Here is a 58,822-nt window from a genome sequence, read left to right on the forward strand (position 1 = left end):
CATGTAGCTGATAGACCCTTTTCAAAAGTGCACACGACGCGTCTCATTGAACCCGAGTTCACGTCAAGTGCTAACGCAGCAGTCCTCAGCGCTCATGTCCACTGCACACTCAAAGTGCATGCCCAAAACATGGCGTCCTCGTATAATTGACGCAGCAGCCACTGGAGAGCGCACACTTTTAAAAAGGGTCCATTATAGGGAATATGCAAGATCCGTGCCACCTTGTGGCATCTCAAGTAGCGCTTTTTGCCTTTCCAATGGAGATTCAGTCAATCCCAACTGCCAACAGCAATGTGGAAACTCCAATGTAATTATTTATTTCTTGTCATTATCATGTATGGTCGTAAGCATTTGCTACAATCTCTAAATGCATCTTATGACACAAAACAAATTGCAAAACCACTGTGGCTCTTGAATTCCAGATCAAACCAGCATTGTAAGGGCGACTGCACATCATTATAAAGTCGTCACAAGGGTTTCGACAACTTTATGAGCACTCTTTTCGACCCGATGCGTGAGAGACGAATCAACTGTTCATAAAAAAACTGTTGCCAGAATTCCGAAGATAATGTACAAAATACAAGTGAGCATTAAAGAAATGCACTCACACAAGAACTGCCTATATGTAAATGTGGAGCGTGTAAGATTACTTTGGTCAACACATTTAAATGCAGTGTAAATGCTCATCACTAAAAAATACAACCAAGCAAATGTGTGCGTCTCTGTGCACGTCACCCACCCATGACACTTGAGAAATCTTTCTCGCGGCCAAAAAAGCTTGAGAAAGCACGTCGTAATGTCAAACATAAGACAGTTTAGGGAGAAAAAAAATGGTCATAATAAATTAGACATGAATGACAATGCAAAAAACACAACAATACCATGTCTGAATATAAAAAGTTGTACTCTCCAAATACCTTTTTTCCGTTCTCAAAAGAGGTAAAATGCATTTAATGTGATGAATACACTCCCCCTCCCCCAAAATTAAGATATGTAGGAATAGAAAAAACCCAATTCGTTGGAAACCTGCCAAAAAATGTGCCAAGAAACAAATAGTTTAAAGGTTGTGCGCAAAAGGTGCAATACGTTGTATGCAAATGAGACACAAATACCAAAAAATATCCGCCAAGTTGGCCATTTCTGCATTCACACATTCCATACATTCTCCCCGTTCCACAAACAACAGCTCATTCAAGGATTGCACGTCTGTCCAAGTCGGTCAAAGGTACCAGGTTGAACAAAATCCCACGTTGTCGTTAAACCTGGACTTTGTAAAAGCCTCTTCAGAAAGGCAGAAATATTTCCCTTTCCCTTTTCTCGTTCACAAACAGAAAGACACAAACTCCTTGTACGAACTATGGGGGACCTCACGTTTCACGATGGGTATAGAATCAACATAGCCAGGACTCACTGGGGAGTCTTTAAAATGTGGCTTACTTGTCATCAATTATTGGAGAAATGAGAAAGTGACCTTCCTTCCTTTCCGAATTGCAGATCGGCCTTCAAGACTTTACACACCGGTATCCCCCAATCCAAAGGGGCATTATACACTATCATCGCCATAACCAAGGCTCTTTCTGCAGTGGTCAGCAGCAAAACCAATTAGTATTATCTGAGGCATACACCAAACGCTATTTCTAAATCATTCATGCCACAAAATCTTAAGAGCACAAGGTTAATCCCATAGTGTAGATACGCACAAAGAAAAGTGACTTGACATTTGTCAAGCCTCCACAACATCTTCCACTCCCCTTAATAACCTCAGCAAACCCAACAACAGTGCCAAGGCAACTGCACTCAAACAGCATTCAAACCCCAATCAACTGACATCCTAACAATACACGTTTGAGAAGAGCTAGCCATGTAGGAACATCGAAGTTTAGTTTTCAAGAGGTTGGGTCATTTGTTCTGGTAAACAGCATAAAGTCAGGGAGTCAATCATTACCCACCAAATGTGTTATTTATGCCAAATACTAAGTAAGCATAGCTATTCTAGCATTGTAGCGCTCTGCTGAGGCATCCCACAATCATTGGTAGTAGTAATGGTGGCATTACTACTCTGTATGTCGGTCACTGACACTTCTGACAGACAGTTCATCGACAGTTTACAGAGATCCTGGAGAGTTGAGCTCGCTTTATAAATAGAATCCCATGTTTTCGGGGTTTATTTTTCTTCAAATTCGAGGGTGATATTGCGCCGTTTGTTTTTTCCCACAAATCGGGTTCTTTTTGGCACCATCTATTCTACAGGCCAAAAAATCAGTGTTTATAGGGGCTTATGCTAAAGAAAACAGGACATGGGTGTTGTACTCCCTGACCTCCCGGGCACATCCCTGTGACCCAAATACCAATAGACCCTTTCCAAAATTGTGAAATGATGAATAGGTTATGCGCAGCCGCCATTAGTTGGTCTCGTCTCTTCAGGTGTGAACCAGAAGAGACGAGACCAACGATGCCTGTGATTGGTTTTGAGTTTGTGCCGAGCACTGATGCAGCCCTCATGTAGAATGCGTTTTGATCCAAGTATACTCCGAACACTGACGGAGTGCTCGTGTCCAATGCATGCTCACACTACGCGGCCAACTAATGACAAGCTCACATAATCTATGCATCATTTCGAAATTTCTAAAAGGGTTCATTGAAGACCGTCCCAGTACTACCAACAAGGGAAGGAAACAAGATAAGGGGCATGGTTCCCAAACAAAAGAAGCAGCTTCACAGACATTTCAGCACGGGCTGTTCTGGGTCACCATGAAAAAAAGCTGTAACTTAAAAATTTCTTTCCATGCAGCATAGATTTTTTTTTTCTGTTCAAGGACAACACCACTAATTCTTTATTCTGGTTTTCTTTTACTTAGATGAACCGACTCGGGGGTTAATTTTCAGGGTTCATGGTATGTACCGAAAACACAAAACCTTATTTATAAACAAGATTGAAGAAAATTTCCACAAAGGAAAATGTGAATGCTCCATATTCCTCGGAGAAACATCATAAAGGAGGTTATGTGTGTACTGACAAGCGATCGGTTTAATTCAAGAGGCAGCAGTCAATGCAACCATAATTCTCACGACTGCATGCATACCTACATGTTGTATCACCAATTTTCTTTTATCCCTCGAGTTTGACAGCATTGCACATTTACATGAGGTAACTGGTTGACTTTTATGCTGAAGTGCAGCAGTAGGCAGCAACGAGAGACAAATATGAAATTGCATCTGGTTGCTATACCCTTCATGACGCTGCACAATGGGTACTATTATTCTTAAATATTCAGGTAGGTATGCCCATCATACCTAAAGGGACACCAAAAAGATCTCTGCAATATTCCTAAAAACTGTTTTTTGACCTTTTCTTCTATAACTTTCTGGAATAAAAAGAACACCTCGTGAAAACTAGAGCATGAAATATGACATATCTGTCAGCCTTGGCACAGACAAGCGGTCCCAGCGGCAACAAATGGATATATATATACGACTAACAACCAGTGCCGTGAGAAGCTACTATAAGCTTTTTCACTCCATGCGAAATCATCTGTTTGAATTAGAAGTTGCCTTCGACAACCCTGCTACATGTTTCAACTGCAAGAATAAAGCCTAAAATTCAATTCAGTCTATCTCTAAGCTTCTGCACACTAACGCAAAATAGCACCATACGTGATGCCAAGACAATACCTTGGTGTGTACTGAATCGCCTTGAGATTCATTGCTTAGAAAATAAAGAAAAAGATGACGGTGAAAATGACCCACCGGCGAGTGGCAATTGCGAACTCTTCAGGCCACAGAAAAATAAAGTTTCACATCCAACATCTGCGTACAAATGGTTCACCGCAATGCACATGGCCCTAGAGTCAACCGAGGTAACTAATGAGATTGGATGGCATCGAAATATACGGCACTCATGGATACTCTGTAACAGTAAAATGCAGGCAGCCCCTACAGAACCATTAAACCTTCAGCGGTAACCAACGGGTCGGGGCACAACGTTCTGAGAGCAATCAACAAGTCCGATCAAAACCAGCCTGCCAAGCTAAACCTAGGGCTTCCAGTTTTCCGCTCGTAGTACTAAAAAATACTTTTTTAAAAGGTAGGCTTAAAAGTAATGGTCAAGACGATTAACGGGAAAAAAAAACATAGACAACTAAAATATTAAGTTTAAAAGGAAGTGGGTGTCTGCCTTTGTCTTGCATACTTTTTTTGTTTGTACTTTCAAGCAGAACTAATACCTAATCAATCGTTTGAAATTTAATTAGGTAGATTAATTTCTGGTATTCCTCAGGTTACTACTTCTTCGCAAGATTTGATATTATGGCAAACATCAGCAGTGGCCACGTCGAACGCATCGGAACATAATCAGAAGGGCTCGAGCGACCAAGGAAATGCTGCTCGACTTCGTACACCACTGCTTCCTGCATTATACTCTGTGACAACTATTTACGCTACATTGTCCTAGCATAACTTTCACAGTACTCAGACGCTGTCAAAGCTACTTTCACTAGCACGTGCAAATGCTAAAGAAAGTCGCATACACATGCTCTCGCAGCAGCGAGGGGCTGCAGCACTGTGGAAGCTACATTAACCTTGACAACGTGGCATAAAATAGTTGCCGCCGAACACAAAGAATTTGTTTTCCCTACCTTACGCACTAGAGTCCCGTCCATACAAAAGAAAGAGCAATAAATACCGGTATACCACATCTCACCATAACAGAATAAACATAGATAAACCACGCTCGCGCCCCGCACAAGGTGTTGCACCCTACGCAAGGTGTGGCACCCTACGTAAGGTGTCGCACCCTACACAAGGCGTTTCACCCTGCATGAGGCGTCAGCGCAGACAAGCGAGGCGACTCAGGAATGCGGCTGCTCCTCAAAGAGCTTGGCACTGTTGATCCCTCGCACGGTGACCTTGCTGGGCCTGACGATGAGGCCGTGGTTTGGCTTGCACGTGAAGTAGCGGCGCCCTTGCACGCTCCCGTCGTTGCGGCCGTTGGCGCTCCTCAACTCAACGCCGAGCCAGGTGCCCTCCTCAAAGTGTACTGGCCCAATGTACCTGATGACGCCTAAAATGCGGAGCGGCGTAAGGACTGGTACCCCATCACTGCTGTTGTCGCCGGTAGCGCGGTGCCCAGGACGTATCTCCGACTGGTGCGCTTAGCGCTCATCTATCCAAAGTGGTCCCAAAGTGGCACCAAAATGACACCGCGGGAGCTGGCGTGTCGTGCCATTGCATGTCGCTGTCCTGGCAATCGGTCGCAGAAGTTGCGGCAAAAAAGACGAGCGAATGCGGGTGTTTCCATCGCTGTGGTGCCCGAACTCCTGGTTGCAGGAACGTCCGTGGACTCTCAGGCTGTAACTTGCAGCAGAATGGGCTTCTGTGCTATCCACACCTGCTACTGTGCCACTGCCACAATCGCGGCGGGCAACGGCATGACACAGATGCGATGTCGTCGGGTGGAAATTTTAGAACCGCGAATGAGGACCCACTAGACGCACCAGTGGGAGATGCGTTCCAGGCGTCGTACCGGTAAATTGTAACAGTCAAACGAGGGTAAGTCGAAAACTTCAGGCTAAATGGCGCTTATTGCTCCGGAGAGTCCTGCCCCCCTGTGCTTGATTGGAGTGACATTGCAGTTAGGACGGAGCTTTTGACGTCTTTGGGCACAGTGACTTTCTATCGGTAGAGAACTGCGTCCAACACAACCTTTTTTTACGAAGTCCCTTAGTATTGACGTGGTCAAAGCATTGCTCTTGAGACAATATATTTGCAACTATAATTGTTTTAGATAACATAACTTGATCTTGTTCGTAATATTCTGTTAGCAACAACCACAAGCACGGTCAGTTACAAGATCACTTAAGTTAAAAATGCAATCAATCACAACACCTATAAAGTTGTGATCAAATGAGTTACATCGAGAGCTATCTAATAGCAAACTTAAAGGAAGCAAAAGCAAATTTGACGTCAGTTTTCTGGGCACATCATCTGTGTAGCCTGATAACCACATTAAGGTTTGCAATATGCAGTCCCAACTTTTGTTTACGAAAATGAAAATGGGCCCATTTCAGGGCCTCACTACCCGTGCAGTGAGGCTCAAAATAGGCAAGATGAAAAACTAAAAAAACTAAAAAATTTGCGCTGTTCCATTATGAATCCATACCAACTCGCCCAGTTATCCTGTTTACTAAAAAAAACTATGCATCAAAATTTTTTTTTTTTTTTCTTTTGATTTAGGCATGGTTTAACCAGTCTAAAAATCGTTTGTTGGTCTCTCAAAATTCACCTGGGCTGTAAACATGTTGCAAGCAGTTAACAATTACAGCGGCCGGTTGTAAACCAGTCACTAGTTCGATGCAGTGTCAGGCATGATGCTGAGTGCTGTTAGTAACAACCCACTTATTTCAGCATTTAGAAGCGCAACGTAACAGGAAGATCTCATCGGAGAGATCCATTTTCTCTTATCATTAGCGTTACAATATTTAGTCTGGCAAGGCACGCATGCATTGCACGCAACAGCCACTGAATCACTCGACTTCCTTGCATCCATATCAACAAAGACTTTACATTGCGATAAAGAGGAGAGACCATGCGTATAGCTCAGCTGTTAACTGAAGCAACATCACATCAACCATGTCACATGACAACCAGGCCATGTTCCAACAACTCAAGGACAGGCCTGCTCGACTAATGCGTCAAATACGCTGCCTAAGTACTGCCCTTCAAGACTGCTAAGTTTCCTGGTCATCTAAAATATTTTATTAGAGATTTAGAACAAGGACATAATTATCTTTTTATAGCTAGGTCTAGAGTCTTGGTAGGTCCTTACAACATGAAAGAGCTGAATTCACATAAGCAACCTTTTAGTTCATAATGTGGAATATGTGAGGACAGACTAAACAAATCTATTAATTTAAACCATACAGTTTGGCTTATAACCATGAAGGCCTGGTCGCTGTTTCTAGCTCACATAGCGCACACATTTCCACCCTGCTCATTCTTGACTGAAAATGGTCGCTTATAACTGAATATGTAGGTCAAGTTAAGGCAGTAATATTAGAGTACTTAAACCTCGACCTGAGAATCTTCTCTGTTTTACAATGCACGAGAGTGTGGAGCAGATGCACGGCAGCTTACCAAGCTCATTGGAGACAAACACATTCATCCCCACTGTGAGCCAACAGCCTTTCTTGAGGGTCGTCTGAATTGTTTTCGCATGCTGCGACCTGGGACTGTTCCCGAATTGGCAATAACAAAAAAAAAGAGAACGAGCAAGCATTGAACAGCCGCAAAGCAAAGAATAAATGCACAGAGTTAGGTGGTACAAATTAAGCGCTCTAGTGCCGACAGCGGAAGCAAGGCAGCTTACTTTTTCTTCTCGGCCGATCGCTGAGAGGCCGGGCTTCCACCGGAATCGCCATCTAGAACGAGATCAGCCTTTACCCTTATGCCAGTGCTTTTGTCTAACATAGGCTTCTTTCAGTTGGCATATAGGTTTGGGCATGACAGCATACAGGTATGGGGATGAAAGCATTACACAAGAGTAGCGTTGAACATTTCAAATAAAGCACCTGTAGAGCTCCTGCTCAAGGACGTGTTCAGGTCGACCAGCGAATCCAGATCCGATGTCTCTTCTTCAGCCCCGCTAGGCAACCTGGAGAACATGTCAAGAAGTCCAGAGTACAAGGTCACAAAATTGCCTGCCAGTTTCTAAGTAATGCATTAGTGTTGTTGGAAGATTCAAATTTTTAAACACTGTCAAGACCAGTTATAACGGAGTTGAAAAGAATCAACGATCACTTCGCTATATTTGCTTCTTTGTTATATCAGGATTCCATAAAAGCAACATGAACAGTGAGAACACCTGACTTCTCTCTCCTCAAGCGACGAGGGAAAAGAAGAAAGGTGTTTCCATCTCCGCTGCGACGACAGACAACAAGCGCCAACATCACAATCCCTGCAAAGCGTCACCCAACAAGCAATCACTTTAAAGTGAGACCAACAGACTTCAACAACAAACAGCATACATGTTCACAGGGTGTGCAATAAAGGTAAATTCTTGTGCCATCACCCGATAGCCGCAGCAAGCAAACAATAGAGTGCATTGTCTCTTGTCTGCTCGGTAAACGCACCAGTCGAAGACACATTCCAGGCACCTCACTAACAGCGAGAGTTCCGTCTAAGAACTAGTCACTGGATCCTAGAAAAGTAGTGACAACTACCCCTGCGGTTGCCATTTTGGTCCATGGAATGAGCAGCTCCTTGACCTCTCTATTTTTGGAGGCTGCAGGCACATGTTTATCATAGCTGCAAAAAGCGGTCGAGGCTTCTTTGCAAGATCGGAGCTGCTTCTCCCCAACTGCGGGAAGCTCCGATCGAAAGAAAATCTTGTGAGCAATGTACGGACCGTGTCGACAGCTGTGACGGCTGCCGCAGAGGATGCCGGCGATGGACAGCATTCTTTATGTTCGTGCACAGTTCATCAAGGATGGCGTAACGCTTTTAGTTCGAGGTGATTCCCTTCACCTTCCCCGTCAAGGTGCCGGCAAAGCTAGGACTCGCCATTGTTGAGTGGCGATGAGTTGCCAAATTGGTTTTTGAGCGAAGCTAGACTTCCGCACAGAGTGACCACACCAACTACAGTATAGACCACTTACAACGTAACCACTTATAGCGCAGGACCAGGTATAATGCGGCTTTTTTCAACCACCGGTTCGCCTCCCATACAACTTCATGTAATTACATACCGCTTAAAATGCAGGTGCGCAAGGGGAAATACCGGTTATAGTGCGGTTTCTGGAACAGCCCGCCGACCCCGCCGGCCGACCGGCATAGCAAGCACGCTTCGCTGTGCAACACTAGATCACTAGATAACAGCGCTAGCCGCAAGCGGCACTTGCGGGGGCAAGAATGGCAAGGAGGTTCTTGAAGAAACGAGGAGAAGCAAAGAGAGGACGGCCTGTTCACACACATGCGTCCATAGCGACCGCAACAACTGGAACAATTGAAACGACCATTGCAAAAGTCTGCAACCGTCAGTTGCCAAAACAACTGCAACGACAGACCAATCACAAGTTGAGGAGAACTGGTCGCGTGTGTTGCATGCCGGTCGCGGGCCGGCTTCTTCTATCTGCGAACATGGCGTTGGTGGTGACCGTCGACGTGGACGGCATGGTGGAAGCTCATCGTTCTGCGTAAAAGCGCTATCCTTGACTGAATTTTTGTCGTGCATCGCTGAGCTGAGATAACCCAGCACTTACTAGAAGGGAAGATCCACCTACTCGTGTGGCGATGTCGTGGCGGCACTCTCAAGACAGCAGAAACGCCCGTGTCGCCGTGTTTGTTCACTTCGACTATAGTGGTGCTTTCTAAGCATTTGCGTCCTCAAACGTCGCCCGGATTTCTTATTTGGAGCATTTCATGCGTGTGCTCAAGTTCAAGGTATTACTGGCGCGTGCCGTATAAAGGATGCAAATTTTCAGGCGTTTTCATCACCGGAGAAAAGTGCACTAGTGTTAGCAATCCTGAACACTCGCAACGTCTATCTGATCACGAAATCATATTTCTACGTTGCTATATCGCTGTTAAGACTACATAGTCTTTTATAATCGTAGAAAAGGCGTGTAGCGAGATTTGTACTATTGGCAAAGTCGTGTATTAGAGTCGTGATCGTCCAAAACGGCGTACTGCATCTTTTTTTTTTTTCTTTTTTTTTCATCCACTGCACCCTGCAAGCCTATCATGAAAAAAAAATAATAATAATAAAGCTTTAGGCTATAGAAAACTGTCTTTCTATATTCTGTTACGGCATTGAGTGGCAGTGTGTCCCCTTTTTAAAGGCAGCGCTGAAACAGCTGACGGCGGTGTAGAAGCGGTTGCCGTGCTGACGACCCGCTGCGCTTGTTGCAGTTGCAGGTGTGTGTAGGCGTGGCGCAGAGCGGTCGTTCCGGCTGCAACGGACGCAATCGTAGATAACACGCTCGCTGCAGATGTCTGAAGCAGCCTGAACTCCTTCAGTGATGAGGTGTTCAAATGCCTTAACGTTGTCAAAGATCAGGTCGTCCGCAACGCCGTTAAAAGGCTGCGCCAGGCAAAGGTCACTCATTTCTTTCAAAATGTGCAACACACTTGAGAGAGAAGTGTACTAGTCTGGTAAAATAAGAACTTTCCTCAGACTAAGCTTTATTTTTCATCTACAGTGGACTCCCATTAAACGAAACTCGCTTAAACGGAAAATTCGGATAAACGGAACTCTAAAGGTTGTTTCGGTTGGTTTCCTATGTATTTAATGATAAATACTTCGGGTAATCGGAACCCCCCTTTTTGCTTACTTCGGTTAAACGGGACCGAAACCGAAACTACCCATGGCGACCGCGGACATCGGAAATAGCTACAGCAGTCTCACAACCATGGAGTACGCAATAGCCAAGACTGAGGACACTTTAAAGGAAAAGGGGTTGTGTTAAAACAAAATTTATACAAATATTATTATAAAAAAAAAAAAGTTGTTAGGCTAGGTGACGCGAGGTGCCGCTCGTTACAAAGGGTACGGGGGGTCAGAGCCGTATATGGCTCTGCGGGGGGTACGGTACAGCCATTCATCCATCCATCCAAGCCATTATATTAAGGCAATCCAATCCAGTCTTTCTACCGCCATTAGGGTTAGCGCCTCGTCTGTTGCGCGTCACGTTTACCATCGAGTACACAAACCAGCATCCGCTTGCCGTGTTGTGATGGAAGCGGTAAAAAAGCGGCCGCACCAAGCGATCTCGCTTGCTACGAAAATGAAGATCCTTCAAGAGCTGGATCGTGGTGACCTCTCGAAGACGGAGATCGCAAGGAAGTTCGATATCCCGAAGTCTACACTCTCAAGGATATCAAAGGACAAAGAAAAGATTCAAGACGCTGTAAAGCGCGGAAGCTTTGCCACCGACCGAAGGAGGATGCGAAAGACGCCTTTTGAGGAAATAGAGAACGTCCTTTTTCTCTGGTTTAAGCGCGCGCGAAGTGCTAATTTCCCGATCAGCGGCCCCATCCTCGAAGGCTGGAGAGATTGCGTCTCAGTTGGGAATAGATAACTTCAAAATGAGCGACGGTTGGCTCAGCCGTTTTAAAAAGCGCCACGGCCTAGTCTTTAAGACTATTTCTGGGGAAGGTGCAGCAGTCAACAGAAACCTTTGTACCTCCAAGGCATGCACACCTACTTCGTCAAAAAGCGATTACAAAATGCAAAACAAACTACCATTACCTCTTTTTTCTAGTCAGCTACATTAGCTGGACATCATGCTTGTGAAATAAAGTCATATTTCACTCATTTTATGTGCTTTGCTTTAATGAAACTTCTGATAAACGGAACAAATTTTTCTGTCCCTTCGAGTTCCGTTTAAGAGGAGTCCACTGTAGCATAAAATAAGTTCTTTTACAAAGGTAAGTTGTGTCATGGCATGTATTTTTCCCTGAAAAATTAATGTTTTGGTTATAGTGCGGTACCGCTTATAGTATAGACCACTTACAACCTTACCGCTTATAGTGCAGGACCGGGTATAACGCGGCTTTTTTAAACCACTGGTTCGCCTCCCATAGAACTCCATGTAATTACATACCGCTTAAAATGCAGGCGCGCGAAGGGAAATACCGGTTATAGTGCGGTTTCTGCAACAGCCCGCCGACCGCGCCGACGCAGCGAGCACGCTTCCCTGTGCGACACTAGATAACGGCGCGAGCCGCAAACGGCACTCGCGGGGCAAGGAGGTTGCTCGAAGAAACGGGTAGAAGCGAAGAGAGAGGCTTCAGTTGCCATAATGACGGAGGGACGCACGCACGTGTCGTTCACGTGCGTGCATATCTCCGCTGCATTGGAAACAACCGCAACGACAGACCAATCACAGGTCGAGGAGAAGTGTTTGCGCGCATTGCATGCCGGTCGCGGGCCGGCTGCTTCTATCTGCAAACATGGCGTCGGTTTTGGTAGAAGCTCATCGTTCTGCGTAAAAGCGCAATCCTTGATTGTGAATTTTCGTTGTGTGTCGCTATGATAACCCAGCGGGTACTAGAAAGGAAGATCCACCTATTCGTGCGGCGATGTTGTGGCGGCACTCTCAAGACGGCAGAAACGCCCGTGTCGTCGTGTTTGTTTACTTCGACTACAGTGGTGCTTTCTAAGCATTTGTGTTTTCTAACATCGCCCGGATTTCTTATTTGGAGCATTTCAGGCCTGTGCTCAAGTTGAAGGTATTACTGGTGCGTACCGACCGTATAAAGGATGCGAATTTTCACGCGTTTTCATCGTCGGAGGAAAGTGATTAGGGTTAGCAATCCTGAATGCTCGCAACGTCCGTCCGCAACCCGCGATGCCGTTAAAAGGCTGCGCCAGGGAAAAGTCGCTCATTTCTTTCAAAATGCATGACACACTTGAGAGAGACGTGTACTAGTCTGTTGAAATAAAGACTTTCCTCAAACTAAGCTTTATTTTTCATCTAACATAAAATAAATTGTTTTACAAAGGTAAGTTGTCTCATGGCATGTATTTTGGCCTGAAAAATTGATGTTTGGTTATAGCGCGTTACCGCTTATAGTGCGGATTTTCGCGACTCCCGCGACATAAGTTATATGCGGTCTACACGTAGTGACGCCGACACGGAACACAAAGCAAACTAAGAACACATGGCACCGAGTTCGCACTCAAGTTTGTGTTTCGTTGGTATAGAAAACCTAGATTTAAGAGAGGGGCCAACTGCTCGATCGGAGTCATACGGTTTCAGGGCCGTGTTTGCAAAAACAAGCTGCAGCTTGCGAGGAGTCAAAAGCGTTCCCCGTCTGCAAGTGTGTCCACCCCTCCGTCCGGTTTCCTGGGCTTGCTGGTCACGAGACAACCAAATGCAGGCGCACTTGCACCAATCTGCCCAGGAGGCGTCCGCCATAAAAAAATTGCAAATGCTCTCCCTGGTTGGAATTGCTCCCTCTCTTAAATCTAGGCTCTCTCCGTCATCTCTGTCGTTACGTATCGGCATGTCGTTGCTAGCCCTCCGAACGCCCCTATCGGCACAAAACAACATCTTTCCCACGTGAGATGCAGAACAAATGCTTCCCAGATAAGGAGCGGGGGACGGTGCAGAAGCTGCCATTGGCGGCCTTTGCAAGTCACATCTGAGACTTGGTAAATTTTCCGAATTTGAATATTTGCTAAATTATCAGACAATTTCTCTCTGCTATATCCATGGGAGCCGCTCATTTTCCTTCGCTAAAAACAGACACGAATACACTGAAAAAGCGCAAATGGAAATGGGAAATCATAATCGCATCGCTATAGCCACTATTTCGTTATAACCAACTCTGTTATAAACGGTCGCGACATTAGTAGTCTCGAATAATACGCTATTCAATATTTGCTTCGAGATGACCTGCGATACTCATACTTTTTTAAGTGTTAGTCCCGTTGAGCACTCTTCTAGCCGAGCACAAGTGCACAGCAGGGAAGCAATACCCAGGGAGGTTGCGGGCTATGCGGGTATTTCTTCCCCACGCAGGCCACAGGTGTTCGGTGAGAGGTGCATTGAATGGGGCTAAACTGCTGCAATTATGCAAGAGTAGGTGTTAGAAAGCTATGTCTTGACAACCCACGCTCATCATTCATGCTTGTTTTATTGTGTTTGCTTTTTATCAAATTTGAGATTGAAGAAAGAATATTTGCACAGAGCAAGCAGAGTTATAAATCCCCTCGATTAGAATAGTGTTAACGACTTGATTTTCGCGGGCTGAAATTTTCGCGAATCGGACCAAAGCTGAAAATTTGAAATTATTTGCGGGTTCTAATTTTCGCAAATCGAGCGAAGCTTCCGTAGCGTTCACATATTGCCCGAATTGTTCGTGGGACGCATTTTTCGCGAATTGTAGGCGATTCGCGAAAATTAGGTCCCCACAAAAATTTAGTCATTTACAGTAGGTGATAATTTCATTGTTTTATGTCTCACAGTTATTAAAGGGACCATGAAATGACTTTTTTACTTTTTCCAGATAACTTTTACATTAAACCGTCAATGTTCACTGAATGCCGAACAGGCATCCGTTTTCGTCTCGGTTTATTAACTTCTACACAAAAAATTAATGAAATATCGACTTTTTCTTGACCGCAAAACAAGCCGTGACGTACGCTGCTTCCGGAACCGGAAGTTCTCTCGGCAGTTGGAGATGGGAGCGTTAGTGGCGACGAGTTGGGGTGTGCCGGTAGGTTTTACTGCGCCAATGTCACCGACGTATTTTCTGAATCGGCGCCTCTCATTGCAGCTGAGCGAAATTCAATGAGATACGTTGCGCTACAGCGACAGCATGGGACAAGTCCCATACGCCGTTATGCCTGTTGGGAAGTGCAGCGAGTCTTCCGGTGAAGACTCCAGAAGTTAACCAAATTGTCATTGTTGGTAAAAGGCGGCCAGTGTCAGTCGTTTGCAAAGCGACGTAGATGGAAACAAATTGACGCGGCGTTTTTCGAGGTCTCGGAGATGCAGGAGCGAGCCGACGTTAAAAAAGATACGTTTGAACTACGAGTGTCAGCAAGAGCCACGTAAATACCTGTTCACACTCGGAGCGGAACGCGCGTTTGATGGAAGTGCTGCATTCGCGCTGTTGGTAAGCGCTTCGGGACCGATCTTTTACGATTGCAACTCGATACTGACGCGACACTCGGCAAAGAAAGGTTGGACCGGTATTGCGCGTATACCTCCCACGAACTGTTACAGCTCGACAGTGACGTGCAGTCTGTCAGAATAAAAATGGCATACCAATAACAAAGTGTACATACCGTGTTACGAAGGTAATCCATACAGCGTTTATTTCAGCTCTATATCACACAAAACAAGAGAATTGACGAGGGTCCCTTTTCGACGAGTGTTCGTCAACCCTGCCTCGGAAAACAAGGGGAAGAGATTGACCTCACCTCTTAACCTAAAATTGAGGTCAGCGATCAAACTATAATACGGGAAGGGTCCACAAGGGTAGCGCGGGCATATTCCATTCAGCACGCCAGCCGGTCGTAGGCAGACAGACGGTCTTGCGACGAAGCAACGCTGCGCCGAGTCGGAGTGCCTGCTAGGCCTATATATCCTGAGAGCTTCGTAGGAGCGGGATTCGCGGCTGTTGTCGCTCTTCTCGGGTGTTTGTGGATCCAGCGTTCTTGTTCGTCGTGGTCTGTTTTAAGTACATTTTTTTCTTGCTGCTTAAAGTCGGCACGCGCGAGATGAAGACGTAGAAAAATAAACGTTCAGTCAGTCAGAGTTCTGAGAGGAAGGAAACCAAAGGAAATCACCGTTCTGAACTCGGCCCTGCCCTACTGCGCACGCGCAGTGGTTGCTTCGTTTACCACACGATAGATGGCGCTTGGCTCTCAGTATTATCAAATTTGGCAATTTTCGCCACACATCTCTAATTATGCTACAAAATGTGGATCTGAATATTATTTAACAAAACTTTTAGGAAACATTCGCCGGCTATTTATTGTTTACGATCGCGGTGCTGGTGAGGTAGGCTCTTACCCAATAGGCGACCTGGATTTGGCTGACGTGCTCCATTTCCGCGGATGCATCGTAGTGAACAGGCGAAGGAAGGAAGGCGCAAAAGAGTCCAGTTTTCTTTTAAAAGTTCTATAGCAAATAATTTTTTTTGGCTCCCTATTTTTGTGTTTTTGTGTTTCTTTTCACACCTTTTACGACGTGCGGTGGATGAAATTCGATTTTAAAATCATTTCATGGTCCCTTTAATTATAGTTATATTAAAAATACCTAAGCTTAGAAGTGGACAAGTCGAAGTTTAAAAATGTTCACAAGTTCAGCTTAATTTTCGTTTAAGAATGATGCACAGTAGTGGAAGACTCGGACAAAACTATTCAATATTGGATTAGAAAATATTCGGCCAGAACCACTATTCGCTTCAAACTCAAAATCCACAATTCACATAAGACTATAATGCATTAGCAAGTGAATAATTCTAATTAGCACAATACCACCAGAAAGATGGTACTGATATGAGGAACAAATCTGGATAAAAAAACAAGTCTAATGTAATATCCCACGACAAGAAGTAGAAAGTCAGGGCTCACGTGCAAATTAGATAAAACAAAAAGAAAGGGGTGATGGCTGCAGTCAGACACCGAAGAAGTAGTACTCACCATTTGACCTTGGAAGGGAGCGCGAACACCCCGTGGTTCGGGGGGCAGGTGAAGTAGCTCACGCCCTTCACAGACCCGTTGTTCTTGCCGTCTGGCTTGAACAGCTCAATGCCACACCAACAGCCTGGCACAAGACAGAATGCAACACAGTGGTTGAACTACCAGTTTAGTGGTATATAATACAGAGCTGGAAAAGTTACTCTTCCAAAGTGATTATGATACAGTTGCTCCCAGAGTAACTTGTCACGACGATTTGTAAAGTACTGCATAACATCCAGGTTCATGGGTGCCATGATGGCCGACCATTAAAGTCCATTTCCAACTGTGGGATGCACAATGGTTCAGTACAGTTTCAGTTGGAAATACGAAGCAAAAATGTTCCAAAAAGCCGGGAGAATTCATGGTTAAAACATTTACTCTGACTTAACACAACAAAAATATGACAAAAAGACAGACATTTTGCCACCTATGCCGGTGGCATCTTCAGTGAGAACCAGTGTTGTGCCCGTTACCGAAAATAAGTAACAAAATAGCATTACTCGTTAGCTTAGTGAAAAGGTAACGCATTACAAAGCACCGTTACCATTTTGCAAATGTAACGAAATACCGGTGTCGTTACTTGCCATGACTAACAGATGTTACTTTTACGTTAGTTTGTCGTTACTTTGTGTTTCACCGCTAATATACGACAGCTGTTTATAATCAACCGCCTTATAAACTTTGGAAAGAAAACACTTGTTCAGAGTGAATAATTTATTTATTTGTACCCCGCAGCACCGGAGCATTACAGCAGAGTGGGGTAAAGATCACATTTATACATTGGAAACTCACACAAACAACCCAAGCCAGCAACCAACAATATAAATAAACAATTTAAAACAACACACAATAATAAAATATCAAAATTTCAATAACGCCAAAAATACTAACAAAGAAATTCACATAGCATTGATCGGGTTAATAAAAGATTCACTGTCGGCGGGGTGTGCAATGTATATCCTCGAACACGTGAGAGTGACGCTTTGCGAGCACGATTCGGAGAACCAAACCTTGTTTATAGCACCTGCCTGGGAAGAATAAATTGCTCTGAAAAGAATGACCAGATGCACACTATCTAACAAACGCAAAATGGACCTCTTCATGTAATCGAAGATAATCCTGTAAAATGAATGTTATTTTATTCCTTTACAAACCAAAGTCGCATTTCCAATTAACGGCACGTCGCACCCGGCCTCCGCCTGCACGCTTGTTTTAGTTCAAAGCGTGGGAACGTCAACGCTTCCAAACTTTGAGTTTATCCTTTCTGTTGTTGATAGAACAAGAATTTATTTGTTTAAAAAAAATGATGTGACCAGCTGGAGTAGCCAGGGACGCTGACGCAAAAGCCTTCGAGCGGCGGCCGACTGTTGACTTCTGAACGGATGCCTCTTTCCAGAGAGACTACTGCTCCTTCAGGATACGGCGATGGTGATCTTGGCAGCTTCTATACACAGACTGCACCAAGGATGCTTAGGGGTTCTGCGCAGCGATAATCTCATACCTTTTGAATTCGGCCATGAGAATACTAAAAGTGTCTTCCAAAAGAGTTTTTAAATGATGCCGTTTATACACAGCTTCGTTGAGGTTTCTTTGCCACTTTTACGTAGTGCACAAAATAAAAATTATTTTGTTTTCAAACAATCATGTGGCCATTTTTAATCAAAAGTAACTAGTAACGGGTAACATCATTTCATAGGAGATACCGTAAAATAACATTACTTCACTCGTTTGTCATTTAGGATTCTAATGAGTGTCAGACAAGAAGATAGCGCGTTACCAGTAACGTCGTTACTTGTAACGCATTCCAACACTGGTGAGAACTGACATGAACGATGCAAGAGCCTGCCAGCCATTACTTATTGTAAACGTCCTTGTAAACATTTCGTAGGTGGCCACGGTTGTCGTTGCACACAGAAGAGTCACGCCAGATGAACCACGATTCCAGCAGCTTTCTTGGACATTTTCTCGTCATACTCTTTCCAATCCAATAGCACCGTTCCCTCGCTCTTGTCAGAAGGAAGGGTAACACTGGAGCTGTCTGATTCTAGATCGTTCAATCACTCACAAGACAGAGAAAGATGGTGGTTCACCTCTTTTGGATGTATACTTGTGCACCGGGGATATAATGGCAGCGTAGGAACGGCACTGTATAGCAAGTCGCGTGACATAGGCAATCTTTTTTTGTCCTTTAACTCGCGCCACCCGATCGAGCACAAACGGACTGTAGTGCAAACTTTTTATCACGTTGCAATACAGTGTCACCAGGGTTCTCCCCACGGTGGGCGGCAGTGGCTTTGCCGCCCACCGCTCCGACTGGCCGCCCACTGTTCCAACTGGCCGCCCACTGCTCCAACTGACCGCCCACTGCTCGTTTTTTTTTTGCCGCGGAATGGCAATGCGATTTTGCCTACGCACATGGCTCCAGACCATTGCTGTCATACTCAGCAGGTCCGCGCACCACCACGTTATTCTTCGCTATCGCATCGCTAACTGCCGCCACTGCTTCAAACAAAAAACGCGGGCGCTCGGTGCGTTTGTTTTTCTTTTTCTTTCTCTCTCAGCGGCGTGCCGCCAACAAAAACAAACGCGACAAACCAAAAAAAAAAAAAAATGCACCCCCCCCCCCCCCTCCCGGTAATGTCCACCTCTCAGAAATTCCCGGGGAGAACCCCGAGTGTCACCAAACGAACAACTGCGATTGCAGGAGGTTACAAATGTGGTTAGCAGCTTGGAGAAGTGTCACTATCCCAGGTTTTTTATTGACGATACCCGGGAAGTGAGTCAGGAGAAAGAAGGAGATCTATTGTGTCAATTCATGCGTGCAGGGCATGTCAGACGCAAATCAAAAAGCCCTACATCCGTTAAGAGTGCAGAGAGCTGTTAACCCACATTGCACCTTGTCAAAGGCTTTCGTGAAGCCCAAGGAGCACACACACTCCTGCAGAGATTTAAAGTGGAGTAGAGTATAAATCGAAGTGCATTGATTGCGATGCGACATGCATTGGTCAAACTGGCAGAGGGAGGGTCACCAGATTTCAAGCCCGTTCAGACACTTGCGACTTCTTAAAACCAAGTGCCTCAGAACCTCTTAAAATCTCTTATAACGAGAGGACGCACTGGCACCATCTATTAGGTAGCAGTGGAAACTTGGCGGTTCTGCATATTTTTTAATTCTCTCGCGCATCATCCTTTCTTTCTTGGGTCGAAAAACTTTTGTTAACTTTATAAACGAGCCTTTCTCATAGGTATTGCCCACATTTGACCTCGGAAATCCCGCAAAACCTTCACTCTTGTGAAATGCAGTTCCAGGGTCACCGCATAGATGGCGCCAGCTTGCCAGTGTGTCTCTCGTTCTAAGAAATTTTAAGAGGTTTCAAGGCACTCGGTTCTAAGGAGTCGCAAGATCGTGAACGGGCCCTTAAGGAAGATAGAAGAGACAGGGCAAAAGCCACCCACGCTATGCGCATGAAGACAAAGCTCGTTGAGCAGTGCTAGACAAGTGGACACACCCTTTATCTCAACAATACGACGACCTTGGGAAGAGATCAGTGCTTAGGCCCAAGAAAGCTGCTAAAATCGTGGTTCGTCCGGCAAGACTGTTCCACGTGCAACACCGACCACTGCCTCCAACCGGATGCCAGATGTCTACAAGTACACCATGATGAGCAGTGGTTGGCGGGTTCTTGCCTCATTCGTGTCAGTTCTCACTGAAGATGCCACCTGTACAGTAGGTGCCGGAACGCCCATCTTTTTGTTATATCTTTGTTGTGTTAAGTCTGAGCAAGCTTTTTAACCATATTTTGAAACATTAACACAAATGCATTCACTCCTCAGTGAAGCTAAGGCAATGGAGAACATGTTTGTCTACAAACGCATTTTTGAGGAAAAAAATGCAACTAAGCTACAACTAGGAAGTTAACAAACATAGTCGCTGAGAGCGTAGCTAAATACGCCAACTTATAAATGAAAATGCTCAGTTTAGAGCCTTACAGTACAACACCAGAAGACAGCTGTCACTCATCTCAAGGACCTCAGAGCCCTTGGCTACCTCGTGGGGTGGACAAGAAACACCTCCCACCTCTTGACAGTCTTGCAGGGAAAGAGTTGAGAAACTCACATCCCTTCACGAGTATTCTAAATACCACAGTCGAGCCCATTTATATCACACTCAGGTATTTTGAATTATTGTTTATGTAAACTGTCCAAACATCCCCTTGAAAATCATGTGCAAGAGCATAGGAGCGTTGTCTTTTTGCATCCAACTCCCATGGCGGGGACACTTGATATAGCCAATGTAGCCCGGCTGCCCATTGCTTTTCCTGTCATCCCGTTCTGATTGTGCAGGTGGGGAGAACATTGCTTGCGTTGCATGGCTGGCAGTCCGTGGCTGGCAGCCTGCCAGGCCAGCATACACGCGGGAAGATACTCAGCTAAACAGCAGTTGTGAAAAAAGAGAAACAATGGACTGCAAAAAAAAAAAGTGGAGGATGGCAAAAGCAAGGGGAAGGGCACGTGCCCAAGCGTAGGGAGAGCAGCGTAGGGAGAGAGAGAGCACAAGCCCAAGCGTAGGAAGAACCTTCCCCTGTTGGAACAGTAGCCTGCGCCCTTTCCCCGAACACTGTTGATGCTGCGCTACTCCCTAAACCCAAAATAAAATGAGCAAAAAAAAAAAAAGTTGAGAGTGTGCCCACAACAACAGCTGCGCAATTGCACTTTGAACACCTTATCTTTGTTTACCTTTTTCTTTAGCAATCATTGCTTTGCCCTTTTTTTTTTTTTTTGCCTTTTTTTTTTTTTTGTTGCTTAAATTTAGTGAGCTTTCTTTTTTGTTGCTTGCTTAACTTTTTTTCCATGGATCAAGAGATTTTTTTATAAGTCTTGCTTTTCCGGGTTTTTTTTTTCTTTATTTTTTTTTTTTTATTATTATTTTCTTGTTTTGTCGCTTATGCTGTGTGGAGGACCCGGCCAGACGAGCCGTGTAAGTGCAGCAGCGTTTGCAGCTACGCTCTACTGTTTTTAGCAGCTCCTGGATGCTCTATTTGGTAAGCTCCCGTTTGTCGCGAGCTTCTGTATTAGCAGAAATGCCAGGAAATTTCGACTTGAGCTATTTAACATATTTTTGTATATCAAATTATATTGATATATCAAACTATTTTACGATCCCCTTTAAATTTGATATATCCGAGTTTGACTGTAGGTGGGAACGTCTCTTTATAGCCGTGCAAGAATGCACGGCTCAAATGTAATTAGAAAGTACTCAAACTTGAGACTCCGTCCAAATGTAAGGATTGAAAAAAGTGAAAGGCATTTACAACTCCCTGTAAGACCGAATTAGAGCGCAGCTCTTGACGAGGAGGAGGGAAGGGTACTCAGCGGGGGATGAAGTGACCTGGGGGGGTCACGTGACCTTGGGGGGTCACGTGACGATGCCAATGATGTCATCAGTGACGTCACTGATGACGTCATCAGGGACGATGACGATGGAGACTCCGATGACGTCATCAGCGATGATGACGATGACGATGCGGATGTCGGTGACATCATCAGTGACGTTACTGATGACGTCATCCATGATGATGATGATGCGGATGCCGGTGACGTCCTCAGTGACGTCACTGATGACGTCATCAGTGATGATGACGATGACGATGCGGATGCCAGTGAGGTCATCAGTGACGTCACTGATGACGTCATCAGTGATGATGACGATGACGTCATCGGGAAGGTCACGTGACCCTGGGGGGTGGTCACGTGACCTCGGAGGGTGTCAAGTGACTTCGGGGGGGGGGGGGGGGGGGGGGGGGGGGTCACGTGACCTCTGGGGGTCACGTGACCTTGGAGTGACCTTGGGGGGCCGCGTGACCTTGGTTACGCCGACGGCGACGCCGCTCAAGCCGGGAACGGGCACCTAAGAGCTGCGCTCTAAAAAAAAAAAAAAAAGTGGGCTTCTTGAGGAACTTTGGGGAGTCCCAACAGGAGTTCAAGGGCTTCCAGTAGCCCAGTTTTACAACCCACGTAACCTGTCGTGCAGAGCCGTCATTTAGTCGCCAACTGAATGAGAATGGCAAGGCGTCTCTTTTAAGTGCACGGCCTCCATCACATGCTTGTCGCCTTCCACCATACTTTCTCTGTGTGCGTACGTTCAATGCTCACGAAATGCCGAAGCATCATAGAAGGTGGGAAGCTCACGCTGGAGGCGGGACAAATAAACAACTTTTCTGCCGCTCTCATTTTAACAGTGACTACAACCATATTTCTCCCAAGCGTTATGCCCCTACTCCCCTAGATTTCTAGGGAGCATGAATATACTTCATAAGAAACTGGCAGGAACTAGTATCTCAGGTATCACGCCCTTCCAAAGACCTGAATTACACTTCGAGAGGTCGACCGGCATGAAACGTGCCAGGCCACGGTCGCCAAGTGTTTCTGCCGAGATATCATTGCAGCAATGCGGAATAACTGTCGCTCGTCGTTTCCCGTCCTTTGTGCACCCCTCACTGCCAGAGAGAAGTGGCGTGGGTGCCCATGCGCGTTCCTGCCTGCAGCACCACTGTCGCGTGTTTTCTCGCTTCCTTGCCTCCAAAGTTTCGCCCGAGGCTAGGCCTAAGACTTGGGCCCGGCGGCTCACAGCTCACGAGCTACTTAGACCCCGATGGGTGCAGATGGCTTAAAAGCCCACTTACCTGGTGCAAACTGCGTTTCACCCATGAAGCGAACGACTCCTTTTCTCTGCCCCACCAGGACTGTGTCGCCGATGGACAGCTCGTGATTCTTGCGGTCGTACGTGTGCTTCTGCCTCAGGGTCGCGAGACCTGCGCAGAAAACAAACAAAACATAGTACGGAGCATAAAATCCATTGCGCATTTACAGTCAGTAAGCAAGCACACAAACTTATGAATTCACAATCGCGTACAGTGCTGACCGTGTGAGGAAGCACAAACTAGAACTAGAAACATACTAATATATTCACCCAGGATAATTCATGCAGGTAATATGTCTACATTTTCAAGATGCTGACGATCGGACGATCTTGGCAAAAGATGCTGGTAACTGTGCAACTGGCAACTTCTTTGTAGGTATTTCTGTTTTTACCTTTTGATGGGGAAACATTAGAAGATTTGGTCATTTTGTACGAGTGTGAAGATGGCTAGATTCAATGGAGGCAAGCTTCCTGTAGCATGCTAGCACAACATGTGTATCACTATATGTTACGTAACCATAACTAAAAAATGTTTTCTTGTTGTTCTTTTCCAAATAATGTCAAAGACTGGGAAAGCACGTCTACAATAGTGACTAATTTTAGTACAGGACGAAAGACGTCAGAAACACATTACCAGTCTGCACTTTCGAAGAAACATGGGACACATCAACTTTTGGGTAGGAGATATTCTTTGCAGGTCGTGGAGCCTTGGTTGAGGCAACGTTTTCAGCCTGTGAGCCTCCATCATACTTTTGGATCTTGGTGAGAGGTGCAAATATTCCTGCAAGCAAAGGGGCAAACGTAAACAACTGGCAAAAACCACATTTTGTTCATTGCTCGATGCATTTTGATCTTGGTTTCAGTGACCTGCTGCCACAAGCTACCGTAAAACCCCAAATACATAGATGTCCCTCCCTGGTGAAGACAGAAATGGGAAAATATATGCGAATATTATGAGAGGGTGACCTCTCAGGATGAGGCAGCACAATTTCATACAGAAATGAGTGATAAACATGCAAGCACCTGTCACAAGCTCTCATGATACGGGAACCGCCATGGCCGACACAGCAGGCCTGCATTTCATGGTACTCTTTGTTAACTTCAAAAATATCATAACAAAAATTTTATATGTTCAAACAATTTTTTTTTTTTTTTTTCAGTATGTCTAACAACAATTTGCAACCTCTTTATGGATGGCCCACGCAGCAGTTGATACTTGCAACAGCAGCTCACATGCACATAGTATAGCCGACTCTCATTAACTCCAGGAAACCACAAACTTTGTTTGAATTAACAGAAGTTTGAATTATCAGGAATTTATCTAAATATGATGCAAGATAAAATTATGATTTGCTATATGAATCGATACACATACAGAGCAGATATTTGATTATTTCTCTACCTATGCCATGCCGCCACGCCACAGCATCTGCGCAAGTTGCCATGAAAATTTCCGCGTGGTGTACTGCCGAGAAGCAACACTCGCGGAGGCAAGCTCTGCGGGTGCTGCCTCTCTGCAGTGTACCGGTGCTCGGAAAGAAGCGCACTCAACGGGGCCACGAGAGCAAAAACTATGAAATACATGGAAACACCATTCGAATTAAGCGGCTTATGAGCCGCTTAATTAAGCGGGACAACCAAAAAGTTTGAAATTTGTTTGGATTAACCAGAAGTATGAAATATCCGAGTTTGAATTATCACAAGCCTGCTGTAATTGCTACCAATACTAAACAAGGGCAGTGGTAACTAGGTGTATCGCAAACTTTTTTCGAACCCGAGGCTCATTGTTGAATATAACAGTTAGACTGGTTCGGCGAACCTTCGAACTTTTAGCAAAGTTTGACGAAGTTTGACTCACGGACAGTATTGCCCGACTTTAACGCAAGAATTTGCGGTTTCAGGAAACAAATAATGCATAAAGCTGTTATTTTACATTTAATAAAGTCATTAATAGTGCTTATACAATATAAAAGCAAATATATGTATTGCTTTAATGCTTTAGCTAGTTTGTTAATCTAAAAAAAAAATAATCTTTCAGCTTTTCCACTTTGGTGAAGAAGGAAGACCAGCGGAGCTGCACTATGGTGGGACGACCTCAAGGACAACGCCTAGAGGACGACATCTGGGACGATCTCAAGGACGACGTCTAAGACAACCTAAAGGGGACTTCTAGGACGACCTCGAGGACGACCACAGGGACGACCTCAAGGACGACGCCTAAGACAACCTCAGGGACGACGTCTAGGATGACCTCAAGGACTTCAAGGACGACCTCAAGGACAACTTCTAGGACAACCTCGAGAACGACGTCTAGGACGACCTCAAGGATGAATTCTAGGACGACCTCAAGGACAACCGCTCGGACGACCTCAAGAACGACGTCTAAGACAACCTCAAGGACGACGACTAGGACGACCTCAAGGACAATTTCTAGGACGACCTTAAGAATGACGCCTAGAGGACGTCATCCTGTAGGCATCGTCCTCGAGGACGACTTCTAGAACAGCGCCTAGAGAAATTCAGCCTTTCCACTCTGGTGAAAACCAGAGTGGAAAAAGGCCCCTTGAAAGGTTGCCACCATCTATAAGCGACAGTGGCAACCAGACAACCGGCAAGCCAGTTGTGTGGTTGCCGCCGTCGCTTATAGATGGCGGTAGCTGTTCAGAGTTTTGTGTCGAGATTTATTTGTCCACGGACACGAAACTGGGGAAACTAGCCCTTAACAGCTCCGCTGTAAAAATATTGAACTTTTCTTTTGCCAGGATACGTCAGCTCGTTTCTCATTTTCACACATGCGAACAAAAGTCGAACATCAATCAAACTTTTGTTGAACTTCGCATTAGAAGTTCGCAAAAGTCTAATTCAGTCCAACTTGAACGTTGGCAGGTTCGCTACACCTGTAGTGGCAATGCAGAATGTACTCTCTGTTGTTTTGCAGTGATCTTGCATGGATGAACTTAAAAGTGAGCCTTTTGGTAGACATCTACCTGGTTAGGAAATATTAAAATAGAACAGAAAAAACTCTAATTATCAAAAATTTTAAAACCCAACGTTTCAAGGCCAGCTTGGCCCCTTGAACATGGGTGACTATTTATGTCCTTCTGGTCATCTTCCAAAGTGGCCGGCGTCGTCTTTATCAAACTGTCCGGTGTCTTCGAAATCGCCCAGCGCGACTGTTGCAGATTAACTTGATACTCATTTCGTGCCATGACAGCTAAAACATAGTTGTGCATAACACCTCTACTAAAAATCCTTGCCAAAGGTTACACTCCAGGAGGAGTGTAATGAGAAGTGCACATCTCTTGCGGCCGCCACACCCCAGTTTCGACCTCGCAATTTCGCAACTTCCAGTCTCGCGTCGCACCCTTGTCGCCCACAGTGGCGACAAGGGTGCGACGAATAGATTGTCAGATGGCGACTGTTGTTTTTTTTTAATCGAGCAATGACTCGCCCCACCTAGCCAAATGGTACTTTTAGCTCCAGATTAAATAATGTTTAAGCCAATTTAATCCGATTCAACCCCTCTTTGTTTCTTGATTTTAGCCACCATGCCTTTAATCTTATTTTGGTGAGCTCTATACCTCTTAAAAATGTTTTTGTTTCACTGTTCTCATTGGATTCTATAGCACCGAGGAAGTTGGCCTCTTTGCGTGACCTTCTTGGGTGGCCAAGCCCTTTAGATTCCATAATGACATGATAACTTTAATTCCCTTTTCGTGTATGATGCACATTGTATCGTGCATTATTAGGCAGTGACCCGTGCCACCTGGTGGCCAGATTACAAACCTACGAAAAGAAGGTCGGAAACAGGTTCTGACGGAGCTTGGGTGAGCACCAATACCATCCCGGAAGACCTTGTTCCACCCTCGATAACCCTCGACATTAACTCACCATGGTTCATTGGACAGTGGAAATAGGAGACTCCGCCAAGGGACCCGTCATTCTTTCCGAGGGGACCCTGCAGCTCCACCCCCGCCCAGATGCCACTTGCAAAGTGGATGGTCCCGCAGTACCTCAGAGTTCCAACCTGCAGGAAGAGAGGCGGACAAAGTTTCCCAATGGTACGCCAAACCACGACTAAGAAGACATAGTCGAGGCATAATGAAGGATGCCATAGCCCAGGGGTTCTCAAACTCTGATATCAAGGGAACCACCATTTGCCTCGAATGGTAGCAGAGGAACCAATCCCGGTCTTGACGTTGGTGCTACAAATCGGTACAGGAGGCTACAGACCATGTAAATAATAAAGCACATATGAGAAAATGCTCGGCTTATAGTTAGGCATCAATTAGTGGCTCAGATCTGTTCGAATAGTGCTAAACTGGAAGAAGATTTTACATAGGAAGTAGGGACAGTGCTATTCGCGTCTCCAGCGACACATATGGGTCGCTACTATCAGGCAAATGTAGCGGTCTAAAACAGGTCGTGCCGCACTCCGTGCAAGCTCAACGCATGGGTTTCAGCGTGCAAGCATTGAACTCAAAATGGTTTGACTCAATCGTTTATGCACTATGCATCGCACCTGCGGCGATATGCTGGCGTAGCTGAGCTTCCAAAGGCTCGTTCTTCCTCGGGGAAGCGACGGAAGGACTGCCTACCGTCCATCTACGGTGCTGATGAGTGTCGACAAACACACAATGTCTGGTTAACGTGATTGAGCAGGTTGAGTTCGGGGCGACTTGAGCAACACGCCAATGCAACCGCAACCGGGACAAGTCACCGGGACAAGTGTTTTGCCGCGCCAACTGCCAACAACGTGTGATCACGAAAGCCACAAGAGACGAGCAGAGACCGCAGAAGGACCTCTTCCTTCCAGTTCGGCGTTTTCCCACTGGGTGCCGTCCATTTTGTTGGCGAGTCGCGAATGGTCAACAACAGAAAGAGAACGGCAAGGCATGACTTTTGGGCGTCCGGCCTCTGGCACATGGTGCAAGAGATGGCGAAGCGTCGTCGAAGGCAGGAAGCTTGCACCGGAGGCGAGACGACTTGAGCCCCTCCCTTCCATTCTCTCCTTGCCGGTGACCATAGCGACATAACGGAGGAGGTCGGTACCTTGGATCCACTGATGACCACCTTGTCGCCGATTTTGAGCCCAAGGGAGTGGAGGAGGACGCGGCCCGAGGTGGCCGGGGACGAAGGGCAGTCGGCCGAGGAGGAGTGCGACTCGGACGGGTGGGAGCTCGGCAGGGAGCAGTGGAGCAGCTCGCGCAGGGAGGATGCCACTCCCTCCTCATTGGGGAACGCCTCCCCCGGCCTCAGCTCTGGCACGCACTCTGGAAAGAGGTACGCTTCAACTCGGGCTCGTACAGCAGATTATGCAGAGTTTTCTTTTAGCTGCACCAAACTTTTCAATAAAGGGGGGAAAAGCTGAACGAATGTGGTTTTCGCCGAGTGTTTACACGGCTAGGCGGACGTTTGAAGGGAATGTAACCATCACTATTATCGGACTGATCAGGTAAAATTTGTTACTTAACTTTCTAATTATTGTAATTAGGATATATGTTTAGATTACAAACTTCGAAGTGGTTGTATGAAATTTTGCAAAATTCACGTAACCAGCCTGTGTTCCCAGATATGTATCCCCGAATTTTCTACTTTATCCGACTTCTTTCCGACTCAATCCGGCAAACCCGCGAAAGTGGGGACAATAACCAAACTTTGCTACATTAACCGGATCAAAGTGCAAAATTTGGGGACGAATATAGCAGAACATGGACTGGTACGCAAATTTTTTAAAATGGAACAGTCTTAGAAGAGGAGGAAGGAACGCCAACCAAAAATAAAAAGGAGCCCAACGTTTCGAAACCTGCTTGGTTTCTTCTTCAGGGGCGACTGTGTGCGCGAGGAGCAAGTGGTCTTCTTTTACGGCGGTGGACGTGATGTTTTCGCGATCGTAATGTGGCTGAGCCCGCTGACGTAAGCCGACGGTAAAGCGCCAAGCGACCGATTGATGTTTTGCGGTGTGGTTTGAATGTGCCATGACTCGACGAAGAGCCTTTGCCGGGAATTGGTCTCAATGTCGAGGATACGTGTGTCGTCGAAGTCAATGCGGTGGTCATTCGAGTCACTGTGTTCCGCAACCGCGCTGCGCTCATGATCGAATTTTCGCACGTCGGTTTTGTGCTGGCGAAGTCTTTCTTTAAAGTTTTTGGTTTCGCCGATGTATGTGGCAGGGCAGTCCGCACAAGGAATCTTATAAATAACGCCTTGCGCTCTTTCCTTTGGGGGACGATCTTTTGGCCGGGGCATCAGGCGTCCAAGCGTTGACACTGGTTTGTGGGACATCTGGATGCCTTCTTTTGCCAGCACACGCGCGAGCGCTTCGCTGGTTTCCTTTATGTAAGGGACGCAGATGCGCGTGGTTGAGCGGGGATGTGCGATTTCTTGTGTTTCGCCGATTGGTCTTAGGCGTCGATCAGATTTACGTTGACGACGAGCGATTCGCTGAATAAAACTGCGTGTGTAGCCGTTATTTAGCAGGTCGGAGATGATGGTTTCTTCTTCCTTTTTTCTGTAGTCCTCCGATGAGCAAATAGTCTTCGCTCGGGACAGGAGTGTCCGGACGACCGACGCTTTGTGGCTCGCAGGGTGGTTTGAGTCAAATCGGAGATAGCGGCCAGTGTGTGTCGGTTTCCTGTACACCGTGAATTCCAATTGATCTTTTTGTCTTTTGACCAGCACGTCAAGAAACGGCAGGGCGTCGTTCTTTTCAGTTTCAACGGTGAACTGGATGGCCGGCTCGATGGAGTTGAGGTGTGCCAAAAAGTTGTTCACTTCTGATTTCTTCATAATGCAGAAGCAATCGTCGACATACCGTAAAAACACTTTAGGGCGTGCAGTGAAAGACTCCAGCGCGCGATGTTCAATGGCTTCCATTGTCAGGTTGGCCGTGGTGACGGAGATGGATGCGCCCATTGCGGTTCCGCTGGTCTGCTTGAAGAATTCTCCTTTAAAGCTGAAGTAGGTGCTCCCCAGGCAGAACTCTAGCAGGCGGCACAGTTCGTCCACCGTAAGGCTGGTCCGTTCGCTCAGCTTCTTGTCTCCCTCGAGGGCAGCTCTGGTTGTGGCGACTGCCAGGGGAACCGGCACGCTGGTGAAGAGCGAGACGACGTCGAACGACACCAGGCTTTCGTCATCGTTTACCTTTAGTTGCGCAACCTGTTCCACAAAGTGCCCGGTGTTCCGCACATAGGTCGCTGTGTTTCCAACGAGAGGAGAGAGAGTGCTGTGGAGGTAGTTCGACAATCCCCGAAGTGGTGAGGTTGTGAAATCCACGATCGGCCGGAGAGGGACGTTAGGCTTATGAACCTTAGGAAGACCGTAGAAACCGGGCGCAAACCCATTCCTGCACAGAAGCCGCAGATGAAGGCTCCGCGCGTCAGGGTACTTCTTAAAAATTTCAGAAAGGATATTGTTCAGTTTTGTCTGAACTTGTGATGTCGGGTCTTTCCTGAGCTTTTCATAGGCAGAGCTGTCAAGAAGGTTCTGAATCTTGTTCTCGTAGGCATCCCGGTCAAGGACCACAGTCGAGTTTCCTTTGTCCGCGGGTAGAATCACGATGTTTGTGTCTCCTCGAAGCTCCCGGAGAGCTGCTATCTCTTCCCGTGGCAGGTTAGGCTGTTGACGACGTGGAAGTTTCGATAGGATGCCGATCACCTTCTGCCGGACTCGGTCTCGGGCACTTGGATCTAGGTGCAAGATGCCGTCCTCAATATTTGCAACCATTTTTGGCAAAGGGGGTTTTGTCGTGGTCATGTTGAAACCGTGACCCTTCGCCAACACACTGACCTCGCACGGGGATAGTTGCCTGGAGGAGAGGTTCGTAACAAACCTAGTGGAATCAGTGCTGTGCATTGCTTCGCCTTTCTTCTTCAGTCTCAAAAGCTTCTCCCTCTGAGATACTCGTTGCTTGTCTGCGGAAGTGGAGGCGACACTGTCGGCGAAAGACTGAAGTGCTGGAAATAGGCTTGTGATGCGGTGTTCTAGTTGCCGACGAATAAAAAAGAGGTCTAGTCTTTTTCGCTTTAGCGTGGCTTGACAATCGTGGATGCGAGCTTTAACCAAACGGTGTTCTGCCTGTGCGATGATTTGGTTTCCTTCTCGCGTGTGGACAAGGCGTTTGAGGCAAAGGCTTCGGGGTACGACGTGTAGGTCCCGGCAAGTGCTTGTGAAATCTAAGTGAGTCTCAAACATGGCGATGGAGCGAGAAACGTTCACGTACCGTTTCGCCAGAATTGCTGCCTCTTCTCCGAAGTCCCGGCGTAAAGACTTGAAAGTAAACATTTGGCAGAAATCTGCCTGGTTGGGTAAGAACAATTAGAAGAGGAGGAAGGAACGCCAACCAAAAATAAAAAGGAGCCCAACGTTTCGAAACCTGCTTGGTTTCTTCTTCAGGGGTGACTGTGTGCGCGAGGAGCAAGTGGTCTTCTTTTACGGCGGTGGACGTGATGTTTTCGCGATCGTAATGTGGCTGAGCCCGCTGACGTAAGCCGACGGTAAAGCGCCAAGCGACCGATTGATGTTTTGCGGTGTGGTTTGAATGTGCCATGACTCGACGAAGAGCCTTTGCCGGGAATTGGTCTCAATGTCGAGGATACGTGTGTCGTCGAAGTCAATGCGGTGGTCATTCGAGTCACTGTGTTCCGCAACCGCGCTGCGCTCATGATCGAATTTTCGCACGTCGGTTTTGTGCTGGCGAAGTCTTTCTTTAAAGTTTTTGGTTTCGCCGATGTATGTGGCAGGGCAGTCCGCACAAAGAATCTGGTAAATAACGCCTTGCGCTCTTTCCTTTGGGGGACGATCTTTTGGCCGGGGCATCAGGTGTCCAAGCGTTGACACTGGTTTGTGGGACATCTGGATGCCTTCTTTTGCCAGCACACGCGCGAGCGCTTCGCTGGTTTCCTTTATGTAAGGGACGCAGATGCGCGTGGTTGAGCGGGGATGTGCGATTTCTTGTGTTTCGCCGATTGGTCTTAGGCGTCGATCAGATTTACGTTGACGACGAGCGATTCGCTGAATAAAACTGCGTGTGTAGCCGTTATTTAGCAGGTCGGAGATGATGGTTTCTTCTTCCTTTTTTCTGTAGTCCTCCGACGAGCAAATAGTCTTCGCTCGGGACAGGAGTGTCCGGACGACCGACGCTTTGTGGCTCGCAGGGTGGTTTGAGTCAAATCGGAGATAGCGGCCAGTGTGTGTCGGTTTCCTGTACACCGTGAATTCCAATTGATCTTTTTGTCTTTTGACCAGCACGTCAAGAAACGGCAGGGCGTCGTTCTTTTCAGTTTCAACGGTGAACTGGATGGCCGGCTCGATGGAGTTGAGGTGTGCCAAAAAGCAGATTTCTGCCAATGTTTACTTTCAAATGGAACAGTCTTGGAATATGGCACGCTCAAAGTTTGTAATATAAACATACATCCTAACTAGAGTACAGTCAAACCCAAATGTATCGAACACAAACATACTGAATTATGGCATATATCTAGGCGTTTTCGGATAAATCCGAAAAACACTCGCCGGTAAATTTTCCGTCAATTCAGATTTATCCGGAAAAACTCTGAACTTCGAGGTCACAGCGACAAAATAAACAGCAAAAAAGACGGAGTCCTACAACTAAACTTTATAAGAGTACAAAATCAGTGGTCCCAAAAAGATTCCACTTCAGTTTTCTTTGAAATCTAGAACAACTGACAAAAGGGGTTCGCCTTTTAGGACATCGAGATTCCTTCGGGACAATGGATAGTGGTGCCCGAACCTTATGTATTTTATATTTTAATTTTTTTAATTTTATGCAGTAAAATTAATTCCGAATTTCAAAAACCGGGAATCTAACAAAAGTAAACCGCGATAAACCCCGGATCCCAAATAAAAAAAAACTAAAAAAAAACCCTGCGAATTTCACAAGAAATAAACTCCGAAAACACAAAATCCTACCTATATCGAACCCTTCCCAAACTTCCTTAAAAATGCAGGCATTTTTTACTCCATATATCGTCGGACCCCAATGGATATAGCAAACTCCCCAGCATCGGAACGCGCAAGCTCCTGAGCCATGCGGAAGGCTTTCCAGCAGTGCACCAACGGGTAGTGGCGGCGCAGCAGGCGCTTGCAACGCTTGCACAAGCACAAGGCGCCTTGAGCACCACGGAGAGCATAGCGGCGCTCCTGGTTCAGAGCCAGGCGGACGCACGACGCACCAACCTCTTTGGGACGCATGCACGCATTCGGAGCAGATTTGCAGATTCGGAGATTGCCGTTGTTCATGTTTTGCTCCCCACTTTCCGACTGCAACATGCGTTTTTGCGTCCACCGTGAGTAGGCCTAAGCCATGGCTGCGAATGTGAAGAAAAGGATGACGCTGACATTTGCAATGAAGCTTGACATAACTAAGCGTGTTGAGAGGAGCGAGAAGAATTCAAGCGTGGCCGACGCCGACAATATTCCTCGAAGTACCGTATTTACTCGCAGAATGAACGCACTTTTTTTTCCGAAAAATCGATGCAAAGTTAGGGGGGGCGTTCATTATGCGAAGAAAACATTTTTGCGTCCGTATTTACTGGCATAATGAACGGACCTTTTATTCTGAAAAATCGAAGTAACTTCTTATCTCTTTGCGCGCGGCGCCCAACCCCGTAACCAAACTAAGCTGTGCAAAAAAAAAAAAAAAAGAACAACTCCTCTTTGTTTTCTTTTTCTCTTAGTTCCTTGGTTTTTTTTTTTTTTTTTTGCCGCCTTTTGCAAGCTGCTTTGTTTGCTTAGGCGTTGCTTAGACGATGGCTCTCCGCTTATCTTTCTTATCACCTTGCGCGCGGCGCGCGACGCACGACCCTCCGTAACCAAACTGCGCTGTGCAAAAAAAAAAAAAAAAAGAGAAAAAAAAAGAAAAAAAAGCTCCTCTTTTTCCTTTGTTTTTTCTCAGTTCCGTGGTTTTTTTTTTTTTTTTTTTCTTCCTCTTTCTTTTTGCCGCCTTTCGCAAGCTGTTTCGTTTGCTTAGAGGGCTTCTCCGCTCCTCTTTTTTACCTCCTTGCGTGCGGCGCGAGACCTCCCGTAACCAAACTGCGCTGTGAAAAAAAAAAAAAAGACAAAAATTTTTTTTTTTTTTGTTCTTGTTTTTTCTTAGTTTGGCGAGTCTTTTTTTTCTTTTTGCCGCCTTTCGCAAGCTGTTTCGTTCGCCTAGAGCGCTTCTCCGCTTCTCTTTCTTACCCCCTTGCGCGCGGCGGCGCGCGAACACCAAAGTGCAAACTGCGCCGTGCAAAAAAAAAAAAAAAAAAGAAATGAAAAAAAAAGCTTGTGTTTTTTTTTTTGCTTCCGTTGGATCTGTGCGAATTTTGTTAACGCCTTTTGCAATGCGTTTTGTTCGCCCGCTCTGCCCATGCATTCGCGACCTCGCTGCACCAGGATAGAAAAGTGCGTTCATTTCGCGCGCGTGGGGGGAGGGGGTCAAAATTTTTACGTCCGAGTTGGGGGTGCGTTTATTACGCGAGTGAAAAAAAAAGTCGAAATTTTGAGAGCCGACTTGGGGGGTGCGTTCATTACGCGAGTGCGTTCATTGTGCGAGTAAATACGGTACTTTGAGTACGTACTTTGCTGAAGAACAAGGATGACATCAAAGTGAAAGCAGCAGGCAAGCATTCGGATGCACAATCTGTTCAGGAGCCGGACTTTCAAGAAGTCGAGGAAGCGACAAGTGGTTTATAGATTTCAGGGCCCGGAACATCCCCATATCGGGACCGATGCTGCAAGAGAAAGCAAGCCGAAGCACTGAGGAAGGAACCTCCTGACGAGTCCGAACAAGACCGTTGCGAACTTGACGAAATGTGGGACAGGCTCTTTCGTTTTGTGGATGCTGTGCCCGAGACAATGAGCATAGACAACTTTGTTGGTGACGATGACAACGGGACTACGGCAGAGCTGTCGGATATTGAAATCGGCTCATAAGTTGCCTGCGAGCGGCCAGTTGTGGGCAATGAGCCTGGTCCTATGGACATAGAAGACGCTGCACCCCGCCCCACCTCGTGCAAATCCGTGGCTGCCACTGTTGTGCTGCGCCGCTATTGCAGTGCAGTACAAGGAAGTAGACCTGCACTTGTGAATTGTCTCGACACCAGGGAGCAGGCCGTGACAAAGCATGCTATTCACTCTAAAAAGTAGACAACATTGGTGCAGTACTTATAAGTGCAATAAATCAACCTAGTGGTCTCAAATAAGTGTCTCACCAGCCAGTTTGGCTAGGCCACCGCTGCCACGATGCATGCAGGGAACTTCAGTCTTTTTGCACGTGCAACGACCTCGCTGGGGCTTTGCACGTGCAGATCATGAGACGGCATGAGCCGTGTCGTGCATTGACGTCTGTCCCCTGTGAACTAAGTTACTGCGGCGCCACGCATGCGCCGAACGCTTGGTGAGGTCGGTCTATTAAGAAAGCATGCGGCGGTGAAAGTTACAGGTAAGCTCGTTACTGTGCCAATCATGTGGCGCTTAATTGTGTTTTTCACCATATTATAAATCGAATTTTGGCTTAAACGGTCTTGCGATCTCTGCAGTGTCCGATATAAGCGGTTATGACCGTAATAAGGAGGTTAATAGCCTAATAACAGAAATGGTTACATTCCCATCTAATGTCTGCCGAGCCATAGAAACGCACAGTGAAAACCACATTCATATACACTTCTTCCCCTTTAACTTAAAAAATTTGGTGCAACTAAAAAAAGACACCCTGTATAGTTACTGAAACTGTAACTAATTATGAATAACAAAAAAAAAACTTTCAGCCTTTCCACTCTGGTTAAGAAGGAAGACCAGAGAAGCTGTACTATGGTGGGAATGAAGTAATGGCCAGCCGCAAGTGGGCAAGCCAGAGTGGAAAGGCTCGAAGAGGTGCCGCCATCTATGAGCAACGGTGGTAACCAGACAACCGGCAAGCCAGTTGTCGCAATTGTTCATAGATGGCGATAGCTGTCCAGAGTTTCGTGTCATCATTTGTTTGCTGAGGGACACGATACTGGGGAAAGTAGACCTAAACAGCTCCGTTGTAAAGCTTTCAGTTGTTCCAATCTAGTGAAGAAGGAAGACCAGCGAAGCTGTACTATGGTGGGAATGAAGTAATGGCTGGCCACATGTCGGCAAGCCAGAATGAAAAGGCTGAAAAGGTTGCGCCATCTGTGAGCGATGGCTTCAACCAGACAACTGGCAAGCCGGTTGTCTGGTTCTCGCCGTCGCTCATGGATGGCGGTAGCTGTCCAAACTTTTGTGTCATCATTTGTTTGCTGACGGACACAATACTGGGGAAGCTAGCCCTTAACAGATCCGCTAGAAACTGCTTTTATTAATTACTTTACAACTCTAGCCTAACTGCCGGGGTGTGTTACCGGCGTCTCGCTGGATTGGCACGTGAGCCCCAAGAATATGTTTTTTGTTGCCCAACCAAAATCCTCCTGACCCAACCCCCCACACCCTTCTGCCAGACCCCGGGTACCAAACACTGGCGTACGTCTCCGCAGCGTCACGACACTAGGATTGCGGAAACTCTACAAACTATTCTAGCACTACGTTTTAGTGAGTGCTCTTATTATGGTTCCTCTCGTTCTCACCTAGGGGAACCCTCCCAAGGGCGTCGGTGCAAGTGAGGCCGGCGCCAAACTCCACCAGAGTGCGCGCGGCACCGAGGCAAAGGGTGGATGCCGCAATGTGGAGCGGGGCTCCTCCGTCAAACTCGTGGCACGGGCTGTCAATGTCTGCAACGGGATAAGCGTAAAGCCTTCACCCCTCACACACCGGCAGGCAAGACGCCCAGCCAACACCACCTCAGCAAGCCCAAGTCTCTCTTAATTAATGAATGAGAACGAAACAATCCTATCGGGGCCTTTCCACTCATCTAAATGCAGCCCAAATGCGAGCGTATTCTACAGTGGAATCTCGTTAATTTTAACCCCAGGTGGACCAAAACGTTAGAATAATGCAAGGTTTGAATTACCGGGAGTTTCCTACCCAGAAACAGGTAAGACGGGACCTGCATGTTAGTTTGAATTAAGAGAGTTTAAATTAACGAGATTCCACTGTATATAATCACAAATGTTGAAATGGGAAAAACATGTCGTCTGAAACTTTTTCGCATAGATCAACGAGTCCAGTTCATTTTTTGTAAAATTCGAGGCAAGATTCGCAAGATCACGACACAAGGCCCGAATCCGAAAAACTGCACGGAAAGCTCGAGGCAAGTCGACGGGAACGCTCTCGTCCCCGTTAGGAACACGAAGCTAAGGACAAACCCTGCACCCTGGGCATGGGCAAACACGACATGCCGGTTCACACATTTACATTTAGTACCCTAAAGTGCATTGCACATCTTTGTTACAACATATAGCGAGAAAAAGAGAGCATGCTGACACGATTTACCCTCCTGATCTGTGTATAACTAGACTGAAAGTTTTGCAGTATCAAGATTAAATCTGCCATCTAAAAACAATTATTGCCTATAGCACTGTAAGAACTGGTTTAACCCCACGGCGAAGAAATCATGTGCAGAAAAATACAACAATATATATGCAGGTCGAAAGTGTTCAAGGGATACCTGGCAGATGGCAACAGTGTGCTCTTCTGTTGTGAACAGTTACGAGAGAATGCAATGCACTGGACCACCCTTAAAGGGGTACTCCGGCGTTTTCTTCATAGTCCCCATTTTCCCAAAAAATTTGCTAAACACACCAAGAAGCATCGCCAAAATAGTAACCCAAATGTTCAAACAAAATAATTTTTTTTCCTCAAGGTTATTGAATTTACAATTTTGATTTTCACCAAGTGTTCTTTTTTTTTTTTTTTCAAGTGAAAGTCTTTATTGGTAACAATAAAAAAAAGCGATGTTGGGGGAAAACGGGAGGTCACTCTTTGGACTGCAGACTTTCCCAAGTGGTTACAAGCAGTTTCATGGTGTCAAATGAATGCTTTGAAAGCTCGCTTGAGCATCCTGCGCAGCAGTACGAAACAAATGCTCGGCATAGGTAATTTTCAGACTGCCCGCTCGACCTGCAAGCCTGCCTTAACTTGACATCATGGCACAGAAATGCGCAGGTATATTCAAATGCTCATTTTGGCATCACTTTCATGTGCCGATTTCATGATAACTATTTCAAATTTTTCTATAGTAAATGGCAGACAGGAAAGGGTAAAAGCTGGTGATTCCGAAAATATTGTTAGTTTTGATAGCTCGAAAAATCGCAAGAATACTTCTTTGCACGCAAATGTATGAAAATCAGCCTGTACTTGTATGCCAACACTCGGGCTGTTGGAAGACATCTTAAAGTTTAAAGTACCCAATTAGCAAATCAAATGTGCAAATCACCTAAGACTAATGTACCAAATTACTAAAACATAAAATTGCCCAGGTGTCAATGTCGATTACAGCATCCCGTTTTGTGAGGCTCAAGAAAGACTGCAGGCAATCCTTAGTTGTGCAGTGGTGTTGCGTTCTCATCTACTATTTAGGGCTTGGTCTACCCAAACTTTCAAAACCAGACAGTTTAATTTTTTTTTGTAATTGCAAGATGGTTCAATTTGTTTTGGATTAGCTCGCTTATTTTAGCGCTTGTTATTCTTACTTTCGTATGTACGTAAAAAAAAAAGCAAAATGATATATCTTTTATGTTACTTTGTGCTTCGATGTTTGGGTCAGCCTGGAACATTGTTTGCATTGGGTGTGCACCTGTTTTGAGGTGTTACTATTGAAGGAGATTTATTGTTTTTGGATTGTTTGATCTTTTGGTTTTGAGATGTCACCACTGAAAGAGATTTATGGTTTTGGATTGTTTCATTTTTGGTATAGATTATCTTTGTTACATCTTTATTTTGCACTGTTGCACTGAAGGGGGGTAGAGGCAATGGCAGGCCTCATAGAACTTTTTTCTCCGATCCTCTGCAAATAATCGCAAAATATTTATTATATTACAGTCCCTAAAACCAGGGGTGGCCAAGCTGCGGCTTGCAAGCCAGATATGTCTCTTCGCGGGTTAAAGTGCGGCTCGCGGCTCCCTCCCCAACCACGCCCTCCTCCCCTCCCCCGCCTCCCTCCCGGTCACACCAGCACTTCCCCAAAAAGAGAAATGAAATGCGTTTTAAATAGAAAGACAGGTTGCGGTTTGGTAGTCTTGTGCTGCTGCTACCACATACAGTTGGACTGCATTTGACTGGGAAAGATTGAAAGTAGTCAGAGTTTTGTTTATTGCTCTAGACCAGGGGTGGCCAAGCTGACCCAGCCTAAGAGCCGCAAACAAAACTCAAACTACTTTCAATCTAAGTCAAAAGCAGCCCAACTGTATGTAAGCCAGAAGTAGCATAAGGCTACCTAACCACAACCTGTCTTTTGATTTAAAACGCGTTCCATTTCTTTTTTTTTGGAGAAGTGCTCGTGTGATCGGGAGGGAGGCGAGGGAGGGAGGGGGGGAGGGGGGTAGGTGTAGAAGAGGGAGCCGCGAGCCGCACTTTAGCACGCGAAGAGCCGCATGCGGCTCGCGAGCCGCAGATTCGCCACCCCTGCTCTAGACAAGCATTTGCCCCCCCCACGGCTCTTGGAAGTTTCGTGGTTTTGTTGGAGGCTCTTATGGCGCATTCACACTAGAAGCGGATCCGCATTCACAAAGCGGTTCGGGATGCGGTTCGCGAGCGACCCTGTTCCGACACACCGAGAGGCAGTTGGCAGCTGGCGGTTTCTTGGCGATTACGAGTGATGTTTCTGAGAATGGCGTTCGGCAACCCTGTTTTAAAATCCCAAATCCACTTTAATCCACGATCCAAAGCCAAAATTTTGCTACTTTGGCACTCTGAAGATTTTCTTCGGAATGTTCGCACGCATCACGAGTTGAGGCAACGAAAAAAGAGACGTCAACCCGCTGAACTCGCCTGTGATTCCCTCAACTTCGTCCACAAGCAAAGGTCAGCTTGGCGCGCCTTTCTGACTCCGAACGGGATGCCCCCGACCTTTTCTTCGAAGTGGACCCTTCCCGCATGAATAACTGACCTTGCTTTCAGGATAGAGGGCCAGTTCCCCCCCCCCCCCCCCCTCGTTCACTCTTATCATTTTCAACGTTGTGAGCGGTGGGGTGGACCGTGGTGCATGGGAATGTGTTTGGTGCTAGCCGGTCGTGGCTTCGTTGGTGGCGGACTCTCCTCTCGTCACTCGCTTGTCGATCGAGTCTACTGTTTGTTTGACATTAAGCTCAAATAAACGCCGTATGGATTACCTCTGCATCGTCTGGTACGTACACTTTATTTCTAGAGTACACTCCCTTTATTTCTTTTGTTAGTAGTAAACGTTACAGGACAAGCTAGCGCAGGTGCTCTGCCCGCTCCGCAGTAGTACGTTGGCTACGCAATCAAGCTCACGATGTCTCTATCGGCCTTCATGGTGGTCATGCACGGTGTGGAAAGCTTTCAGTAGTTCACGTGACTATCTTAGCGAATACAAAAGCTGACATTTCGGTCGATCAGGGGCGGGCTCCAACGTTCTACGGGCAGAGACTAACAAGGCAGCGAGCTTCGGGCTGTGGCACTCGAAATAATAAACAAACTCTTACCCAAACCAAATCACCGGCACGAAGCTCGTTAAGATTACGAATCAATTCTTTTCACGGCGGATTCAAGTGACGGACGTGAACATTAGTTTCTTCGTTGATTTTCTGCTGTAACGCTAAGACTACAGCGCCTTGGACGCCTCACCAGTGACAGGTGCCATCTTGTTTCGAAAGTCACTGATGTCACGTCAGCGTCGCGTTGCGAATGGTTGCAGCTTTGCGGCTCGTGAAAGCGGTTGGGAGAAATTGGTCCCGAAGCGGTCGGCAAAAACGCGCTCCAACTGCTCGATCCTAGCCGCTTTGCGGTTGAGAACGCACGGATCCGCTTCGCGTTTGCGGATCCGCTTCCAGTGTGAACGCCATTAGGCCGGGTCAGCCCAGCCACCCATGCCATAGACTATACATTTTTAAAATACTCAAATTTTTGCAGTGCGGACTGACTGCACAAGAATTTTATTTTTCTAGGTCATTCATTATGATTAGATGTGACAGATCATGTGAAAGATGGAATATGTCAATAATGATTTAAGTACGACAAAAGAAGCATTGTGAGCTAACAAAACAAGCATTTGTCCACGTTTATCACGCATGAAAATTTTTACTCGCAGACTGGGCACCAGGTGCAGGCTATATGCACCGGGTGCGGACTATACACCGGGTGCAAGACTATCCAAGAAAAAAAGTTTTTTTGAACTGAACTTTGCTCTTACGAACTATACACAGGGTATAAACTATAGCCCAAACAATACGGCATTGTCTGCCACACATGGCGTCGGGGAGTCCCACACTCTGTTTCACTTTAAGTCCGACCGCAGCCAACACTACAGTCCGAAGGAGGTGACCAAGTGGTGTCAAAAGTGCGTCGTCGCAGAGCTCGTCGTCTTTGTGGGTTTGCCGTTACCGGCCAGACCAGTCCAGCACAGGAAGAAAACACAGGATCGTTGCGCAACCGGTTTTGTTGGCGACAACAAACGCGCAAAAACAAGGAGCACCATGACTATGCGCTTTTGGCGCCGCTCGGTCAGCTCCGTCGGGTCGTACCGTCGGCTACGGTCGGACTTAGTGCGAAACGGAGCGTAGAGGCGAGCAGACCCGAGGACACCGCTTGGGAACCCCCTCGACGTACCGGACTTGCGGCTTGCCCCGAGCAGCAGTTCGATGACCGAGGGCACATCGAAGTAGGCGGCATAGTGGATGGCGGCCATGTCCGTCCAGCGACAGCGCAGGCTGGGGTCTGCCCCCTGGTCCAGCAGGAGCCCCACTGTCTGAGTTGCACAGGCCAGGTCCCCGACGCCTGCTGCGCCTGCCTTGCACGCATAGTGAAGCAGCGTCATGTCCGTCAGGCCGTCCCGGTCGTTCACGTTGGCGCCCCTCCTCAGGATCTGCACAAGATTGAAAAGGAGAGATGCTGTTTTAATTTTACATATTATAAGGAAGATACATAGCTATAAGCTACAACTACCATGAGATACCGGGCAAGCACCCACTCAAACTTTGGAGATAATCGCAAAAAAATGGGGGATGGGTGCTTCTCCAGTCATCAATTTTATATATAAATGTACTGTGCGTATTTTCTCAGATCTTAAAAATTTGGGAATGGGCACTTAGTGTGGAATGGGCGGACACGCGGTATTCTATGGTAAACATAGCTATAAGCTTGCCCGCTAAATTTAGCGGAAAAATATCCCCGACAAATTTAGCAAAGAAATTTCCCCGCTAAATTTAATGACAAAAAATCCCCGCTAAATTTATCGGAAAAACTTCCCTGCCAAACTTAGTGGGGAATTTTTTCCACTAGATTTGGTGGAAAACTTTTCTCACCAAAGTTAACAGAAAAATCTTCCCACTCAGTTCAACAAAAAAAATTTCCTGCCATATTTAGCGGGCAAACTTTTCTGACAAATCTAGCAGAAAAAATTCCCCGCTAAATTTGGCAGGAAATTTTTTTCGCTAAATTTAGTGGGAAAATTTCCTTGCTAAATTTAGCAAACATTTCCTGCTAAATGGGAGGGGAGCAGAGGAGAAGGGGAGGAGGTGCATACCCTCCCCTCCATACCCTCCCCCCCCTTCTTCTCAAGAGCTGCGCTCTAATTTGGCATTGCAGAGAAATGTAAATGTCTCACTTTTTTGCCTTTGTTTTCTTCTAGTAAATTATATAGTTGTGAATCAGCACCTGTCCTGTATGTTTCTTGTCCTTGTCTTATAGCACTGTTCATTTCCCTAGTCATGTACAACTACCAACTAGCTGAATGCTCTACCTCATTACTATTTTATTTGTGTGGCATTTACAGGACTAGCACCTAACACTTTTGTACCAGTGCCTGGGAGGAGCCTTCAACTAGTGTGTTCAGCATCCCATCCCACCCAAACGTCAGGAGTGGTCCCGAAGAGTGCATAGCATACAGTGCAGTTTTGGGACGCTGAAAACTTTCAGTGGCTTCAGTATTAGCAAGTTGTGCAGCCATAGCCCAACAGTCCATTTAATTTATGACTTTTCTGCCTATGAAATTGCACATGCTGAACCTCACAAAACATACATCCACCACAGGATCGCACTTTTGCGGAAAATTGCAATGATCCAGGAACTGATATATTGGCTCCTCCAAATTGACGGCATAAAAAAATTAATCATGATGTGCTGCAGCTACCAATATGCCGACATGAGATACGTTGCACATTTTAACTTTCGCAAGTGCGAACTCTCGAGCAATCTTGTTAAATAAGACTCTGAACATCTCAATAGCCAAGTGGTATGCGAGTAGGGTCAAAGAGGCAACTTAAAATGAAGGCATGCAGAGCTAGGCATCATAAATGATTTCAGTGCATCTGGGAAGATCCAGTGAAGGACCAAGAACTAATTTGGATCACCTAGGGGTCTACTAGTCCAGCCATTGACACAAAAAAGTGCTCGTGACAGAGGAGAAGAAAAAGATGAGAAAACCGAACTCTTAAGGGCTTGCGTTCCAGACCAACAAAGAGCACCTTGGACAGTTCATGAGAGGAAACAAGCTAAGTGCGACAATCTAGAAATCCTTCACACACAACCTCAACCTCAGTTGCATGCAAAGTTTTTGTCAGATTGCGAGCATCTCGGCTGGGGGTTTCGAACCCAACAACCAAGGATCCAAACGCCGGCACCGATCATATCGGAGACGAAGTATACACAAGACAGTTTATATGCCAGAAATTTACCCACCTCACCAACCAACATCTTGATGTCCTTCTGGGTTCGAGGAACCCACTGTCGCAGGATGGCAAAGATCTCAGGCACGCTGGTGTCCTCGCTCTGGAGGATGTCCAGACAGCCCTGGCAGTCCGTGTCGAAGAACGGCATGTCGAGGACACGGCACTGTGGGCACGCCGGGGCGTCCGTTGCCTGGTAGACGATGGCGTGCTGCCGAGGGGGCGGGTTGCCCTTCCTGCTCGGCACATCGTCCTCCTCGCTCACTCCCATCTTGTCCTCAGCTGATTCTCATGTCCTTCAAATCAAAGGAACAAACAAGGTGGAGTTATGGAACTGAGCTCTGCAAGCGGCAAGGGGACGGCTTTCGACGGAACTTTTCCGAAACGTGTTACGCATGTGCACGCACTTCCGTCTAAGGCACAGGTCCTCAAATTAGGTTCTAGAAACCTAAAGGGTTCCCTAGAGCACCCTCATTGGGATCGCCAAGTTCCCAAAATTTCCTCGATCATTCCTGCAACCAAGTGAACTGTTTTTCACGTGTAAAAACTATAAGTACATCTGAGCTATCTAATGATCCACGTATACGAGCCAAGTGCTCGCTAGTATGCATACTGTTTACAGGGCCTGCAGGCTTTTGCACGGCTGCGTTAAAATCGACGCCAAGGCCAGGAGAGTCAGTCTGCTGAGTATCGAGGGCAACAGGGGCTCCTCGATATGGACACATTTGAGAACTCCAGAGCTAGGGACAAGCAGTCAGATTAACTTCAGCGGAAAGAGGGATTTTCTGGCTGCACGATCAGCTTCATGTTGACAAAACGTAGGGTGGGTGCACCTATAACGGCGGCTGCACACCTCTCCTGCCTCTACCACGTCTCATCTGTTGCTATTCTGCTTGAAATTAGACAAAAATAGGTAACTAAGATGTCTGCCGTCCCGCACCCAGTGGAATAAACGGGCAAACACTCGTCTCTCTAGGTACTTCCTTGTCCCAATGGAGCTGGTTTTTCCATAAAAAAAAGGTCTTTGGTTCCTTCCGATCGAGCTTAATTTGTAGACTCGCCATTTTGTACGTCTTTCTGCGCAAGCATCAAGCTTTGCCTATGTCCTAGTAGCACTTCGGCTTTGAGCATAAGCTAGAAGTGCATAGGCCATGGGCTAGTGCCGGATGATGAGCAGCTGCTCAATTATCTTGACATTGAGAATCTGTTGTCAAGCAAGGCAGTTCACAAAATCTCCTTCCAAAAATTTACTCTGACAATTAGTTTCGGAGGTTCTTATGGTGGTACGCTTTGCGGCATCCTATTACCATCAATTATGTTATGATGTGGACAGTCATATTCCTCCAACCTTTTCACCCTCCCTATGCCCAGTTGGAGAATGTGGAGCTTATTTGCTTCATAAACAACTCTATCAGTCTCAAGATGTCATTGTTAGAATAGTTGGTTCTTGTGACTACTCAATTACGGTTGACAGAAAGGAGTGTGGCTATCTCTAAATGCTGCTATAAGTGCCAAGGGTTGAAGGTAAAGTGGGGAAAATACCGTAAGAAAATAATTTCGAGCTTAAAGCACCATGAAATTCAATTTTGAGGAATAATATTATGCACCTTAGAGAGCTGCAAGAAGAGCAAGTGTGCAGATAAGCCGGATATGAGACATCATAACCTAAACCTCGTCTCAGGGTTTAGATTGATATATTTTGAGAGACTGACTCGTTTTTTTGGAGCTACTTGACATCTTCGAAAGAGCTGCAACTCCATCAATAATTTCAAATCACGTTCAATCGAAAGTTTTATGATTCGACCCCCAGTTCTTGAACAAAGGGTTGTCCTAAAAGAATATGACGAACCACAGAAAGCGTCCAAATTTAAGTTTATGTGAAGCTTTCTGATACACCAGTTCAGAGTGCATGCTCATGCCAAGTTATTTTCGCTAATGTTTCATCCTCAACCTTGCACTTCTATATGTCAGTTAAGTTACATAGAAGCTAGTGTTCTGGCACCAAAGGATTTTGAATATAGGCAACGAGTAAACTGCACCCTACGCAATGGAAGTGTCGTTGTTGAACACAGTAACATCGTCAGTTTGGTAGAAACTTTCACTGTTTGTCACTGCATTTACTTTTGTATTGTGCACTTGTTACAACATACGCTGGACGGAAAACCGATCACAAGAGGGACAGCCCAAATTAAGAAAGAAAAAACAGACTTACGCGCTTGAGAACGAAACTAGTACACTTGCTTTCCTCACTTGCGTTCAGCGTGTATGACGTTCGCCGAACGTTCCTCGTACACTGCGAACACCTGCGCTAGACCAATTTTCGGCATTCCTTTCGAAGAAGGCGAGATAATCGCGCAGCTGAAAGAGGTTTGGGGGAAAGGGCTTACAAAAGACTGGGGCCGGAACGGATATATTTTACCGGTTCGCGAACACACAGATCTCAATCGATCACAACCGTGACATCGACGCATACCGCTCGGAGAATAACAAGAACTTGCGGAGAACAGTGGGACCCCAAGAACGCCAATGCGTAAAAATCCTCCGACAGAGACGGGAAATAGAGCTCGAGCAGAGATCACCGCAAGCAATCGATTCGCTGCACCTATTTTCCAGCTTCCTCCAGAGCATACGTCTGCACTGTTATGTCCCTCATCCCGTGCGTGTATTTGAATAAGTGAACGCCGGGTTGTGCAAGAGATCACATCCGAAATAAACAGAAACATAGCGCAAGGGGCTAGCCATACGACCCGTGTCTTGCCCGTACTCACAACTTGTGGCATCGGCGAGCGAGATCGGCGACACGTTTTAGAAACGACTCGCGCACTTTACGAGGCTGGCGTAAGGTCATTGGCATTACGGAAAGTACTGTTCCGCTTTTCCCAAGCTCTCATGACCTCCGCCATACAAGACGAAACAAAAACAAGGAAACGCAATAAACGCGCGCACCGACAGCCGCTGCAGCTTTGAGTGGATGGTGGGCTTGACGGCTGTTCCTTGTGAATTGGGTGGTAGCCTGCGCCCTCTAACCAAATAGTCCAACGTGGCGACGTCGTAGCGCTATTTTCAAAATTCCGGTTTACAAGAGAAGCGCAATGTCGCGGCTCAGTTTGCTTTTAGCACCACATAAATAAACCACACCTCGCGAAAAGCTGAAACTCCGGCCGAATGTAACGCCGGTGAATGGGATCCGATAATCAGGTGTCTTCGAGCGTAAAAGTTAAAACAGGATTAAACTGGACTTCCAGACTGAATTTTCACGCGGCATTTTCTCATTTGAAAGTCAAGAAAATCGCGCGTAAACTTGACTATTTTCAACCAACCACGACATTTCACATTCAGGTGGACACTCCCCGCAGTGCAAATAACCCTACTTAACTTTCAAATAAATCACAAAAATTACCTTTGCATATGCTACCACACAATAATCTGCAATTTCATAGTTAATTTGTTTTGCATATTAAAGGAAACACTTGCCTCAGTCAAGAGTCAGAAACAGAAAAACTGAGGTTTTCCAATGGTGAATAAATGCTCTTATGAGCCTTATGGCATTTAAAGGGATACTTTAACGAAATTTGAAATATACGCGTCGTGTTCGAAAATAGGTTGAATATGATCCACAATATCCGTAAATGACAATCGGACGTTTGTATTTTGAGCCTGGTGGCTGTATTTTTTGATAAACGGCCCACTCTGGGCCGTTTATCCAACGCAATCATGACGTAGTTCGTCTCGGGACGAGCAAAGCTACGGCGAGGTTGACGTCAAGAGGATGGCCTAGTCGGTGCAGCCACCGAAGCGGCTGCTTTTGTACAAATTTTGAGTGACGGGTTAATTTTCTATAATCTTGTAGAGGGACAATAGCGGCTTCTGGGTCACACAAAAGGGATTCTCAGGAAGAGGGGAGCTCCCCCTTCCTCTTTTCTCTCCTCGTGGCCGAAAGCGAGACAGTTATCATCACTACCTCTCAAAGTTCCTAGACGGGCATTACAAACGAGGCGTTCGCGACATCCACCTGGTCCTCTTTGCTAATCGTTTAATTCGTTTTAAAATTCCGTGTCGTCACTTTTTTAACAAGATATTGGTGTGTTCAATGTGATAATGCTTCTTTGAACACATATAGACGAAAAAATAAGAACCAAAATTTCGTTGTAGTATCCCTTTAATTGTACAAAAGAAGAAATGAGCCATCAGAACGATTTTTCTTTTCTTTTTTGTTAAGTAAGACGTTCTACGGGAGAGAAGAAAACCTATTGAGCCATTGATACACTTTATTACTATTATTATTATTATTACAACTTTTCTTTCCATGTCTTTAGAAAACAAATCCACCATCTACCTTCACATTCACGTTAGATTGCGGGGTTCCGCGATTCATTTAAAGTAAATTAAATCCCCCTGCCTCCCCCCCCCCCGGTGATTGGCTACGTCAACATGGACATGTGACTATTAATCATAAGAAGAAATCAGAAGCGTTCTAGTATATATTATGATAGTCTCACAGTATAGCTTAATGGCAGGTTAAAAACTGATCCTCAAATTCTAAAAGTTTAATATACTATTTTAATATACTAAAGGAGAGAAGAAACAGGACATGTGCTACATTTTGGCATCCAAATACGGACGCTTCAGTCACTATTTCAATATCAAAGACATGTTCAGAATGATTGTTCGCTCGTTCGCTCAAATTATTATTTAAACTGCATTTTATTTGCTGTACACTTCTCTCACCTGATATATCTTTGTGCCGTGGCCGAACACTGACGTGCCCGACGACTCGCAGAAGCGGTGAAATCCAGGACACATCAAAAAGTGAAATGGTCCGTTGGAACGATCTCGTTTCAAGTGAGGCCGTACGCCAACTTTTCTTTTGTGCAGCTGGAGTGCCATTCGTGACTCTACGGTTTTGTCTCCATATCCTGTCACGCACGGCCTTGATGCAGACTGGAGCGCCCAGATTGAAGAGAGAGAGAGCAACTCAAAACACGGAGAGAGCTTGAAATTTTATGGCAGACACTTGCGCGGATTGATTGCTCGTGCTCATGCGGGTGGAGAGGCAGAGCAAAGCTTGGAGACGCTAGCAGATTACCGTCGCTTTCTCCTCCTTCTTCGTGCAGCAAACGTGGTCCATAGACCACGTGACTCTGTTCGAACGGTCGGAGACACTCTCAAGTCTAAGCACACCGATGCAGACAACTCCGTTTCAGCCCAACTTGGCAAACGGCGAATGCTAAGGCTACCAGCGAGCCAATCGGGGCGCTGGAGAGATGCACGCGACAAAGGCTAGTTAGTGCCTTTGTCGCGTGGTCCACGAATCACGCGAGTGTTTGAGACTGTTTTTCAACTGGTCGCTCGGGGTCACGTGGTCCACGAACCGCGTTTGCAATGCGAGGTGAGAGGAGGAGGCGAAAGCGGACGTTACGAGTCATCGAAGCCAATCCAATCCAACGCCGTATGGGTGTCACGTGACCTTCGGAAAGCGACAAGGCACGCATGCGCGTGAGCTACCGATCTGCACTGGAGGCGTCCGCCATTAAAATGCAAACGCTCTTCATGGTTTAAGTTGCTCTGTCTGTTATATCTAAGCTCGCTAGGGACAAACGGCACCGCCTGAGCGCAGTCCTTCCGGGGAGAGGGGTCACGTGCTTCTTTCCGTCCCCCCGATTGGCTGACGGGGGCAGCAAAGAGTTCGCCGTTCGCCAAGTTAGGATGGAACGGAGTGCTGCCGGATCGTGATCGCTGGCACACGACCGGATACGCTAAATTGGCTGGAACCTCGCGATAAAAAGGAATAAATAAATGGAACGAAAAGAAGGGAATTAAATTCAGAAGAATGACCGACTAGAGTCTGCAGCCAGCAGCTGCGCTAGGTGACTGCGAAAGGTATCAACAAGGACAACTTTAGAAACGAGATTATTTTTGTTATGACGCAACACGAACAATAAGCAGCCCAGTAGAATAAAAACAAACAAACAAAATACGTGATATAAAAATGTAAGATGGTATTGCCAAGGCCGCAGTGTACCTGGAAGGCTCGGTGACGTCGCAATCTACCGACGATAAACCAACCCCCGCCCTCCTCTTATCCTCTCCGTCAACTCGGAGATACTACTCTCGTCTGCCCCGTTGACCTTTACTAAACGCCGTTTTACCCCATCCTGGCAAATGGAGAAAGCTACAGCCCCGGTGAGCCAATCAGCATGTCGGTGCGAGGCACGTGACAGTGTGTATCGCCGGTGTGGCAACAGGGAGTTTTCGTAGACCGCGTTTCTCCCTCCGCAACGAAGAACCCTCTATTGCGCCTGCGCGCCGATGGCCTTGACTGTAGGGGTTTGGGTATCGCAGCGGGTTGCAGAGAGCGTTGCGGGACGGCGAAAACGATCTACGAAAACTCCCTAACGTCTATCATCAGCTCCTTCCGGGAAGGGCTGTCACGTACTTCACTCCGTCGCTTATGATTAGGGAGTTTTCGTAGATCGAGATCCACGAAAACTCCCTATTGACCCAAAGGGGCCGTAGCATTCGCTTCTTGCCATGTTACGGGGAAGCTGAGATTAAAAGCGAGCATGTTCTAACGGAACTTTACTCTAATTGTTAGATCACCCCGAAGTCCACTACGGAATATGCATAAAATAAAGATATTCACCTTAAAACGTAAACCACCTATTCTTTTTAAAAAAATAGAAAAAAAAAAAGTTTCATTTTAGAGTAAACATTTCTGAATCTGGCGGCAAAACAGGTATTAATTTTTTACACCAATATTTCGCTTTGTGATAAATTATTACCATGTTGTCAAAGAGAAATTTGCAATCAAAATCGTTACTTTCACAACTGCAAAGCTGGTCTTCTTTTGATTTTTTTTAACAAAATTTTATTCATAGTTTGGGCGAAACCCAATGCCTCAGCGGCACTAGATCGAATAGGGGAGCTAATAAACAGATTTTCGACCGGTCAGTCAGTAGTTTCGAGGATAACAATTTCTGCGACGAGGTACCGAGAGAGGTGGATTAAGCAGACATGTGACGCTTGTACACAACCACCCTGTGTGTTAACTGTTATAAAATCGGAGATTCGCACAGATCGGTCGTAGCTAAACCTCACCAGGATTGAATGTATGGTATAAAAGGCTCAACTTTAACAAAGAACGCATTCTATATTGCAGCGTAAAATGTCGAGGAAATTTTTGGAGACCATAATAAATAAAAAAAGAAAGGACACTTTTTTTTTAAGTTTTACATTGTTCGAATTAAATCGGATTGTGAGGTTGTGAGGCACGATTAGGTTTTTCATCGGGTTTTGGTGCGCTATGGTGGCATAGGTAATTCGAGGGATGTTCCGGACACCTTATACCCAGGTCCTTAGATCCGCTAATGTGTTTATGCAAGCCTCAAGATAGAAGCTTGGGCGTGTTTTTTAATTGTCTTTAATTTCCCCGACATTCAGGGTGACTTTATGAAAGGCACCCTCGACGCTGGTGAAAATAAAGATATGACTTCGAAGAACCCGCAGGGGGAAAGCTCGTTGCGATCCCGTGTCTGAATGCAGTACCTAAAAGGTATTGCACTAATTATGAAAATTACGTACGTGTTGCTTTACACATGCTTCACTGCGACCATGGGCGTCCGCAGAGGGGTGCAAGGGGGGGCAGTTGCCCCCCCTTGGAATTTCAAGGGGGGTGCAGGAAGGGGGGGGGGGGGAGCTGCACCCACACCAGTTAAAGGGTACTCCGGTGGTTTTTTGACTACCCAAACTAACTACATTTTCTGAATAATATGAACTTACTGTTCCCGGCAGGCTATTTTTTATCTAGAAATTCAAAATGGCTATTGAAAAAACTGCAAATCTAAAGGGCAAAAAAAAAAAAAAAAAAAAAAAAAAGATAGTGTTAAGGAAGTTTTGACTACGTCGCGAGACCGGCAAAACTTGCTTTCGACGCGTTGTGTCTTTTTTCTGCGGCACCGCGCTTCCGTAAAAAATTCCAAGTGTTCTCAACGGCAAGTCTCACGGCTTACGGAGGGTTTTAAAAACTCCTTCGACGAATGATGACGAACGAGTAGAAAATGTGTCTTCAGCACGCTGCCGCTAGCCTCCGCAACGCTCCAAAAACGCGATTTTTCGACATGCAGGATGGCCGCCCAGTGGCTATAATGGTTATAATGGTTATAATGTACGCTAGAGGTTATAATGTACGTTAGAGGTTCAACTGGCTCTAGTGTCTATGCGACTTCCGGGTGGCAAATTGAAGCAGACAGCAACCAGTCTACTTTTGCGGTGCTCCCATGCATTCCTATGGGAAATCGTGCGTAAATTTTGTCTCTTCGCCAGAAAATAACACGAACAACTTCTGTTATTTTGGTTGTAAAGGATAGTATGTACCTTTAGTAATATTGTAAAAGTGTAATTGCTTTAATTACAGTATTTTTATTCATCACTGAACGATGTTAAGCTGCTTTATATTTCAGGATTAAACCCCTGTTCCATGGCAGGTATGTTAGAACGAGCGACGATTCTAAGCAAACTAACGATCGAAAGGAGTGGAGAGTGTGTTCAAGCTTCGCTAGCATTCCGGTGGCGCTTATATGTTGCAAATATACCGGTCCTGTCACTCTATGAAAATGACTCCGTCGTGCATCTTTACGATCGGTTAAAAAACTTTCGAATGTAAAAAATAAAGTACGTGGGCTACGAAAGGTGCGTCTTTTTATTATTTCCTATGTCAGGCAGTTTTTATCGGGCACTTTTTTTTCTGACTTCTCCATATTTGCGAAGATTTGCAGCGTGCGGTTGATGATTTGAACCCAGAACATGCATGTTGGCACATATTCATGACCAGAAAGAATAAAGCAGCACTTATTTATTGCAAATCGAACTATACTACGTGGCTTTCAATTTATTTTGATCGCCTGCATGCACAAGGAGTTACTTATCCAGTGTTACTGCTAGTTCTTGCCGTCTCTCTTGATTTCCTACATGGACTTCGTTCGTTTGATATCCCCCATGGTGGAAAGCGCCGACGCCGTGTTCGCGCTAACAGTGTCCGACAGTGCACAAAAGTACATGTACGGAGCGGTTTTAACACCGTTTTTCATGCCACGAAGTTCAAGTAAAAACGCTGTAACTGACCAATTATTTCGTCTGCGTGACTGAGAAATGTTCCAAGCTACCTAGTACGTACGAATAATTCGTGATATTTGCTGTTATAATCGAGCGCAGAGAAAAAATGCACTCGCTTTTTCCCATAGAAATGCATTACCGGAAGTCCATTTTCGACAGGTTGCTGTTTGCTTCAATTTGCAGCAGCACACTAGCGCCAGTTTAACCTCTAGCGTACATTATTATAACTTTATGGTGGCTTCACTCGCGGAAGCGGGAAGCGCGATCCAGCAATTGTCATAGAGATCAACGGGTGTGCAGTCCAAAATCCAGGGCGCGGTCGTGAAAGCAGGTAGAGAGTAACGTGGAAACATGCTGAAAATAGCCAACATAGCTAACGTCCCCGGGGTGGGGGAGGAGGATAAGTGTGCACCCCCCTGGAAAAAGTTCTGCGGACGCCCATGACTGCGACTGCATTCGCTAAGGCGGCCGAAACATGCGAAACCGATCGTCGCGATGAGCATCCCGCGCAAAAGCTAACCGGACAAAGCTCACCTTTTTTTCTGGGACGCAGAAAAAAGCTCGTCACTTTAGGACTGCACCTGAAGAAAGGCTTAATGGAAGGAACGCTGCATTTTATCGCCGATTTTGATATGAGAATTAAATTTTTGTCTCTGGGGACCGAAAAGTCCAGAAATCTCTTCAGCTTTCACTTTCGTTTGGTACTTAACAATTATAACTGGAACGTGAAATTAGTGGCTGACTTCGAAAGGGTCGCCTTAAAGCGCGTAAACAACGACACCTGCGCAGTTTTATCTTAAAAAGTAGTCGGCTCATGAACAAAACAAATACAAAAAAGTAATTATACAGTGATGTTAATTTTATTTGGAGAACAAAGGCAACGTCAGCGGGACAAGCGGTGCACGAAAATAGCCGTGCATCGCCCGGTAATCAGTAATCATCTAAAATATAAATAACTTCTAAATTCTCCGCAAGTTTCATTCCATATCCGCTTTCCTTCTCGTTGGACATTCCGACTCGTTGGACATTCAGGAATCAGGCTCTTGGTTCGATCTTTCATCTCGTTGAACATTCCGTCTCGATTGGACCTTTCGTCTCGTTGGACATTTTGCCTCGCCTGTCGCGTGACCGACTGGACATTCAGGCTCGTTAGACGTTCAGTCTCGGTGCTGCTGGACGTTCAAGCCATATAAGCGGCTCGTTGCGTGGCGTTCAAGAGTATAAGCCTGCGCTTTCAACAAAGCGGAGGACATTGCAGAAGATCATTTTGAAAACAACCCATAAAAGATAGAGTAAGAGGATGAATGAGAGGCAGAGGGGTTAGCGTAATCGTTTGGGCTCGAAACTAAGGCCATGCATCGGGGCACGTCATATGACACAAGTTTCCTCCGCCTCTGTTCCACAAAGATGATGCCCCAAAGGCTGGCTCACACACTTATGACTGCTTGCGACCGAGTGCCTCAAAACCTCTTGGGATTTCTTACGGCGACAGAACACACTGGCGCCATTTATCGGGTAGCCGTAGAACACTTGGAATTTCCGCATATTTCCACTTTTGTTTTGTCGTTTTTTTATCGCAGCATTTCTTCTTTATTGGCCCTTTGAAAACATTTTTACAGCGTTATAAACGACCATTTCTTATAGGCAGTACTTACATTTGATCTCGGAAATATTGCAAAACCTTCACCCTATTGAAATGCAGTTCGAGTACTACCTGAAATATGGCACCAGAGTGCCAGTGTGTTGTCTCGTCTTAAGATATCACAAGATTTCGGTAGCAATCAAACGCAAATGTGTGAACCAGCCTATAGTGCGGAGTAGTCAGCTAGGACAAACGTCCAGGTTCACCTTTCCGTCTTTTTTGTATCTTGCCACTTGGAGGACGACCGAGCTGCAGAAAGCAGCGGCTATTATGCGTTCGGAATACCGGCGTAAATGATGTATAAGCTTTACGGCGGCCCTTGTTAAAAAAATTGGCGACGTCTTGATATGACGTGTAATCCACACTTCTGCGTAATCTACCGCGTGACTCAAAGGGATCGATAGCCGTTTGAAGGGACGCGCTATTTACTACAGAGATGCCTGAAGTTGGTGGAAGCTTTCGCTGAAATTGTGGAATTGTGGCTCACCCGAGGAAATCAAGATAAATCAAAATCTCTGTTTTCTCTATACTTTGCACGCACACAAAAAAAAAAAGTGTTATTGTGGCGCTTATTTGGGCCAAATGAAGTGAACAATAGATAAGCCAACTCTATTTTCTTATCTCACAAACTTTTCAATCGTAGTAAGCGCCGGAATAGCTAGCCCCCAACGAATTTCTGATGATTTTGAGATAAAAGGCTCAGTGATAATTATTCCGTAGACAAAACCAGTTTTTATTTTCTTTCGTTTGACTCCGGACGTTTCATGTATTCATACTCTCAATTAACGAATGCACCAGAATTGAGCACTTCTGTAGTAAATCCCAGCGCGGTAAGTTAAGAAACCGATTTATGCGGTCCCTCAACCCGCCATCGATCCATTTTACCACGCGGTACAATTGCGTAACTCTTATAGCAATGACGGGCACGGCACCACCGCCGCAATGTGTTTCTTACATCACGTTCATTCCCAGATTGCTACGACCCTCATCTGAGCTCTGCTGCTGGGATCAATGTCACTTTGGCTAGTACCAGATTCCCTGCCCCATCGTATCGGGGAAATCCCGCCACTTCCAGATTTTAACCTGTGCCATCGTCAACTTCAGCCGCGAACCTTCAACAAGCCTGGCAACAACGACCAACGTATCAGCAGCAAAGATCAGCACATTCAGTGCACTGTGATCCACCGATATCATGCGCGATATAAAAGGGTTAGCCCAAAATCCAATCTAATCCAATTCGGTGCCAACTCGGAGCGCCCCTGGCGTCCTTTCCAGTAAAGCCGTGCAGCCACAATCACCTCGGCGCTTCGGGCATGGCACCGTGCGCCGCAATTTGTTTCTTACACCACGTTCACCCCCAGGTTGGTACTTTACCATCATCCTACCGAAGCAATAACGCCCGTGAAATTGCGCGGTGTCGTGCCGACTCTGCATGTATGCCTACGTGATTTCAGAGCGTTCTAGATGTGCCTCCTTGGTGCTCCACTTGTCGCGAATCGCTGATTTTCTGAGAAGGCAACTAACCTTGTTAAGAGGCATTGAAACGAACGTCGGCCCCTTTCAAGAGTTCAGTGAAACTGCTTCTTACAATTAACTAATTGCCTTACTGAACAAGTTATTAAATGGCCAAATTGAAATCATAACCGAAATTAAAGCTATCGCAAGCAGACTGAGAGCCCACGGTTATACCATATATTTCGTTGACAATTAAAAAGGGAGAACGCTGCATTCGTTCCGAGGGCTTCGGTATGCGCTACGTAGACGAGAGTATGACGCAGCAAAAAATCTGACACTCCTTCCTCCGGCGATACGTAGTCATGTGCCTCACTCCGTTAATTGTTCCGATTGGCCCGGAGGGCCCGTAGCTTCCGCCGTACTGTCATGTTATATGCCCACGGTTTCGCGGCCTACCGACATTTTTCCCTTCAGACCTCGGCTAAGTGACGCCACCAAAGTAATAGCTCACGTTTGAGCAACGCAGCCGCCATATCCAGCCATGCGCAATGTTTCTTGCTTCACTCGCTAGAGACTTACGCCAAGCCAAACAGCATTGCAGGTTGCCTATACAAGAAAAACTAAGAAATACTAATCGAGTTCTGACCACACTCAGGTCGAAAATCGGCGATATCGACCGTGAAATCTCAAGCCTGAAATCAAGTAGTGAAAAAGTTGCTGTGGTGCCAGAACTCACTGCAAATAAGACTTGCGTAATCGCGGGCACACACAATATTCAGAGGTAACTCTACGTTGCACAGACCCATATTCATAAAATGTAACTTTCAAAAAGGAGGTACACGTGTGCTTTCTAAAGCTTCAGGCAAAAAGGCGTGCACACCTTTCGCACCTCATTGTTCTTTTTTATTGCGAACGCGAAAAATATTCACTCAAGGCATGAAGCATTTCGGTCGCCCAGTCATGTTCAGCAGACGTCGTTCTGATCAGTGAAACATGGCTCCCTCCAAAAGTTTCAGATACCGGATTAACCTGAAACAGTTCATACTTGATCATCGGAACAGATAAAATTTAGCGCCAGGGAGGCGTTGCCGTTATAAATAATCTACACGTTGTACACTGTGATATGATATTGAGCCTTGATAAGGTGTTTGGCTAAGAATAAAGACGCCAAGCGTTTGTATTTTAGTTATGTCTCATGTCAAGCCGCCTGACCTGTGTGACTTTTCGCCTTTACTTTGATTACTTAGAAACATGACGCGTTCGTACCCTGATGGTGTTTACGTCATTGCTGAATCGCGATAATGTGAACACCAGACAGCAATTAGGAGGGGGGGGGGGGGGGGGGGGGCTGAATGCTGCTGACTGTGCTTTTCCATCGCTTCGAAGAGCGGACCTTGAAACATATGCTGAGCGGGTTCGGATAGAAATTCCTGCGTGCTCCACTACTTAATTAGTAGGGCTGGGCGTCGGTTAAAAATTTTATCCCGATTAATCGCCGCTTTTTAAGCGATTAATTAATCGATTAGTCGATCTCGTTCATTTCCGCGCACAATGTTCTAAACTCAAAATAATAATAATTATTATTATTATTATTTTTTGCTGTTGAAGATGTGATAAACGGCTCAATATAGAATTTTGGTTATGAATTACCCTTGATGTGTAATTGAGAGGAGTTGAAGGTTACTCACACTCATAAATTGTTACTTTATTTGCATGAGGCGAATGTTCGTTGAAATTCTCCGGTAACAGAGCAATCACCTTTGATTGTTCGCAGTAGTCTGTGCTGCGCTAAACGGCCATTTTCGCGGCATTGAAGTGGACGGGACAGCTGAAAGCTTTCACATTTGTCTGGAGTTACAAATACCGTCTCCACAGTTCACATGAGGTTAAAAATTTCGCTAAAGTTAGTCCGTCAAATGCTCCCATAGAGTCTATTGTTGCGGCTGTCATACCGTTGGCGTGTTGACGTATATCAGCCTCCTTTTGCCTTTTGTAGTGCAGTTATGCCTGTCATGTAGGCCCCGTGCCAGCCATCAGTTTTCTGCGTTCTGTTATCGCAAGGGAGGCTACAACGGGTTTCACAATTGCCTTGCTCATTTCAACTGGTCTGACGTATTATCAGACTAAAACGCTGATTCGCCGACTACTAAGTTGACTTTGGTGGTACCTAATGCAATGAGGGATTTTATTCCGAAACAACAAGCACGAAAATCTAACTATCCTATAGCTGGTTTTCGAGAGAGCTAAAGCGCCTGCTTCATATTAAGTCGCACTATAAGCGAATGTATAAGAAAACTGGACTGAACGTCTGGTACGTTAAATTGAGTGTTTTTCGTGCTTTAGGCACTCATCGAATGTTCAAAAAAGTTTAACTAAAGAAATCTCGGACGTTCTGCCGCTATGCTAAAAACCACATTCGCGACAATGCACACAATTTGTGCTTACGAGAATCGTCTAGCTTTCTGTCCTCGCCAAATGGCATAGCACATCGTTTTTCTGGTTACTTTAGTTGCTGCTATTCTAGTTCGAGCATTACTGGTACAACAAACAGCTTTAACGAAAGCACGGACTTCTTATCTGCTTTTACTGACGACGTCACAGAGGTTCTCGGAGCTATTAGAACATTGAAACCTAAGTTCTCTACGCCGATCGACGGTATACCCGATTTTATTATTAAATCGTGCTCCGAGTTTATTTTCTCCCGTTTTGAAACATATATTTAACCTATCACTCATGACAGGCACGTAGCCAGGGGGGAGGCCCATGGGGCCTGCCCCCCCCCCCCCCCCCCCCGCAATCTTCCATTTTGCTGGGACCTCCTCTCCCCCCTCCTCCTCATACAGCATTTTGTCATGAACAGCCCCCCCCCCCCCCCCCCCCCCGAAACAAAATCCTGGTTACGTGCCTGACTCATGAGTCATGAGGGCTGTTTTGCCTGGTTTCTGGAAGTCTTCTATAATTGTACCCATCTTCAAAGCTGG

The 58,822-nt window shown here is 46.0% G+C and overlaps 1 protein-coding gene across 2 annotated transcripts; it reads right to left on the bottom strand.

Moving 5' to 3' along the window:
* Positions 1-301: 301 nt before the first annotated feature.
* Positions 302-46,567, bottom strand: LOC115327550 (CAP-Gly domain-containing linker protein 4). 2 transcript variants are annotated; one of them, XM_040502321.1, is made up of 13 exons: positions 46,402-46,567; positions 43,647-43,929; positions 41,577-41,832; positions 36,479-36,622; positions 27,945-28,165; positions 26,784-26,919; positions 23,527-23,673; positions 22,876-23,004; positions 16,154-16,277; positions 7,566-7,648; positions 7,364-7,415; positions 7,132-7,226; positions 302-5,059 (listed from the first exon to the last, which is right to left on the bottom strand). In XM_040502321.1, exons 2-13 carry the CDS (start codon positions 43,902-43,904, stop codon positions 4,848-4,850), a joined length of 1,857 nt encoding a protein of 618 aa, XP_040358255.1. In that variant the 5' UTR covers positions 43,905-43,929; positions 46,402-46,567; the 3' UTR covers positions 302-4,847. The 2 variants fall into 2 exon arrangements, with proteins under 2 accessions (XP_040358255.1, XP_040070080.1); XM_040214146.2 differs by lacking the exon at positions 7,132-7,226 and having other exon boundaries at positions 46,402-46,548.
* Between the last annotated feature and the right edge of the window lie 12,255 nt (positions 46,568-58,822).

The sequence above is a fragment of the Ixodes scapularis genome, unplaced genomic scaffold, assembly GCF_016920785.2.
Source record: "Ixodes scapularis isolate PalLabHiFi unplaced genomic scaffold, ASM1692078v2 PGA_scaffold12__126_contigs__length_90152505, whole genome shotgun sequence".
In the NCBI taxonomy this organism is placed as follows: domain Eukaryota; kingdom Metazoa; phylum Arthropoda; class Arachnida; order Ixodida; family Ixodidae; genus Ixodes; species Ixodes scapularis.

Bases quoted from the DNA above. Each gene is read 5' to 3' on its own strand.
- LOC115327550 (XM_040502321.1), bottom strand. From the start codon at position 43,904: ATGGGAGTGAGCGAGGAGGACGATGTGCCGAGCAGGAAGGGCAACCCG. The intron at 41,833-43,646 runs GTGGGTAAATTT...AATCTTGTGCAG, and splicing joins TCAAGATGTTGGTTGGTGAG to ATCCTGAGGAGGGGCGCCAA. The intron at 23,005-23,526 runs GTAATGTGTTTC...TTTTCTGCGCAG, and splicing joins TTCTTCGAAAGTGCAGACTG to GTCTCGCGACCCTGAGGCAG.